The following is a 72,089-nucleotide window of genomic DNA, read 5'->3' as shown; positions in this document are numbered from 1 at the left end:
TATGTACAATCATGCATCTGGTACATTCTATTAATGATTGCACCTAACTGTTACCATGTATAAGCAATCCCATGCCTAAAAAAAGAAAAAAAGAAAGACCTGACGCTGTGGCCACACGAAGCACAAACCGGCCACAATACAAGACATGAGGCGTCCTTTATTATAATTCATAATGAGTGCACAAAGTGGGTTAACCACTATATTGAAAATACGTCTACATACTGTTTTACAATTTATAATGTGTCTGTGCGACATTGAGCTAATGCACCTGGCACAGAATAAACCGATATGTTTAGTACCCAACATCTGAATTCCAAGTACACTTCGAAATAAGTTCGAAATAAAACTAGTTCGTTATTACCACTCATTAAAAGGAGAAATTGTGACATCAAGGTGGAATACATATGTGGTAGTACTAAGTACAAATTTATATGTGCCTGTACAAATCAGCATATGTTATGAGTAAACATTAATTTCTTTTCTCACGGCACTTCCGGTATCCGACACGAAAACTAAGCATAATACTACATTCCCCATCACTATTTCAGGCCCGGTACGCGCCTACTTCCAGTTGTGGCGTCATACGCTTGACGCCCAACACGGAAATAAACAGTGATTCCACCCACACTGGCTGGAACAGCAGCCACGAGCCGGGAAGCAAGACAGTTTATTCCGGTAGGGAGCGTCCTCCAAATAAGTAAGTAGCGATTTCCCTTCTTCCCAATAACCGCGGGCCTCAACGAGCTGTATTTAGCCCCGCTGGAGGCTCTTTTTAACGCTAGACCCACCAATGCTACAACCTATACCTACCTCTCCACTACACTTTGACTAGGAGAGTATGCCCCAGCGTCCCGCCTACTGAGGAGCCTGCGCCCAACATAATTTGGGTAAGAGCAAATATGAAATTCTAACCGTTGTTTGGAATGTATGAATGCATGTTTTTTTATAGTGCTGTACACGATTGTAGCACGTGTATGTATGTTTGTTTTATGGGAGTTTTTACTGCAATTGAGACTGCGACCACTGTCCTGATACTTCACTTCACACTGTCACACCATTTGAGCTAAATAGTGTGTGATGTTTGACACTAATTTCTGGATGTCATAGAATGAAAATGCCACTATATAGAAGATTGAGTGACATAGAATGAGAACACTCGTGTTCTCCACAATTCGAGCATGTCCACTGAGAAGTCAGCGTGCTACGCGCGGGATTTTGCACAAGAATATGGATAATGTCTTTTTCTGATAAGATCTCTTATGCTACAATTTTTCCACAGATGGAGCCTGGCATTTCTCACCAATATTACCACACAAACATGAGGAGAAGCTACTCTTCCCTCGCCACATTGATAGAGTAGGGAACTCCCCTTCTTTAGCATCCCCACACATAGGGGGGGGTCACTGAATCTTGCCCTGAAGAAAGTCCGGGACCTTTATGGCCATACAAGGACTGAAACATGTCGGCACTTCACTAGTGTCATAGGACCATAAAAATCCTAATAGATCCTATTTTTACTTATTTTTTAACAACCCAACCAGACCCATGAATAAAGGGATACCCTTTATTGTTGCCCCTCCCACCATACACATAGATATGGTTATCATATCAAACACATCCCTAGTGAGTTAGTGTTTAATCCCACCCCACACATAGGTCTTTTTTCCTATGTGCGCTACCTACATTGAACTATCAGTTCTCTTAGTAGGTTTCCTTTGGAGAATTTTTTGTTGTAAAAAATCCCATAGGGTACCAACTCCTCGCTTAGGTGTTTCTTTGGGATGTGTATGTACCAAGCGATCACGTATACTACTAGATCTCTTGAACGTGAATAATGGGGGATCAATTTTGTCATTACTGCAATTTAGAATTTGCCAGTGGCGACGAACAATCTTCTGAATGTTATTTGTTCTTGTACTAAAGGTGCTGACAAAGGTCAGACGATCCATAGGAGGTTTCACAACTGGGGGCTCAAGTAGGGCTTCACAATGATTATGTTTCGCCCGTTTGAGCAAACGTTTGGTGCATTCAGATAGTGTTTAGCCCGGAGTTGTTGAGAGAAACCCTTTGCATGATTCAAAAAAGTCTGTTCAGTGGAGCAATTCCTCCGAATCCGGAGAAGTTGCCCATAGGGCAAATTGTCCCGGAGGGCCTTCGGATGTTGGCTCTCATAGTGTAACAGTGAATTTCTGGCCATAGTCTTGCAATACAATTCACTCTGCAGACCTGATGGAGTGACATAAATAGAAAGATCTAAGAAAGGCAATCTTTCTTTATTGATCTCTACTGTGAAACGCAACTAGCGATATCTTGCATTGAGCCACTTATGGAACTCCAAAATTGATTCACGATCTCCTCTCCAAACAACAAACACGTCATCTATATAACTTTTCCACCATCTAATGGATGGAAAGAATGGATTGGTGGGCATCAATACGTGTTGTTGTTCGAACGCATGGACATAGAGATTCGCCAGGCTCGGCGCAAAAACACTGCCCATACTGGTCCCCGATGTTTGGAGGTAGATAGTCTCTTCGAAACTAAAAAAAACTTCTTTCATAGCCAGTCTAGCGAGTGACATAATGAATTGAACCGGTGTGATAGTATCCAGCTCGGCTTCCCCAAGGATGGACATGATGGTCTCTAAGGTCTCATCCTGGGGGATAGAGGTGTACAGGGACTCTACATCGAAAGAGACCAAATGGTCTCTTTCGGGGTCATATTCGATGTCTGGTATCACCTGCAGCACATCCTTTGTATCTTGCAGATACGTGGGCATTTTTTGCACAATTGGTCTCAAGAAATGATCCACAAAAGTGGATAAAGCCTTGACCCGAAATAATAGGTCTACCAGTAGGTGGTCTCTGGGGTTTATGCACTTTTGGCAGAATGTAAAAATATGGCATCACAGGATGCTTAGTCTGCAAAAATTGTGCTTCGCGACCAGTTATCCAGCCCTCACTAAGAGCCTCTTCTACCAGAATCGTGATGTGGTTGCTCAATTTCTCAGTCGGATCCTCTGGTAAGGGCTCGTAAGATCTCCTGTCATTCAATTGGTGAAGACACTCTGACCTATAGTCGTTGGTATCTAAAATCACGATTTAACCGCCCTTGTCGGCTGGTTTGATCGTGATGGTGTGGTCCTGTGATAGTGTCTGTAAGGCTTGGTGTTCTTGTCTGGATAAGTTCTTATAGGTACTCTGCTGGGTCCCCCATAGTTTCTCAATGTCATCCCTGACCGCTTTCTCAAAAGTTAAAACCTGAGAAGGTACAGAATGTGTAGGTGGATAAAAAGTAGACCGTTTCTTAAGGCCAGTGTTTTCATTCAAATGTCCGTCATCCTCATCATGTTTGTCCTTAAAAAAGTAGTGGAGTCTCAACTTACGGAAAAACTGGGCCAGTTCACATTGGCACAAAAATGGATCCCTATTAAATGTAGTTACAAAGCCCAATCCCCTGTTGCGAACATTTTCTTCCATTGTACTCAATACTTTGGTACTCAGGTTCTTGCTTGTGGGGGGTTCCTCCTGGTTTAACTCCGGGTTCCTGCATTCGGCCTCTTCGATTCATCCCAATGAACCTGCATCTGCTGGTTTCTTCTTTTGCTGATTGTCATAATTTTTCTGATAGCCTGAAAATGGTGTCATAGGGGGCTGAAAAAGGTGTTGAGGATGGGAGGGATGTCCCCACGGCGCTGGTGGCAACCATGGTTGGAATTGTGGTGTTGGGTGTCCTCTATAGTTTTTAAATCTATTAAATCTTCCTCATCCTCTGAAAATTTGTGCAGATGTACCGGACGTGTCAGAGTCACTGCTTCCATCAGAACTAGAACCCGAATAGTTCAAGCCATATCTCTTGCCATTGTTTTTAAATTCAGGCAGAGAGTAGGTATCACTGGTGTAAGGATAAACACGGTCATGTTTGAACTTAGCTAGGTCTTTTTTGAATTTGTCTATTTTGGTTTGTAGAATTGAATCTTTAAATTCTTTGTTATTTTTATTTGATTCTTCTTGTTGTTTTTTTGTTGGTTTTTGAAAAGGGTAGATGTAATCGTAGTTTTAATTTGAGATTCCAGTACTTGAATTTCAATTAAAATGGAATCTGCTGCTCTTTTCGCTGTACTTATGATTAGGATAAGACAGTCACGGGTACAGCGCCAGGCTTTCAGTAACCAATCTTTGAGGAAAGCTTTTTCATGCAGAAACAAACGGGGGGAGCATTGGTCACTATCAAGCCTGGTGGAGCACAACTCGTAAATATTCCGCCATTGCTAAACCATGTACGTGAATGTGATTTCTTAAGCATGAGAACTTTAGCCCATTCATCCTCTGCCCCCACTGCTGTAATTGGGAGTCCCTCCAAGATACTTGGCATACTATCAAGTATTGATTGAAAAACTGTGTCGTCATAGGCTAATCTACTGATTATAGCCATGTTGTCAGTAATGTGAGCAAAAGAAAACGGACAACTCTGTGAAACACTACAGGGATGCTACTCCAGATGCGGAGGATTTGCTCCACTCAACAGACTTTTTTGAATCATGCAAAGGGTTTGTCTCAACAACTCCGGGCTAGACGCTATCCGAATGCACTGATCAAACGTTCGCTCAAACGGGAGAAACATAATCATCATGAAGCCCTACTTGAGCCCCCTGTTGTGAAACCTCCTATGGATCGTCTGACCTTTGTCAGCACCTTTAGTACGAGAACAAATACCATTCAGAAGATTGTTCATCACCACTGACGAATTCTGAAGTGCAGTAATGACAAAATTGATCCCCCATAATTCGCGTTCAAGAGATCTAGTAGTATACGTGATCGCTTGGTACATACACGTCCCAAAGAAACATCTTAGCAAGGAGTTGTTACCCTATGGGATTTACCTGCAGTGGTTGGACACCATCCGTGTGGATGTTGCTCCGTTTGCCCACAAACAAAACACACCACCACAATAGATATTGGCACAGACCGACCGTGGGAGCAAGTTCAGTTTACTAATTGTAATAGTGCTCAATTAATCTATCTTCTGACTTGCCCCTGTTCTATCAGATATGTCGGCATGACAACACGTAAAGTGCGAACACGAATGCTGGAACATAAGAGTTCATTCAGATGTAAAAAGACACTGACACAATTCACAAAACATTTTGTGGACAAAAATCATGGAGAAGAGAACTTTCAGTGGGCAGTACTTGAAAAACCATTTATACCATCACATATTAGTGACATCTCAAAGTATCTGTTCACTAAGGAGCAAAAATGGATATTTAAGCTCCGTAGTGACACACTGGGCCTCAACGATGATATACCTTGGGTGAGCCTGTGAAAGGCGACGATAAGGTGTAGGTCCAGCGAATCTTTGAATTTCTGGGTGGTTTGTGAGTTCATTTGATTCTATACTGTGACTGAGTGACGATCTCGAGCCTAAGTGGTATGAGCATTCGAGCTAAGATCGTATGCAAAATAAAGAGATGTGTGTCCTTAATTGAAGATTGAAAAATTAGGTAAAATCATAACATCATTTATCTACGAATTACAATCCTTGTTTATATTCTGCACGAGCCCTGTCTCCAAGTACTTGTAAGGATTACACTTTATTATTTGCATCAATTAATACACATTATGACTTATAGAAGGGTGTCCGGCTCCTCTGACATGATGGGAGTACCAACTGGGTTCAATTTAGGCATATCTAGGAGAGGATGGAATTCTTTTCGTTCATAAATAAGAGCGTACTCTAGACATTCTGGGACATTTTAGTAAAAATATTACGACTATGAAAGCCAAGGTAGCACGCTCTCCGAGTTGACAATAAAGTTATTCTATCCGGGGCTTCGGAACTACAAAACGTCATTACTATGACGTTAATGTGTAGTTTTGTGATCGCCCGTGAGATTTGGAATGTGAATTCACAGAGCTCTCTTGTATATCGGCGATCGATTGTTGTAGCGCAGTATGATTTAGAGAAGAGACCTTCACTTGAAACGGATAGAATAAAGACACAGGTTGCCCGCAGTAACTCAAGCAATGATGGGCGTGAGAGGGGGAGCCTGAACGGGTCTGGAATGTATGTAATGGCATCCTGCTCTAGTTCAATAGAACTACAACCACCAGCTTGTTGACATCATGGTGCAGTGTTACGTGTGCTCGCGAGTTTTGAAAATCTGGTCACGCAATTAGAATTTTGAAATCGATGACCCATATTAATAAAGTGGCCTTCTCCACATAGGGTATTCTATTTTCGATTTTTCAATCATGTTGTATTTAAAGCATACTAGACGCTTGGGTTTTGGGTCCTTTGATAATGGATTAGCGTTGACCGACAGGGGGCTGGCTTCAATGTTATTAGGACCAGCCTTCTAGCTGACTTATAAATATACCCAACCTGAGCCGTTCGTTGCCTCCCCCTTGACTCAGGTTCCGTCCGAGGCAACGACGGACAGGTGGGTTTTCTGTTGGCATATTCAATTATTGTTCACGATGGTTTGAATGTTACATCTTTGGCAAACTTGCATATTTCAAACAAGGAGGCAGTAATGTTATGAGTTTGCTCTTTACATAGTGTTATCTAGGGCGAAACTGCCTCTCTTTAAAACATACAACGAGCCGTTTGAAGCTTCCTCATTGTTATGATTGAATTTTGTTTGGATTTTTCTGGGGGGTTTCGATTGACTAAGGTTTTTACCTATCCCTCTTTGAGGCACACTACTCTTTCTAAACATATGCTCTATTGGAGACTGAGACAAGATTTGTCGAACACACATTGATATAGAAAAGAATGGTCTTTCTATGTAGTTGTTAAATGCTGTGTTTTCACATGCTGGGTTTTTACATGCTGCGTATTTATATGCTGTGGGCTAACTGAATGTCAGGAATTCTGAGATCCAGGCTTGGGTCTTCCGAGAATTGGCGATTGTTTGTAAAAGATAGACGATAGAAGGGGCTGCAGCTATAGATTGTGAAGGATGAATAAGCCCTAGTGTTTCTTGCTTTATTCTATGCTTTCCCTTGCTTTACTTTCACAGAGCGGGCCTCCATTTGCTGAGCTTGGTCCAGGTGAGGTGAGGTCCAGTCCCCGGTAAAGCTGGGTGAGCACAAACAAACTGTTTTTGAATTTACATATATTCTCTACAGGAATACAGCAAAGAAGAGAGCGTATTGACAGTAATCTGTTATTTAACTTACTTGTTTTTTAGATGATATCCACATTCCTTGATGCGGACGATTAGTTCAAGCAGGTTGTAACTGTTCCAACCTCTTAACGTCTCCCTGTATGATCACTTACCTCCTTTTTATATATACATTTTCCCTTTTAGACAATCCTTTTTTGCAGTAGCAAAGTTAGAGAGCAGAGGCCCTGAAGAAAGCTGTGGGATTTGTTTCCCTACTGGCTGAGAAACATGTTGACCTTTTTGCAGTTATTTGTTGAAACTGCTTTTTTGCACTGGTCTTGTTTTTAATTAGGGGTTGAGCCGATATTTTAATAAAAAGTGTTTTTTCGCCTCTTCACCCTATTTTATTCACCACTTTTTTTTGTTTTAGTGCTGCACTGAATTCTCATATGATCTATCGCTTAGGGTCTAAAGTGATTGTGGGTTTGATCCAATTCAGCCTAACATCATGGGTATGGTAATAAGTCTCTATGATCAAGAGACATACTATCTCGACAGATGAATGATCAAATGAGAAGAATGATAATTGCGATATATTGATGGGAATCCATTTAGCTGTATGTGGATCTCACTGGTAATCACTTGTCTTTTGCTCTTTTATTCTGTTTTTTTCCTGTCTTTTTAGGCTTTTAGGGAACTTGTGTCCGGACTCACTCAGTAAGGAGTCGAAGCCAGTGAGCTACTTTAATGGCTTTTGAGACCCCCGGTTTTTTTGTGTTATCATAACAGGAATGCATCAAGCCAAGGCCAGTGGGAGTTTTCTCAGTGCTTGATGACGTCAGATTGCTGAAGAGCGGGTCCCGGTGTGGTATTTGATAAAGGGGGGAAGCTCTGAGCCGGCAAAATTCGTGCTCAAGAGAGCCTTGACTTTAAGTGGATGCTGCTCTGCATAAGTCCCATTATATGTATTTACGTTTAGACTTGGAAATCTTTATGGATGTCTGATCTCATTTAGAGGGGCAAGTCAACAAGTTGTGGCCGACCGATATTTCAATGTTGACAAGCTGAGGCTTTGACGGCGGCACCAATCTCCATTGGTTCTCCAGGCAGAAAGTTGACAAAAAGTTTCCAAATCCCATTTCATGCAGTTTGGGGACAGGGAGTGCACTATTACACTAGCTAAGTGTCTAGGACCTGTGGCATCACTTAAGGGGGTAGGACTCACTCCAACAGAAACCACGAGCAGGATCCTTTGCAGTTCCAGTTGAAACTAGTCAGCTGAGCTCCTTCAGGAATGTGGGCTTGTTGCACATGTTATGTCCCTTTAGTTTAAAGGAAGGTTAGCCAGCTGACCATTGGAGTTCACTTCTGTGTCATGGGTACGAGTGTAAGCAGGTCTTCTCCTAGGGTTCTCCTCATAGGGCTCCCCAGCAGGTCCAGTTCTTCTTCTATATGCCTCAGGTTCAGTATTGCTCTGAAGAAGGTTCCCAGTGGTGCCACCTTTATGCCTTGCACTAGTCCATGTTTGGGGGTCACTCCTGGCCCCTCCCTAACCAACAGGGAAAACCTTCCCTAGGGTACCATTACCCACTAGTTCCTGTGTGCCCAACTGCAAACTATTCTACAGTGCTTTATCAAGCAAAATCCAAAATAGCAGAAACTTTCATAACTACTGTGCCCACCCTTTACATGTGACAAAGGAAATGGGCAACCCCATCTCTTCTGTCACTCAGCCAGTTCTTGGGGCAGCTTCTATCCCACTGGGATTGCAAACTGGTTAGCTAGGAAAACAAAAGGAAGGCAGGCCCAAGAGTGAGCTACATCTGCCTATAGCAGAGTTGGCATTCTTTGAAGATATGCAACCTGCTGGGCACAGCCTACAGGCCATCCTGTCAAGGGAAGGTCAACCTCCCCCCATACTCAGGGCCTTTGTCTTAGCTCTGGAAGCTAATTCACACCTCATCAAGGATCTATTCAGCTCATCAGTGACAGTTGGAGGCTCATGCAAAAGGTCTTTGAGAGGCTTTAGGCAGGCAAAAAGTGACTTTTTCAAAGGACCTTTTTTGAAAAACATATTCGGTACAAGTCAAGCGTTTACAAATGAATAGGATTTATAATAAATATTTTAAAAAGTCAAAGAACAAAGGGGCATATTATCAAAGGGGTTTATCTCCGCTTTTTTGGCTTTAAAAGCCAAGAAAGCGGAGATAAAAGTATCTCCCTATTACCTAGCTGTCGCTAACACCAGTTAGCGACAGCTAGTAGGAGATAGCGACCATCTTGGGCCCCACTTTGCATGTCAGTGATATTTATCACTAATGACATGCAAAGTGGGCGTACCAAGATGTTTGCGACTGGAAACAGTCGCTAACATCGCTATCTCCTATTACCAACTTATGGAGATATTCGCGCTAATCGCGAATATCTCCAAAAGCTAACACCTGCCCTGAGCAGTTCTTAGCCATGTTATCCAGTGGAAAGTGGATAACATGGCTAAGAGCATTAGCTCAGTAATGCATGAATATCGCTGACTTTTCAGCGATATTCATGCATTGCGGCCGATTTTTATCGCATTTGCGATAAACCTTGGTAATACCAAGGTTTATTTGCGATAAAAATCGCCGCAGCTCAGCGGTAAATTTTTGTCTCTAACCAAGCAATAGCAATAATTATCGCTATTGCTTGGTAATATGCCCCATACTTTTTAGTTGATGTGTGATTGGAGATAATATTAATACATTGTAACATTAACTCCTCTAGTATAGTGAAAATAACTTTTGGGACCATGTCGATATAATTACATTTTACATTAACATTGTGCCTGTCCTACCTTTAAAAAACTTGCATTTACTTAAGGGTAACTTATTAACATTTAAAAGGAGGTTTAGGCTTGTCAAATGGGTTCATTTTGACAGATTGAATTAGCATTTTAAAACTGGTCAACCAGGTTACTAATGGCAAGCCCGTAGTTATGTTTCTGTCACTTTAGTGATTGCACAATGTGTTCTGCGGTCCACTAGTGACATCTAACTTACAACCCTGTGGTACACTTCGTACTATGTTGTAGGGACTTCTAGATAGGGACATCATTAGAATTATACAATTCTGCAACCGCAGATTTTTTCGCATTATATGCTGCATAATCTGCATATTACAACATAAAAAATGTTTGTTTCTAGATCAAACAGATCAAAAACTACTAAAACTTGACAAAAGATGACCGCACACAGTGGAAGGCTATTCATAAAGGTTAACTGGTTATTTCTCAGTTGCTGCTTTCTGTATTTGGTTGGTAAACTGGTACTAATGAGATGAAACATATTCCAGACAGTATTACCATGTGTAAATATTTAAACATAATGAAGCAATACTTTAAAAAAATGTGACACATTGTTCTGCATAATTTGCCTTTTCATGGCGCATAATTTAGCATTCCAGTGACATTCCATATAGGTTAGTTAAAAGTTCCAATTCGGAGTATTCAACATGTTTTAGGGGGTCATAGTCCATGCACTGGGGTCTGGTGAAAAAACAGCTGCTTGAATCCAAAAAATATGGGGGTGAGCATACAAAAAGAAGCATTTTCTTGCAGCAATTATCCATTTGGAAAATTACAGCATGGCAAATAAGTCACATGACATTCCAAGGCATACTACTGTGACTGTTTAGTGAATTTCAAAAAAGGAAGAACCATGATGAAGATGAGCTGTAAATCACCTCACATACTTTTGTGTACCTTGACATTGCGGTTGAAAATGCATTGCAAGACTCAGCTTTGATCATGTACAAAACATGTGGAAAGAACAGGCGTTGTTAGTGTAATTTAGCTCTAGAAAGTGAAAGGGTAGATGTTATTTAAAACTAACTGGCGTCTCTGTGATAATGAACGATAAGAGTGAAAATGAGTGTAAATCGTTGTATATGGCCTGCAAATGTACCCAATGTACCCAATTTGCTGTTTCAATAATGGAGGCTGGAGCCTGGAGCAGGGTATTAAATAAGCTTTTACAGGTCTGTGGGAGGCAGATAACCTCATAAAACATTAGCCATGTCAGAGTAGCAATTCGGAAACTCATTTGAAATTCTCAAGATAAATGTCATTAGTTTAGAGGATTGGCAGAGATACCTGGGAATGTTCTAATCCACTATTTCAAATGTAATTTGCGCTGAAATAGAGTTTGTACGGGTCTATTACCAAACCATCACAGGAGCGTGTTGTGGGTTTAGCACATCACATCAGATTAAGGCAAATTAACTGGAACATCAAAAGGGCATTTCATCTGAAGTGGCAGTCACCTTCCACCATCTAAAATGCAGAGAAATATGCTGTCTTCGCCAGGCAAGCAATGGATATATCCCTGGCAGGACAAGCTCCTGGACCTTCGGGCCTGATTCTTGTAGGAAATCGTGACAAGAGCGCCTGCCTGCAGGTCTACAACCGTGCATGGCTGTCGATGTCGGAGATTCAGGGATTCACAAACATTTTCAGATGTCCACCCGGAAACCTACAGCAGTCACAGATTTCCTCTAGCACTGCCAGAAGTTCTGTTTTTGAAAGAATAAAAGTACAAGGCCACCAGATGGACAGTGCCGTGATAAAGGGAGCATATAGTGCAGCTCTACACAGCACATTTACACGTGGCCTGCCACAAGGCCCTACTTTGGCGATGTGGTCTTCAGCAGTCCTGCCTCAGAAAATCAGACAAACAAGTCATCTGATCAAGCCTTCTACCCACTATGCGTTGTGTAGCTAGTCTGTCAGTACCCTTAAGACATATGGTGCTGATCAGTGCTTTTTGTTTGTTGCACTGCTTGATCTGCCTGGGACTGGTATTTTGAGTCAGGGAGCACGAGGCAGTGATCAAACAAGTCTGTCTGCACCTCTACAAGGTCGATGCAGTCACAAAGGAAGCACAAATGGGCACAGTAAGTGGCATATGCTGCATAAAGGCATAGGCCTGTACAGTTGAACTGTGACTATTTATCTAAAAGGTTCATGTGCTTGCTGAATCCATCTAGAATAAGTCTGTGTTGGCAAAAAAAAGACATTGTGCAAACAAACTGATTCGAATTTGAACTATTTGAAAATGCGAAACAACCTGGGGCTGTTTCAAAAGCTTAACAAGGGAGCCAGTGTTGTCCTAAATTACATTGGGGGCCCTTAACAAGAAATATTTGGGGGGCCTCTGTGTGAAACAACTTTGAATTGTATTGTAGTGAAATGTACAATAGTAAAATAGAGACAAATGTCACTTTCCCAGGGGCATTTGTAAGGTGTGAGAGCTAGGCTATTGCTCACTTTGCTCATGCCTTAAAACACAATTTTTTCTTTTCCATTTTTACATGTCACGCCTACTTTGCAGGTACTTGACTTGCCCTACACAGGATCGCTCCGATTCTGGTTTTTGGGATAGCCCTAGTGAAATACTCTGTTTGGATTGTACAGGGTACCCTTAATTGTTCTCTTAAGGCCAATGGTTCAGTATGAAGTACCAACTCTGATATGTTGTGCTGCTAAATGATCCACCATTTTGGTACTTTAGTCAAAAAACGCTTGTTCAATTATTGACTAAGACAAATTGTTCATTCTTAATATGCTTGTTTACTTACCGTTGTTCTTTTAGTAGCTGGGAATTTGTTTACATAAATGTGCCCTTTTTCGTCTCTGTAGTTGAGGGGCTTTATTTGAAGTTTGTTTGTGCCAAGAGGTGCAACTGGCGTTGATACGTAGGAACAAAATGTTTCATATTTTTGTGATTTTTTTTACTATTTTCTCCCTCTTGGAGTTCCTGGGTCCACAGTGGTGGGGTATACTCAGTCCTCCTTACACGTTTGTTTGGTCCCATGGCTTTGGCAGTGCACGGTGAGGTGTTTGCCTGGCCAGGGCACATTTTTCAATGCTTTTGAAGAGCAAAGTATAAACTTCACCACTATTGTCAATTAAGCATTGGCATGGGTTTGCTTCTGTATCTTCTGTTTCTGCTTGGTTCTCTGATGGCGCTCTTTGATGCTGTACTGTTTCATTTTCAGATTGCATTGCAACTCCTTTGAAAGGGATTTTGAGCTCTTAGAAGTTTCATTGTGTAAGGCACTGAGATTCCTTATGCACCATCATTTGGTTGTTATCAACTTGCTCAGTTTGTTGATGTTTTCTTCCTGTCATTCAGGGGTGAGGCATCGCTAGTGGAGTCTACTCTGCCTCAGTTCTTATTCCTTTTTAAATTGAGCTGTGTGGTCTGGATGATTGGTTCATGTCTCAGTGTGGCTGGTTTAGCACCATGTCCCTCTTATTAAGTTGTCCTGTATTGAGGGGTTTCTCTAGCAGTTCCTAGTAATGTTTCTGAGCAACTTTGTTGATCCCTTTTGGTTGACTGTTAGGCAGGTATTGGTCTGTGTCTTGGGACCTGACGTTTGGAGTGCTTGAATGTCCATGCTTCAAAAGTTTTGAAAGGAATTGAGCTATATTAGATAGCATTGGTATTGTTATAAGGCCTTGATCAGATGTTTTTTTTTCTGTCAGATCCTTGCCTTCAAGGGAATTACATTGTCATATTTAAGTCTTGTGGGCTTGGTTTCAAGTTGGTTGGTGTATGAGTTTGGTGCTGCTTTTATACTTTTTTCTGTTTGTTTGCTTTTAGGAGGTGCTTCAGAGCAGCTACTGCTCTGTTTTTGAGGTACCCTCTGTTGCAGGAATTGAAGGGCATTTGTGCTTGGTGATATGGACAATGCTTCCCCTTTACTACCCAGAAACTGTATACTAGTTTTTAGCCACAGGGGCCTTGACTCTGCTGTACATTTCTTCTGTACACTCTCCATATTGTTTTTTGGTGCATGTGTTCATTTCCTTTCATCTGTGATACTTCAGGTTCTTTCATGGTTGTGGATCAGGATTTGCCACCTGGATTTGTCTTTGCTGGTCTTCAGACTGTGAAAGGCAGCAACACCTCCTGCATAGTGCACTTTTCTCTGACAAGTCGGTACTAGACTATCAGTCACGCCACCGATGAAGATGCTACATTCTTACATTGTACAGTCATCCCTTTTGGGTATCACATGTGGTACTTGATCCTTTATCTCTTTTGAATGGTAATTCCTGCCATGTTTTTTTTATTCGTATTGCAGTAGGAGTGTGTGGATTCTCCAGATCCCCTGTTCTGGTAGACATATGCATGTGTATTTGTTTCCATGCTCAATTGTCATAATTGTGCTGATGTCTATTTTATTGTGTGATCTGACGGTCTCTGTAGGTGTCTGGTGTCTTTTGCTACCAGGTTCATGCCTGTATCTGTTTTTGGCATATGCTTGTTTTGTAATATCTACGTATTACAGCTGTGAATCTTCTATTGCACTGCCTGAAGTTGTGGTGGTTGCTGACTTTTTTTGCAATCCATGCATGTGCATGCTGTGTGGTATAAAACAAAGCTGCTATTTTTTGTTTTAATATCGTATCCATGTGTCTTTTGTTCTTTCTTTTTATAATACTTTGTGATGTCTGGAATGGCCCATTATCTTGTTCTGCAAGAATTACCTCCTCACCGACAGGAGAGCTTGATTAGTTTGCTTTCAATTCATCTGCATGGTTCCTCACATTCTTTGACTGGTGTACCTCATGGGCGGCTAACATGCCAACCCAGAGAGTTGTTTAATTTTGGTTCAGGTCTTGTTTCTCTCTAATGTTTGGATTTGTTTTTTCTTTCAGAGAACAACTCCCTACACTCTTTCCTTATGGTTGCCATGGGCCTCTATGCCCTCTGCCAGGCTCGCCATGTAGTTCTCGTGATTTGTTCTTCAGCACTACTTCAAGGGTTTAAGTGGCTAATTTTCTGTGTTTCATCTATGAGGCCCTGTGAATGTCACCTAGAATGATCATTACCTCTATATGATCTTTGCTGTACTTTTCATACTCCTGTTCTGGTTGCAGTGGTGTATTTCTTGACCTGATGGTTGGGGACTTGAGTGTCATTGTGGGGTCACCTTTCTATTTAGGAGACAACTGCCAATGCTAAGGCCAGTGCACTGCTTGGTGCACCCTTATTATGTAAGGTGTATGTAGCAGGAGGACGCATTAGGTGGTATTATCTAACCCTGGGCGTAGTGTGCGTAGTGGGGCTCCGCGGAGCTACGCGAAGTGGGCACACAACTACGCCCACCCGCGCACTCCGCGTAGCCCCACTCCGCGCCGCCCGCCTCCCTCCCGCCCTCCCTAAATACATAAATAAAAGTATAAAAAGCATTTAAAAACACTTACCTTGTCTGCCGCGTCCCCGGGGCTCCCTCTCGCCGTCCCGCGATTCGCGCCGCCACCGATTCTGATCCTAATGCGCATGCGCGGGCGGCCGCGCATGCGCATTCCTCATGAGAAATGCGCATGCGCGGCCGCCCGCGCATGCGCATTAGGATCCGAAATGGCGGCGCGAATCGCGGGACGGCGAGAGGGAGCCCCGGGGACGCGGCAGACAAGGTAAGTGTTTTTAAAAGCTTTCTATACTGTTTATTTATGTATTTAGGGAGGGCGGGAGGGAGGCGGGTGGCGGCCGGCTACGCACCGTCTGCGGAGCGCGCGTAGTGCCGCCTGGCTACGCCCACTACGCAAAATGCGTAGGAGACGGCACTCCGTGCACTCCGTGCACGGAGCGTAGCTGGCCGCCCAGGGTTAGTATTATCCTTATTAGTCATAGTAATCTTCATTTACATTTTAAGTTTTTTGTTTCAGTTAGTTAAAACCATAACAATTTTGCTAATTATAAAACAGTTATGATATGGTATGCTGTACATTAAACTTAATTACTTGTGTGTTCCAGCTAACTCAGAGGTCACTAGAAACTTCTCAAATAAACAAGAAGGGATTAGTTCTTGACAACTGCATAAACATGACAACTTTGTTTCCCTTAAAATCGGAACAGTCTCAGAATCATGGTTTGTTTCTACAGAGTTTACACTGAAATAGATAGATGGGCGTTTCAATAAAAAGGGTTTATTGAACAGCCCTATTCCTCGTGCAAGAGATATGAACTGCTACAATCGTAAGACAGAATGCGAAGTATAATACGTACAGCGTTAGCAGTAAGATAAAATAATACTGCAATAGCATGGTTTGTAGCTATGACATATATTCATAAAAATACATACATAAATAACACATGCTAAAATGTGAATACTTGTCTGGTGCTTCGAGCTAGTTCTACCCCAGTGTACCTAACCTAAGTGTAGTACGAGGTAAGAAGTAGGTGCTGTTTTTTATAATCTAATTTAGCTATAGTTTTGATTGGTGTTGCCAAGATTTGCCAAAAGTCCCTCTAGGTTCCAGTCCACTCCATACCTTAGAATGAGAGAGGTTGGAATCTCTTTCGGGGTCTCGTTCTTTAACACCCTGCAAGGGGAGTCAGAAACACTGGAGCTGCGAGGAGGATGACAGCGTCTGGTCAGTGCGTCAGGCGGAGACTTGACTTCCTTCTGAACTTGCCGTGGCGAGCTGTGCCGTGCAGCCGAACCATTGTTTGCCATGTCAAGTGAAGGTATATTTATACCTTGAAGGTGTTTAGACATCCGGATCCAGGTGGTAGAGTCAGCACAAGTCGTGCAGGCCGAGACCAAAGAAGGCCTCCCTGACCCACTGGGAAATCCGATGAGGTAATCATAACCTAAACCAGAGGTACATTTATACCATCATGGAGCCATAATGAACAATGCTTCATAATTGGAGACTAGCTTACTAGGAATTACCAGTATTGCTTAACACACCTAGAGACGCCTACCGGCCTCTCTACACTTATCACTTTGGTCCTGAAGAAAGCCCACTGACCGATTGGCGCACAAGGGCTGAAACATGTCGACCTACTTCACTAACATTAATGTGAGAGAGTCATAATCACTCTCAATCACGCAAAACCAATTTTATTATCTCCAAGCCAGAACGAATAAACCAATAAATCTGGATATGAGAGATTTTTAAATTTATTCACCTCACTTTGTCACGCACCAATCACTGATCACTACTGATCCTAACTATGGGTACAACCTCCTGGTGGAGGGTGTATAAAACAAAAAACCCAATGATTATGCACACACGTGTGAAGGAAAGTGGAGAATCAAGATAAACCGCTAGAACAGCCATCTAACACACGTGCTTGAGGGTTAATTTTGGGACTGGTTAGAACGAAAACTGCATACCCTGGTTATGCAGGACAAGTGATCTTTCCCCATTTGATTAGTTGATTTCAAACTCAAGGAAACTGAGAGATCACTCATTCCTTCTCCTTCCATTTGATTATTGGTGTTTAGGAATGCCAGTATTGACGTAAAAGTCGGGCAGAGGAAAGTCATTAATTAACCCCTAAGGAATAGATGATCATGCATAATAAATGAGTTCTTGGAGAAATCAATAATCCAAGCAAGGGGAAGTCCTAAATGCTTAAGAGTCTTGTTTTCCAAGAACTGGTTGTGACGTGGATGGATGGATGTAGGTGGTCATGCCTGTATTTGGTTAGCATGGATAATGCCTAAATAAGGGTAGGATTTCTATGCCTAAATATGGGCAATGTGAATTGTGCCTATATAAGGGCATAAATCGGGCAACCTATATACAGTATCTAAATCGACACACAACACCTACTCCACTTTCGTATGAACGACATTACTAAATTCTAAATATGCTAAACATATCTAAAATAAAGCTACATATGAAGTGTTAACAACATGTCTATAATACATTGTAAAAATGCATTACAACTGTTGCTACGCATAAAAATGAAATGGTGCTGTACATATTAAAGCAATGTATCATTCCAAGCATATATTTACAGTGAATGCTAAATGAATGAACATACATATATATACTCATAATGAAATGGCTCGTAAATACAGAAGAAAAAAGCTGAAACCATTTCATGTCAAGTTACATAAAAAATTATTATTGACAAGGTGACATATTGTCTCTGGAAGTGTTTCAAAGAATTCTGTTCTCTATGAATAGTTCTACTGTAAGCAGATTACTTTGCCAAAATAGAAAAATGAAAATTTGGGAAAACATATTATTCATAGGAAAAAGATCCAAGTTTAGTCTTTGTTTTGAAAAATGAAGGCCAAATTAAGAGACATCCCGGTATACTGTGTGCTGAATCAAAAGTCAGTGTATGGAGATGGAGAATACATGAAATCTTATAATCTTATAGACAAAGAGTCATCTACCATTGTAGGTGAAAGTTGGATTACCTCGTTTAGAAGTCTAACCGCACATAGATGAGAAGCATCGCCTTCAGCATTGGTCGGATCAGCAATGTTCGTATCGGATGTTACCTGCATGCCTGATATTTCCTCTCGTTCCTCAGCAATAGCAATTCGCGTCTGTGAGATCTCAATGAATGCCGTCATCAGGATTGGTAGCCGCTGGGGACAACACAGAGCATGGGACGTTACCGGGTCCAGCAGAGTATAGATATCCATAGGCATGACTGATGGGAGTGTTAGACAGATGTCTAGCACGCATTCTTCACCGCAAGACAGGCAGCGTAGAAAAGGTAAGATGCAATCTTGCCAGATTGGTCTGAATGACAGAAACCATGTGGTATTTAATTCTCATAGACGAGGTAAACCGAACAATTTGGACGATGCGCTCACAACACTTCATCTCCAATAGAGCTGGTGATTTGGCTTGCCATATCGTAGCAGTAGGAGCAAAAATAGGATCCCTGCAACGAGTGCTAAAAGTAGTGGCATTCCGCCAAACACAAAGTGCACGAAGTTGGGAATTATTCCGAGGACTGCTTTAAAAGCTGCTAACAGTCCTGAACACACATTCTTTAACACATGCACAATACCGCTCATATCAGACATGTTTAAGATACGTTCCACCATTTCTGAGAAATGTATAGGGCAGTTTGTATTCAAAAGGGCTTGTATCTCGGCTGAAGTCCTTACGAATTGTAGATCATAGGTTTCTTTGGCCGAGGTTGTAAAAGAATAGCTTTCATTCTGGTTAGAGTATCAATTCGTATAGAAGAGATGTTCAGTGAAGGCCATAAAGGCAACTCCCTGGCTGTCTTGATCTGGGGGAACAAGATTTGCATACAGCAAGTGACCCTGAATGTAACTTTTACTAGATATGGAATACCTGGCAACATGCCACAGCAGCTGTGATCATTCAACATAATGTAACTTCTATTCAAAAGTTGGCCAAAAAGTGGATTAATCACTGCAGCTGGTGAGCCTTGCAGGTGGCAGGATAGGTTTGTAGTGGAACCATTACAAGCACCATATAGTCTGCTCCCCTTTGTGCCAGTTTGATCGGTTTATCAGTGAGAATGAATTCTGAAAACAGTGACGTAGTGTTAATTACGGCAAGGTACGTAGCCTGCACGCAGGTTTTGTAGCCGAACAGCATGATAGAACATAGCTGAGACTGAGCATGTTGCAACATGACAAACTCTTGTTCCATGATGTCTATGGCAGAAGATACAATGCTGTCCAATGTATATATTCTGGACGACAGTGTCATTAACCCATTGTCTACTACAATGAGAGATTGCTCTAAATTAATACAATCAAGTTCTCGCATTCTTTCTGCAGTTTCTGCTTGGAAAACCTTCCATATTTCATTATAAGCTGCGTAGATACTGGCATATATGAAATGTTTTTGACGCAGTCTTCTGTGACCTAGCAAGAATTCCCTAAGGTCTACGCCTTCTTGAAGTAAAGATGAGTGTTGTTTCACATCCTCTAGTGTAGCTTGCTGTAGCAAATCATGGCAACGTTTCCCTACACTGTATGTTGTTACTACCCCTGGATGCTGTCTTTGAACTTAGCGTGGGTCTGGCCTATTGATAGTGAACCCCTGTGTTTTGCTCAGGAATCAATCTTGACAGTTTTTTGTATCTATGGGCCAGAGCAACCATTTGTTCCAATCTGGATCTGATCAGTTGTGATGCAAAATAGTATGTACGTCAACCTCCCCCTTTGTAGTGCTATTATTTGCAGGTACAGGTATGGATGGAGTGTTCATGTCTTTGATCTTGGCTATACCAAGGCAAGACGTTTGTTGGATTTGGTTGGTGGGGCTTGGGAGGGAGGAGCTCGTACGGTCACATGACCCAGAGTCCTGCTCTCTATTTAAAGCCAATGCCATTCTTAATGCACAGCAGACGCACGCAACGCGTGCGCCGCTGGTGCGCCGAAGGCGCACAAAAGGCAAGTGTGTCTGCACTCATCCACACCCGAATTGGGCCAGGGGCCACGACCCCTGGGCCAAAGCCCACAAAAAAGCCTGTGTTCACACCCAGCCAACTACTGGCTCTCCGCCCTCTGATCCGACAAGACTGCATCTTACTTTCAGCAGAAAACAGAATGGAGGAACAATGTCCTTGTTGCTATTTTTCTCCTGCCACTTCCCAATCATGTTTCTTTACTTCACCGAGTAATACACATAACACTCACTCTGCATCCCTCCTCAACATAGACTTCTCTTTCCTCAGCACCAACTGCCGATCACTCCCCAAGCTCAAAGCCGACATTTTTGGCTTCCTGTTCTACGAACAACCTGACGCACTGTTTCTGACAGAGACTTGGCTCTATTAGAGCGAGGCCCTGACGTTGCAGCAGCGCTACCACCCAACTATGCCATTGTCAGGAAGGATAGAGGACCCAAAATGGGCAGAGGTATAGCTATTATCTTTAAAAAGGATTTCAGTGCAAATTTGAACCTATAGACCTAACTAATTGTGAAGCTGCACTGTTCAAACTGGTCTTAATCCCTAACTTCACTTTCTCTGGTCTATTACTCTACCGCCCTCCGGGGCACCCAGCTTCCTGGGCTGCATACTTTCCCAGTTCCATAACCCCCTTGCTCATAAGCTCTGCTAATTTCTCACTTCTGGGTGACTTAAACTTACATCTACAGGATGTCTTCAACACAACCTGTGTCAACTTTGTTTCTACCTTAGCCACCATAAATATTAATCTTCTAAACTCGGGCCCCACACACAAGGCAGGTCACCTTCCCTTCCCCATTTTTCTGAGTGAGTCTATCCTGCATTCACTGCTCCCCTGCATTACCCATATGCTGGTCAGATCACTTCTTATCCAAATTCAGTCTCACTCCCCCTGACAACTCCATGTATTCTTTCCCTTCTTTAAAGGTTCCCGAAAGAGACTGGAAAAAAATAGACTTGATTGGCCTCAACAATTTCTCATGCTCCAATTTACCCATGTCTGATTTGAGGGTAAAGACGCTCTCTACTTGGCTTTCTAATGCCACAGTCTCCTGTCTTCCTCTCAACCCCCCCTGAACTATACATTGAGCCTGATGTTCCTACCTACCTTCCTACCTACCATCTGGACTCCTGGCCCCCTCTTAATAAAGACTCCCTTAAAATCCTCCTAGATAATGTGAAATCCGTCTCTCGTAAGGATCCTTTACCAATTTCAATACTCAGGCAGCTTGACCCTCCCCCTCTACGCGTTATCCTGAACGTCCTTAATACCTCTTTACTTGAATCTACAGTCCCTTCTCACTGGAAACACGCCATGGTGATCCCTCTCCCAAATAAGCTTGCCGCGGACCCCGACATGCTCTCCAATTACCGACCTATCTCCCTTCTCCCTGCCTTCCCTAAAATCATGGGGAAACACACCCATTCCCATCTCTCCATGTTCGTTGAAACCAACAAAATCCCCCACCCATCTCAATCTGGTTTCAGAGCTGGGTTTTCCACAGAAACAACATTTTTGAGTGTTACGGAGAGGTTGCGCCATCATCTGGATGCTGGAGATACTGTTGCCCTCATACCATTAGACCTCAGCACAGCGTTTTACACAGTATCTCATCCTATACTAATCAACACGCTGAGGTCACTTGGCATTTGTGGCTCAGCCTTAGACTGGCTTATCTCTTTTTTGGCTAACCGCACCTTCCAAATTTTTTCCGCTACTTCTAGTTCTGACACTCACCTTTCACCCTATAGGGTGCCCGAGGGCTCCATCCTTAGCCCGCTGCTTTTTAACTTATGCGTCAGACCGCTAACCGACATTGCCGAAGATGCTTGACTGACTCTATGCACCTACGCTGATGACACCCAGATTATTTTCTCTCTCTCTCTAATACTAATCCCAGCACAACATCTCTCCTTCAGCTAGGTCTTGGGAAAATTGCTACATGGATGAACCACAACCATCTAAAACTTAACGGCGATAAAACCTAGGTCCTGATCCTTGGCAAGAACAAAGATCTCTGGGGCCCACTACACTGGCCTGACAAGATGGGTGTACTTCCTCGGCCGTCCAGCCATGTCCGCAACTTAGGCTTAACCATTGGCGACTCGCTAACCATGCACCACCAGGTAGTCAAGGTTACTGCCACCTGCTTCACCATCTTGAAGTGGCTTAGGAAGATCATCTGGATGCTGCCAGATGATACCCTGAGAACAGTAGTTCAAGCCCTTATCACCTCAAGGATTGACTATGGTAATGTTCTATACCTTGGATCCAACAAGGCGGTGACTCACAGGCTGCAGTTGGTAGTGAACTCTGCAGCAAGAATTCTCTGTAGGGTTCCCAGAACTACCTCCATCTCTAGCTGCCTCCGTTACCTGCATTGGCTCAGGGTGGAGAAAAGTATTAGGTTCAAAGCCCTGAGCTACATGTTCAAAATCAAAATAGGCATGGCACCACAGTACCTGCAATCTCTTGTCAGCCCCTATGTTCCTACTTGCCACCTCCGTTCTGCTACTCATGAAAACTTTACTGTACCCAGATTTAAACTTTCCAGGATGGGAGACAGATCTTTAGCCTATCTATGCCCCTCCCTCTGGAACTCTCTTCCCTTAACTATCTGCGAAGAAACAATCTACACCCGTTTCCCCAGCTCCCTGAAGACTTGGTTATTTAACCAATAATCTGAACAAACTGCCACTTTTCCAAACAGTCAGTTTTGGCGCCGGGAAACCCTTTTTAGGTAGCTGTTTGGCCATATAAATTTAATAAATAAATAATAAAAATAAATTGGACAGTGTCATTCAAAAACATAATTTGCTCAGGGATGATACAGGCTTAAACAAAGCTTCTACCCCCTGCACTTGCCTTTCTTTTGTACCCCAGACAGATTTTGTCTCAATGTTGTCTTTACAACCCTGTGTTGTAACTTTGCACTTGGTATCTTCCACTCCCCCCCTTTTCCCCCCTCCCATTTCCTGCCCTCTTGGTATGACCTTAGCTGTCTCTGGAGACAGCATTAGAATGTTAGGAGTTTCGGTCCTGTCAAGCTGGGAGCACCTTTGGTGATTGATACTGAATAAACGTTCTGGAAATTAATCCACGTGTGGACATTCTTTACTACATTTGTGGCGACGAGGGAAACGGAGCTGAGCCAGGGTCAGTGGGGTGCTCTCCCCTGGAATAAGTTGAGCTTGGACAAGGATAACTAAATGAAGAAATGAGTTAATGTGCTGCGTCGGGCGTTCTAATGAGATTGAGAAGCTGATGAGGAGTAAGACCCGAGTGGATGAACTTTGAACGAAGCGAAAGTTCGTCAGGTGAGCAGCAGAAGCTAATGAGGAAGCTGAGCGGAGCGGGAGACGAAATTGCAGTTAATCGTTCCCACCGCGTTTTGAAGTGAAATTAAAAGCCTTGGTGATGAAGTTGAGAAATGAGCTCTGTAGGAGAAGGTCCGTGAAATAAGCAGCTGAAGCATATGAAGAGATGACCTACTTCGGGCGTTCTTATGAAATTGAGTTTGTGAAGAGGAGTAAGACCCGAGTTGAAGAGCATAAAAATAGGCGAAAGCTTGTGAGGTGAGCAGTTGAAACTAATGAAAAGAGCTGAGCGGAGCTCTGGAAAAGGTGAAAGTCCGTGTGAAATGGGAAGGAGTGAGACCCAAGTACATGGCGAAAGTTCGTGAGGTGAGCAGCTGAAGTGTATGAGAAGAGCTGGGCGGAGCGGAGGACGACATTGGTGTTAATCGTTCTCACCGCGTCTTGAAGTTGAAAATAAGAGCCGTGGTAACGAAGTTGATAAATGAGCAAAAGTCCGTGTGAAAAGGGGACAAGTGAGAAAGTGATCGAGGCAGGAGTGCCCTGCGTACTCTGTTTCCGAAAGTGATATTGAGGGGAATCAGCAATATTAGCGTGTGGAGATAAACCCTCCTCAGCCTTTCTATGTGCAGCCAAGTTCAGTCACGTTTATTAATATTCTCCTCAAATTCTGCCGATAATAACCATAACAGGGAAGACACTGCCACCGTGTGGACATTTTAAGCATTAAAGTGTGAGGAAAATCCCTGTTCAGCGCATGACAGTTGAGTCGATGAGGAAGAAGTGACATCGGTAAACATCTCTGAGGGTGCCGCAGGCGGAGTCTGACCTGGGGTAGGTGCGGAGTATCCTGTGTGTGTGATCTGAACAAAAGGAAAAGGAGGTTCGTCTTCGCGGGAGAAAGCACTAAGAGGAGGTGAGAGGTGATATGCGGAGAGGCGCTAAAGGCAAGTTGTCACACGGCCCCAGCCGTGAGCTGCACGGAGGGGACAGAGGGTTCAGCGTTTCACCGAGAGGTACACTCGGACAGTAAACGTCCCAAGTTGAGAACCAGTCGGCTGTCTAACTTACCCCTGAAGAAGTCGAGGTACGACATCGTGAGGTGTCTGGCTTTCTCATGAGAAAAATAGGAGATAAGAGAAAATAAAAGTATTAAAGGTGAAATCGGAGTGAGTTATTTACGAACTTCCTTGAATAAGAATATTATAAAGTTAGTCAAAGGATTTACTGCGTAACGTGGGGAGTGCTCGCGTGTGAAGTATGGGATAAGGGTATTACCCAAATGGTAGTACTGTGACTGTTCCCTGAATTCTTGAGGTGCGCTCCTAAGAAATTGATCGTGAGGAGAAGTTGAGAGTGGGTTTTAGATTTATAGTCCTCCTACACAGCAGAGTAAAGTTTTGAAGTTTAACGGGCGCCAAGGTTGTCCCCTACAGCTTGTAGTCAAACAAGCGCCAGATTGCACTGCCACCTTGTGGGCCATTCTTTCCAACGCACTCTCGTTACAATCCAAGATTGAAAAAAATATAGGGACTGTGAAGACGGGTGGGGGATAACAAAAGTGATAAAGGGGTACAAATAAGCACATTGGCTCGTTAAGGGAGAGAATTAGCCTCTGAAGAAAATCGGCGGGACTGAAAGTGTCAGTTTCGCTGGTCTGGGAAGACTTCGTTCCTGTTTCAGGGACATTTGGAGCATTTGAAGAGGAGGAACCCTCTACACTCGCAGGCCTTAAGGTGCAAATTTTACCGAGTGTAAAGCAGCGCAGGAAACATTGATTGCCTTGAGGCGGAATTCATTATGCTGCAGCTGTGATTACACCTAAATATCTTTTCACTCAGTAGTTTTGAATCAGACCCACCCCCCAGACCAGAGCTTTAGATTCAGAAAGACTCCCTTCTTCTCCCTCTATTTTGCCTACCATATCGGCGCATTACTGTTATCCAGGTGGGGCAAAAGAGAGCACAACGAGGCACACTCGTACCGCCACCTTGAGGCAGGAGGTGAACATTACATCTTCACGGGTATTCCTTGAGACAACAGCGCGTTCAACATGGAGTGGGGCCAGAAGTATAATTTTCCGCCACCAGTGCCGCTTATGGAGGGAGATGATCAAAACGTTGCAGAATAGAGGGTATGGAAAGTATATTTTGAGAACTACATATCAGTTGTTGAGGAAGAAGCAGTACCCTTCGTACCTAAAGAAAAAGCTGAAATATTACTTTACAGTTTAGGAACAGGGGGACGGAAAAAGTACCACGAAATGGAAAAGGCATTCATGAAAGGAACAGTCAGAAATATTTATGAGGACATCTGGTGTGTGTTGGATGAATATTATGCACAGGTCTCGTTGGAAAAAGTACAAAGGGATGGAGTGAAAAAGGAAAGGATAGGTGGCCACGATGAAGTCAACCTAAGTAAAATAAACCCGGGGTGTACTATCTGTATAGGCGGAGTGATGACAGATATGGTATTAGATTCAGGTTCACGTCATAGTTTGATAAGCAAGAGTGAATGGAATTGTAAATTAGTAAAAAAATATGGAAACGAATTGAAAGAGGCAAACATATCCCCGAAGACGTATACAGGGGAGGACATTAGAGTAATAGGATATCAAGTCATGGATTTAATGCACAAGGGAAATCATACTAGGAGTACCATATATGTAACAGAAAGTGGACCCACCATGTTAGGGTGGAAGGATCAAATGAAATTGAGAATATCACTTAAGGGAAGAAGAAGAGAACAAATGAAGGAGCAGGCAATGAAACAAAGCATGAGCGTAACAAAGGGTGGTGCATCGAAGATCCCCACTCCGCCCTCCAAGGTTTCAGAAGTTTTTGAAGGTGCTGCAAATATTAAAGAACGAGGGGAAAATACAGCCAAGGGCAACCTGAAAGAAAAACAAGAATCTTACCAATGTTTGGTGGATGAGAGAGAAATACGTAAGAAACAAGAGAGTAAAAGCAGTGAAGGTTTAGTTGGAGAAGAAGAAGAATTCGAAAGGAAGGGAGAACGCATAAGTGCCACAGCAAATGAGCGGAAAAGGATAAAATGTAAGGGTAACCTATTCAATTGCAAAGAGACGGGGCAAACGACCACGTCGTCTGAGTTCAAGACTAAAGTGAGGGAGGAGTATGAGGTCAATGGCCAACAGGAAAGAGAAGTGGACTCAAGTTTGAGTGAACCAAAGAGTGAGAATAAAGGTAAATACTTTCAAAGGCCCCACAGGGGGAAGGTGGAGAGAGAGAGCAAGGAAATGCATAAAATACTAAATGATTTCCCACTAATGTTCCAGTCAGGTTTGAAGAGTTCACTCTATGATTATAGGAGTGAGCATAAGTTTTGTGACCCAGAAAACACCTCTGAGTTCTCCTATGGTAGATGCGTGATGAAAAAGGAGGACGGAATTAGGGCAGAAGAGGCTCATGTTGATCATCGCGAGCTGTTTGATAAGGAAGTCAATAAAGGACTGGTTTCTGGTAATGGCCAAGGGAGGAAGGAGAAAAGATGGCCTAGACCAGTCACGGTTGATGACGCTGTAAGAGAGACATAGCGTGCCAGAAGGAGTTGCCGGGCAGTGTCCTGGCCCAAGTTACTGCATAAAGAAGAAAATATGAGCGTTACCTCCAGGATCATCCCTCTAGAGGGGGATGGAAGGACTTGTAGGAGAAGTGCAGAACTCTAGGTCATGAGGTCCATCAACGAGTCTGCAAAAGAGTAGGTGGGGTGGCAGAGGATGCGTTCTAGGGATGGGAAGTTCCTGCAACACCTATTGTGATACCTACTTGCTCACCCCTGTGCGACACAAGCCAGTATATATAGTTTTCCTTTACAGTTACCTCGATATAGTTCCACCCCGTTGGGACAGCCTTAGCGGGCTTTGAGTTCGGGGTGCTTCCCCTCTCCCTCCTTCTCTCTTCCCTGTTTTCTTCTCTTTTGCTGTTCCCTTTCTATGTCCCTCTATCTAGCTCTTTTCCCTCTCTATCTCTGTTTCCTCGCCTCCTCTGTTCTCACTATTCTTTCCCTCTCACTCTGACTCTCTCTCTCTCCCATCTTCCTCTTTCTCTCTTTGCTTCACTCTTCACCCTCCTCTCCTCTTCACCCCCTCGCCCTCTCAGCTGTCCTATGTCTTTCCCCCTTTGTCTCCCTAGGGAGGATGATGTGTTGTAACTTTGCACTTGGTATCTTCCACTCCCCCCTTTTCCCCCCTCCCATTTCCTGCCCTCTTGGTATGACCTTAGCTGTCTCTGGAGACAGCATTAGAATGTTAGGAGTTTCGGTCCTGTCAAGCTGGGAGCACCTTTGGTGATTGATACTGAATAAACGTTCTGGAAATTAATCCACGTGTGGACATTCTTTACTACACCCTGTCTAGACAGTTGGGCAATAAAGGCTGCAGAATAAATCTGTTTTGTATTTGTCAACATGTTTTTCGTTCCTGTCTTGTTCACGTTTTTAAAGAAAAATATTTCTGGATTTGACAAGTTGAACCCTGAAAAATATGGAAATTTTCTTGCGAAAGTTTTTGAGCTACACTTTGGAGGTGTAGGACAACATTCCCATTGAGTATACATAAATACATTTCTAGGTGTTGCAGTCTTATGCAAGAAATGATGATCATAATGGTTATAACAATACATTTGTTCATAGGCTTATGAACCCTCTAAATATTCATGATTTGTGAATACTGCAGACATTTCTAGATCAGACATCATGTTATTAACAGTATTGAAGTCCCAATCATCAGAAAAGGTATTAGAGGTAATAAAATCACTTAAATGAAATCTTCAACAAGTGTGGAATCTTCAGAAGTTCAGATGGGCCAAAATGTCATATTCAGTTTTGTCCCAAACTATACCATCTGGTATAGGAATGGCTGTGATGTTCACTCCTGAAAAGTCTCTTGCTTCATGATGGGATGATTTGTGAGGTTGGAGAAGTAAGTTCACTCTTTGACTTGCTGTGTACATTTGAATATATTTTCCATTTATCAGCATACCCAGGGTTATTACCAGCGCTAACCAAAGTAGAAAGAACAATCCATAGTTTAATCCATGGTGAATCCAGATAAGCCTTTTTCAGGTGATGAAAAAAGCCAGTTGCTTGTTCTTTAAAAGTTCTTTGTGCTGGCGTTGTTTCAGGTTCGCTAGGATCCTGGGAAAAAGTATCAAAGTTAATGAAATAGCCAGAGGCAGTTCTGTCAATGGTTGGAATTACATCCGGATTCGTTGAAATTGCTGGAACCAGTTGATCGCTTGTTACTTTGTTGTAGACAGGTGTATCAGGACGAACTGTTGCTTGGGTCTCAAGAGGACCGAGTTCCATAGCTTTGTTGCTTAGTCCTTTATTTCTCACTGTAGAATCTTCAAAGGTGATGAGTCTCTCAGTGATAAAGGGCTTGATAATATGCCCTTGTGAATTCCCATAGAAACCCAGGATCACACCAGAACCTGGGCTTCTATGGGAATTCACAAGGACATATTATTAAGCCCCTTATAACCGCTTTAGTGGTAGTTTCCTGCGGCTAAAGCACCAATATTGTTATCGCCATTCTTGATAATATGGCCCATAGTTTCTGGTCTGTTTCCTAATGCCTGGCCACCAGTATCTCTGTTTTAATAATGATACTGTGGCTGAAACACCTGCATGAGCAGAGGCGACCCCTTCATGAGCGGCTAGGATTAGTCTTAATCTATGTTCAATGCTTGGTATTACCCTATCCCCCACTCCAGGGATTCGAGCAAACGGAACATTGTTCGCATCAATTGTATATGAGTGGAAACTTTTTAGGTAACTCTGCACCACTGCCTTTGCTTGAAGCAATGACAGCCAGTTTTATTTCACTGTCTATTTTTGTTTTTGAACGAGTGAATGCAGCTACGGAAGCTGTATGCACAGCCTCCTTCTCGGCTTCATCAGCCAATGAATTCCCTTCAACGTGAACGCCATCACGTTGATGACTTAGCGTGTGTATCACGTGAGTGTTTTGTAGTCCGTTTCGCAACTGAACTGCTTGTTCCCAAAGCGTTTGGTGCTTGATTGTGCCACCTTTTGCATCTTGGAAACCATTTTGAAGCCAATTCTGTAAATATTCATGATATGATTGAACACAGTAAAAGGATTCGCACACTATGAGCGTGGGGAATTCCTGATCTGTATTTTCAAGTGTCATTATGAATGCTTGTAGTTCAGCTCACTGAGCTGTACTATCTCCTAGGGATTGCGTTTTTTGTGACCATAGGTCTGAATTTGCCATCGCGCATACAACCTTTAAACATCGCGCATGCTGCACTATAAGCTGGCTTACCCCCCATAGCGGGTTGTGCAGATCCGTCAGTATAAATTATAAATTCATACTGGTCAAAAGGGAGAATTTCAATAGGCAGAGGACATTCGTGTTTGTATTGCAAGAATGCTTGTGTTTTCAAATAAGTATCAAAAACATATTCAACATCAGTTGCAGCAAGTGAATTAACCCATTGTATCCATCTTGGATGTAAAGCTTTTTCATTCGGAATGCTCGTTTTTGTAACTGCCTCTAGGGCTGGTACAGGGGTTACGACCATAATGCGCTTTCCCTGTGCTAGGGCTCTTTCTTTTGCTACAGCGGTTTGAACTGCTCTCAGAATTTTTCCTGTCGATGTAAATTTAATTTCTGCTTGTGTGTACAAATGTGATTTGTATGCAATTGGTACTTTTTCACTAAGTTGCGCACGATTATGTGTGTTTGTAAGTGATTTGTTGCTAACATGTTAGCTTGAAGTGAACGCAGGCTATCTGTGTGTTCCTGTGTCCAATATGTGATTTTAAAATCAGGTTTGACTAATTCGTAGAGAGGTTTAACCCTTTCTGCTTAGTTTAGAATGTATGATCTTCCAATATTCAGGAAACCTAGAATCAACTGTAAGTTTCTCATTGTTTTCGGAGGTTGGAGCAGCGCACACTTTTCTAAAATGTTGGCTGCCAGGCTTTTGCCTCCACTTGATAGTTCATATCCTAGGGAAAGGACGTTGAGATGAACAATTCTTGATTTTTTAAAATTGAATTTATAACCCTCAGATGCGAAGCCGAGTATAATGGTGTTCATCCTGTTCAAGTGCCTGTTCAGGTCATCATCTGTCAGAGAGATATCATTGACATATGACAATGCCTCGTCATCATAAATTTGTAGTAACTCTGTTTGCCTTGCTGAGAATATCCCCGGGCTATTCTTGAATCCCTGTGGGAGTCGACAAAATTGACGCTAAATCCCTATTATTGAGAAAGCTGTCAAATACTTACTTTCAGGTGCAATGTTTTGACAAAAGAAACTGTTATAAATATCTAATATGGTTTTATATTTTTTATGCACAATGTTAATCATTAATGCTATACTATGTGCATTTTGCACTGCAAATGTTTTAGAACAAGAGTTTAGGTGTCTGTAATCCAAAACCAGACGATATGTATTGTCCGGTTTGGAAACAGGAAACAAAGGATTGTTCCTTGATGAGGTGCATATTTCAATCACCCCTTGGCATTCAAGTTGATCTAAAATCTCCCTGACCTGTTTTTTAGCTTCTTGCTTAATTGGTTGATTTTTTAACTGGATTTTGTTGTGAGGTGAATCCTTGTCCCATCCTACATGATTTTTGTATAATGTTGGGGCTTGGGCAACTGCCCATTTCTTGGCATAAGTATATTTTAAATGTACTGGAACATGGTTGGAGAAGGCTGGCATAATGATGTCTTCGCCGTGTGGGCACTCCCTGACAAATTCTGGTGGCTAGTCCTGTTCTGCTAGAAGTATATCATGACCCTTTGAAAGTCGCTCCCAAAAGAGTGCTTTCACTTTTCTTGGTATGTCTCCCTCCATCCAGTGTATTATTTCATGTAACCTGTGTGGAGTACTAACCCTGGTGTCTGCAGTTTCAACTTGAATGTCCTCATTCAAGTCCACTGTCTCCAGAAGTCTCTTCAGGTGCTGGTGAGCTATTGTTACTTCTGCTGCATTGTCCAGCAATGGCTGAACCCATTCTCAGTTCTTGAGTTGTGTTCTCAGAATTCTCAGCATGTCTGATCTTCAGACCTGCTACCTCCTTTTTGGAGAATTGAGGTTTTGGTTTGTTTTTCTGAACGTGTTGATCGTCTTTGAACTTCACGTGTTCTTCTTTTTGATCTGACCGTCCTCTTCTTTCGGATGTCTGTGATGATATCTGAAAGGTGCAAGAGGAATGTGTATCAGTATCTTGATACCTGTCAGGTTTCCTCAAATTATCCCTATTCCTGAGGTTATACCTCCTATCAGAAGGCTCCTTGTGAGGAGACCTACCTCGGGATTGAGAACGTTTCTCTTTTGAATGGTTTTTTGTTATTTTCCCACTTCTTTTTAGAAGAGGTAGGATTGTGTTTAATAAAGTCTTTTTCTGAACTCTCAGACAGTTGCGGTTTAACTGGTTTCCCACCCAAACTGTCTCTGCCTAATTCTTCATAGGATTTTTCAATTAGTCTGGCTAGTGCTTGTTGTTGTTCTGTCACATCAAATTCCCTTAATTTCTGGTAGATTGCACTGATCCTGCTTCTCTTTTAATATTAGATAATATTATTGTTGAGACCTGGTTGAAATTTTTCAGTAACTTCGTAGCTAAATTAAGAGCAGGCTCTGCCTTGTATTCATTTTGAATTTGTTTCAGGACATCAGGTATTACCACCATAGACGGAACACCATGTGTTTTAGTATAGATCGCAGCAAATACTGTACCCCAAGAGGTGCAATCTTCCAGACGTGGTGTGATTCCCATTGGTAAGCAGATCGTTAATATTCTGTGTTTCTTATAAGTTCTAGTATTGGGAAATACCACTTCAATTTGAGTAATTTTCTGAGCTATCCAGAATGGAATTTGTTCACGTTTTGTGGGCATTTTAACCATGATTGCGTGTAAAGTCTGTGGAGCTATTTTTAGTGTCTTCCCCTGGTGAGAGGATTGTTTTGGAATCACTATTAGTGGTTGGATTGTGAAAGTCTGCATGACATATTGGACCTATTGTCGGTAGATTTTGATTAACTCTTTGAGTTGAGTTAGTAATTCTACGTCTGTCATGTCATCAATTTCAGGATGAGGTGTGTAACCTGCTAAAACCGGCCATGTTGGTCCTGGCCTCCCTAGTGGACCGAGCCTGGTAATTTGATTATGGTGTTTTAGGGCGCCTTTAAACCAGAGATCATGCTCCAGGTATGTGTATGGAATTTCAATATCCACGTAAGGAGTATATTCCTTAGGTGGATCATCTTCTTTGTAGAATTGAAACATTTTAGTTACTGGATGTGAGAAGAATAGCTCTGTCTGGTGAGATTCATGTGCCTCTATCACAAAAACTGCTCTACCACCTCTTGGTGTTAGGCCATGTTTTATAAGTTTTAGAGTGATAACTCTCCTTAAATTTGGAGGAATGATTATAGCATTCTCATCGGTTTCATTAAAACCTGTATAGTCAAAAGCTACTGTGGCATCGTCAAGTACAGCTCCACCAGTTCCGGTGTTAGTCTCGTTATTAGACATTGCTTAATGAAAGTTGCAGAGCAAGTGTCAAGGGAACAAAGATAAGGTGCACAATATTTTGGAACACTGTATCCTTCAACGTTGAACAAACCAAGCAGCTAATACATATGATTTTCGTCCTACTCAGCTATGGCAGATATTATCCCTACCCACTCCAAAAGTCTTATGGAGTTTTATGAGTAGGGGTCTCTGAGAAAAACACAACTGAGTTACTTCAGTATCTAGCGCCATTATTTAAACTAAAAAACAACGCAACTTGGTCCCACTTTGACAAATACTGTGAAGACTCCATATTAAAGACGCTAAACACGCTGAAGCCCTCCAATCACTTCACTGACCCGCTATCGGCGAACTACCTAAAAGACTTCATTCCCCTCTTACTACCCAGCTGGACAAAGATCATTAACACATCCCTCCTTCAAGGTTCCATTCCAGACATCGTGAAAACTGGACAGGTCTCACCTATCCTATAGAAAACCAATGCAGACCCTTCAGACCTAAATAACTATCATCCGCTATCTAACATCCCTATGTTAGCCAAACTCCTAGAAAAATGCATTAACACACAGCTGAATAGTCACATTGATCGATTCAACCTGTTGAACCAATTTCAATCGGGTTTCAGAGCAGGTCACAGCACCAAATCAGCCATGACACATGTATTAGACGACGCTCTCAAAATCCTAGACCAAAATGAAGCCTGCCTTTTAATCCTACTCGACCTATCAACAGCTTTCGACACCGTCAAACAAAACAACCATCTGGATCTCCTAAAACACAGAATGGGATTGTCTGGAAATGTATCTAACTGGTTTGTCTCCTTCCTCCAAAATAGATGCCAAAGATTCAAGGTCAACCAATCCCTGTCCAACCCCGTGCCAGTCATATTAGGAGTCCCACAAGGCACATCCCTATCACCCACCTTGTTCAACCTGTTCATGGAACCTCTTACTGATCTTCGCCGGCCTCACCAAGATACACTCCCACATGTATAGAGACGACACCCAAATTTACATACAGATACACTCACTAGAGGACATCAAATCGCTCAACACCACTCTACAAAAAACCCAAATGTGGCTTGCCGAAAACCATCTGAAACTTAACTCCCTCAAAACGGAATTCCTCTTAATCGCCCCCCCCCCCCGAACAAAACTCACCCGATCCCGGACTGGATGAAGCACCTCACAGCTCTTAATGGACAACCATTCATAGTCGACTCAGCGAAATCTCTAGGGGTGACGCTAGACAATAACTTAAATATACAGAAACACATTACTGCCTGCACACGATTTCAAACAAGCAGTTCAAGCCCTAGTAATTCCCCGTATGGAATATGGTGCAGTACCTAGGTCATCGAAAGCTCCTCTAAGAGCTATGATCAACTCAGCTGCAAGATTCATCACAGGTTCTAGGAGAAACACTCACATTTCCCCAGACCTGAGAGCACTCAACTTCATTTATTTATTTATTTCACTTCTAAAGCGCACTTTCACCTCACAAAGGCATCCTGGCGCTGGCAGACTCAAGTCAGAGAGGGGGAAAACTACTAACAAGCTAAGGGTTTGGGAAAAGCCAACTTTTCAAGTGCCTTCTAAATGCGAGAAGGTCAGTAGCCTGCCTAAGTTCAATCGGAAGAGAATTCCAAAGTTTCGCCGCGGCCACGCCGAACGATCTACCTCCAGCTCGAGATCTCCTGAACCTCGGTATGATCACCAACCTGGCCGAGGCGGAGCGTAGATTACGGACCGGCGCATGCCACGAGAACTTCCTTTGCAACCGAGCAGGGCCCAACCCATGAAGAGCTTTAAAGGCCAGACAGAGAGACGTAAATTGCACCCTCTGTCTCACTGGGAGCCAGTGCAGCTGAGCCAAAGCCCTTGAAGACGAAGATCTCGTTGGCCACCCCAAGGCTAATTTTGTCGCTGCAGACTGCATTCTCTGGAGTCTATCCATGAGATAACTTGGAGACTCCAACAGTAAGGAGTTACAATAATCTAACCTGCTGAGCACAGTACAGCGCCCCACCTCTACCCGAGCAGGAGGTGGTAGCAAAGGAAGGATTTTTCACAGGAGACGGATAATGGCCAAGCAGCCAGCTACTACCTTTGATACCTGCGCCTCCAGAGTAAGGTCACTATTAAACATCACGCCAAGGTTCCGCACTACCTTCGCAGGCTGCAACAATGGTGAAAAATCCACAGGCCAGAAGTTGCTGGGTAGGAAAGATTGTACCCTGGGCCTTGGGCAATATAACACCTCGGTCTTTCCTGTGTTAAATTGCAAGAAATTGGTTTCAACCAATCCGATGTATCTCGCAGGCAGTTATGAAGTACTTCCAAGGAGGTTGATTCATCTCCCTCCAAGGAAAGAATCAACTGCGTATCATCAGCGTAGTTAAATTTCCATCTTACATTGTTTGATGACCGCGATTAAAGGCTTCATGTAGATGTTAAATAATATCGGACTAACTGCCGAGCCTTGTGGGACGCCATGCGAGATGGTGGAAAAAGCAGATTAGAAGGGAGGGAGGGATACAGCTTGTTCTCTACTCTGAAGGAAAGACTCACACCACCCAAGGGCACTACCTGCAACCCTCACCTCTCTCAGCCTGTCCAGCAGAATTCCATGGTTCACTGTGTCGAAGGCGGCAGACAGGTCAAGCAGGATCAAAACCCCAGCCTGTCCCTTGTCTGCCTGCCAACGAAGCTCATCCTACACGGTCACCAGGGCCGTCTCGGTGCCGTGGGCTGGCCGAAAGCCAAACTGGATGTCCTCCAGGAGCTTGTGCTGTTCTAGATATCTAGAGAGGGTGCCTGCCACCACCCGCTTTACAATTTTTGCTGGATACGGTAGAAGCGAGATGGGCCTAAAGTTCTTGAGGCATTCAGGATCAAGGGTGGGCTTTTTCAGTAAAGGGGTCACCACCGCTTGTTTCCACTGAGGTGGAACCACTCCAGTGGTAAGCGACAGGTTGCACACCAGCCGGAGTGCTGGGAAGAGATCAGCCTTGAACTCCTTCCAGATTTTTTGTGGAATCAGGTCAAGCGGAGACCCAGATGTGATACCAAAAGCCACTTCCCTGAACTCCTCTGCAGACAGCTGCGCGAATTCCATAAGGGACTGAACTCCTCCCTGTTCATAAACAGCCCGAAGAGTCAACAGACTGTCGCCATCAGCTATTGCCAGGATTTGTTGCTGCTCCACCCCCAGATCATCAATAATCAATTTGATTTTATCCTGAAAGAACCTGGCTAGATTATCACAGAGTTCCTGGGAGGGAGGGAACTCATTCTTGGAACAGTCTGGGCTAATAATGCTTTTCACCATATTAAAAATGCTGCGAGAGCCATTCGGGGCATCAAGAATCACTAAAAAAGAAGTACGGTGCCTTAACTCTATGGATCTCCTTCTTATAATCCACCCGCTTAGCTTTCCAAGCAAGCCTGTCCCTATCAAGATATGCAAGCCTCCACCTCCTCTCCGCTTGTTTACATTCCAGCCTCAAATTTTTTAGGCTGTCCGTAAACCAGGGAGCTGAGGGTCGCCCCCTACTCATATGATGTTTAATAGGAGCAGTGGTATCCAAGTCCGAAGTAATCTTCCAGCAGAGAGCAGCATAATTCACCTCAATCTGTAAGTCGGAGGCAAAGCAATACTCAACCCTGAACATGGGTGAGGCACCTTTTTTCCGAGCAAGGAACTTCCAATCCCTACAGTAAACGTGCCTGACTTCACAAAAAATGTAATCAAAAAGTGGTCAGTCCAGGCCATAGGTAAAACAGTAAGGAGGTTGGTCTCAGAGAAGATCAGGTCCAACCGATGACCCCCTGTATGAATTGCTTGTGAAACCTCGCTGGTAGAGGCCGAGCGCATCACACGCGTTAATCATGTTAAGAAATCCTTTATTCATAGTGCCATTCGGCCATAAATTAAAATCTCCAAGAATCACCAAATGGCTATGAGTAACAGCCATATTGGAGAACAATTCCAGTAACGACTGCTGCTGGGCTAAAGTAAAGACCCCCAGGGGTCTATAACAGATAATGCCCGTTAAAAAAAACCTCTGTGCATTCTTAAGAGAGAAGCCAAATAATTCACAGCCATTGCACGCCTCAATTTCGATGACATTCAAGTCCATTGTGTCTCTAAAGATCACACCCACCCCACCCCCCACCACTAATTCTGGGCTTGTGGCGAATTTTAAACCCTGTCGGGCAAGCATTCCCAGCATCAGCTTCGCACTCCGGCGCAGTCCATGTTTCGGTCAAACACAAGACATTAAGTTCATGAGTCTCCAACACCAATTGTATCTCAACACTGTGTTTGGGGAGAGACCTCACATTCAAAAGCCCACCAACTAAAGTATCACTCCTCAGAAAGTCAGACACAGGGAAGACAGTGTTGGACAGCATAAAGGTCCCTTTATCATGCCCTCTCTCACCAATGATGTTAAGTTCTTTGTTGATATAACATCTAGGATCACCCTCTACCACTGGCCCCAGTCCCACCCCAAACAGGGCAGCGTGGGTGGCGCTGAGTGCGTCCTTAGCGCGGACGGGCGCAGACGGGCTTGCCTTTGGCACGCCGTTGGCGTGCCCGCTGCACGCGTCTGCTGCGCACTTGTGCCAGCGTCTGTTTTTGTGCCCGTGCGTCCTGAAGACTAGACCGCCACTCTGCTACTCCCAAGATGGCGGGTCCACTCGCACAGATGGACCCCCACTTGAGGAGAGCAGTAGATGTAAAGCGCGGTTAGCCCGGAGCCCCTCTGCTTACAGGTAAGTGCAGAGCGTGAATAGAGACAATTTAAAAGTATCCAGTGAAATGTATTTAAAAACCTGAGGAGCTGCTAAAATGCCCCAAAGTAATATCGCAGTGAAAGAAATAATTTAAAAGCAAGAGCCACAGCCGTTAACTCTTTCGCAGCAGCCTCCCACCTTCGAGCTGCCCTCACATGTAGCGCGCTCACGCCAGTGTCTGTTTTTGTGCCTGTGCGTTCTTGGAGACTAGACCGCCACTCTGCGACTCCCAAGATGACGGGTCCACTCACATGGACAGACCTCCACTTGAGGAGAGCAGTAGGTGTAAAGCGCGGTTAGCCCGGACCCCCTCTGCTTACAGGTAAGTGCAGAGCGTGAATAGAGACAATTTAAAAGTAACTGACTACCGTTTGAAGACAGAATTCAACTAAAAATTGCTTGCATGACACACAAGGCCCTCTGCCACAATGCCCCACAATACCTAGCTCAGAAATTGGCGCTCTCTGCGGGCAGCAGAGCCTCCAGGAGTGCCAAGACTCTTCACCTACGCCTCAATGATTTGCAAAGAAAAAAACGTATAACCTGTCATTTTTGGGTATGGCTCCGAGGATATGGAATGCCTTACCCAGTGCAACAAGAATGAACCCTTCCACTTCCTCTTTCAAAAGAGAAGTGAAAGCCATCCTCATAGCTAAATTCACTTGAACTCTATGTCTATCCATCGTAATTCTCTTTTCCTATTATGTTGTTCCTTGTATATTTATCTTGCCTTTTAATTATGACCTGTAAAGCGCTCTGATACTCACAAGAGTCTTGTTCGCGCTATATAAAACCTTCAAAATAAAAATAAAAAATAAATAAATTAGTGCCGTACCAAACCGTTGGGCGCCATGGGTAGACACCCAACAATGCCCCGACATGCCCCAGCAGGAGCTCCTTGTCCGCCATCCCCCCTCACCCTCACCCCCACAAACAAATGTGACTGTCATGTTAGGGAATCTGGAAAGTAAAAAATTGGGTAATTGGACAATTATCAGTAAGAAGATGCTTGTGAGGTTGGACAAATAAGAATCTTTGTCATGTAAGGATTTACATACAAAACATTTTATTAAAACAAAACAACAACAAATAAAACTATGTACAGCCATGGCGTGTCATCGATGGACCATTTGTGAATCACAGTCTGCAAGACAAAAAGAAAGATAAGATGGTGCGTCGTGCGTCCAGCAAAGGAGAAAGAGAGAAAGAGTGAGAGAGAGGAAGAGAGAGAAAGAAAGAAAGAGTGTGAGAGAGAGAGAGAGGAAGACAGAGAAAGAGAGAAAGAGAGAGAGAGAAAGAGTGGGATACAAGGAAGAGAGAAAGAGAGAAAGTGTGAGAGAGAGGAAGCGAGAGAGAGGAAGAGTGAGAGAGAGGAAGAGAGATAGAAAGAGAGAAGGAGAAGAAGAAAGAAAGAGTAAACGAGAGGAAGACAGAGAAAGAGAGAAAGTAAGAGAGAGAGAGAAAGATACAAGGAAAAGAAAAAGAGAGAAACTGTGAGAGAGAGAGAGAGAGTGAGAGAGAGGCAGACAGAGAGAAAAAGAATGAGAGAGAGAGGAAGAGAGAGAAAGAAAGCATGAGAAAGAGGAAGAGACAAAGAAAGAGAGAAAGTGTGAGAGAGAGAAAGGCAGAGATGGAAAGGGAGAGGGAGTGTTGACACTGGCGAAAATCTTCGCAGTTCACCTTTGTGCCACTGGTGTGTCTCCTACCATGTGCCGGGACATAGTGCACCCTCAAATTTAGTGATCTAAAAGATAGTATTGAACTAGTAATTGCAGAGTACATACAACTGTACTTGCGTAATTCTCTGTTTTTTCAATGCGCACTCAGGCTGCTGTACCCCATCCATTCCCACTGCTCTGAGGTGTCTGTGCGCTCCTGTGTTTCCAGGCTGCTGCACACTATCCACTCCCACCGCCCAGAGGTGACTGCCCGCTGCTGCTGAAAGAAGCCTCTCTGCTCACCATCCGCCACCGGCGTAAGTGTAAGAGGGTCCACCACGTGTCGAAGAAACTTTCTCAGGCATTGTGAGGATGGCCAAACTTCATCGCAGGTTCTATACCAGTTCAGCTCTGGTGGTGTTGGGGTAAGACGTCGATTCGTGAATCACAGCCTGTTAAATGAAAAGCAAGATAAGATTGTGCATCATGACTCCATCAAAGGAGAGAGGAAGAGAGAGAGAGAGAACGAAAGAGTGAGAGGAAGACAGAAAGAAAAAGAGGCAGACAGAGAGAAAGAGAGAAACAGTGAGAGTGAGAGGAAGAGAGAGAATGAGAAAAAAAGAGTGAGAGGAGGAGAGAGAGAAAGAGAGAAGGAGTGTGAGAAAGAGGAAGAAAGAAACAGAGGAAGAGTGAGAGAGAGAGAGCAATAGAGAGGGAAAGAGTGAGAGAGAGAGGAAGAGAGAGAGAAAGAGAGAAACAGTGTGAGGGAAGAAGAGAGCCTAGTCCCACAACATGGCTAACATGACCCTATATTCATCCATTGTTCCACACTAGAAAGATAGTGGACATGACACCTCTGTGTGGATATGAACGTTTATTGCACATTCAGTGGAGTGTTGCAGCTGTAACAATACAGGGCCATGGAAACTTCAAGTGTCAGGTTTTGGCATATGGAGGGCAGCAAATTAGAGACAAGCTTGCTCTCGGAGTTAGGCTGCACCAACATATATAGTTATACAATCACTCTGTCAAGCCCCACACACTTATAAATTCACTATACACTTTTCTTGCAATACTCTCATGATCCAGTCTCTACGTACGTACTTGTGCAATGACCGAGACAAAGTTACATAACAAATGTTTTCCCCCACTGTCAAAGGTAAGTTGGTTGCATACACTGTCCAGAGCACAATGTAATGTGGTAGGGTCCAGGGGGAGCATGTTGCATACATAATGAACACACATATAGCTAGTGGAACTGGGTACAGGCACTCAACTCTCTTTTTATTAGCAGGGGTGGGGTGAGTATAAGCTAACCCTCCGGGAATGATTGGTGCTGGCAACAAGTACAACAGTAATCATTGGATCAGACATGGAGATTCAATCATAAGGGGTCAATGATTTGTGCTGCACTAAGGTAGGGGTACCAGATGTGAAATAATATACAAAAGATTCTATCACAAAGGGTTCATGACTTGTGGTACACTGAGGTAGGGGGAGCAGATGTGCAATTATACACAAAATATTGTATCACAAAGGGTCCATGAGTTGTGCTGCACTGAAATAGGGGCATCAGAAGCATTTAGGTATACACAGCCAGCGATGATGCATGGTGCGGGTGAACCGCACTGGGAGCAATGTCTGTTGCCTACTGGACTGCGTTGTCTGCAATTGTGACTCGATGTGAATTGTGAGCCCTGCTATTGGTAGTGTACATCGAAGGCAGTAGTCTGCACAGACATCGAGGAATGCTTTTAGTCACTTCCTCTTGACAAAATTTGAGGACATAGAGTACATTTCTCTATGCACTAAATAAATCATGTCTCAATTTAAATTGTGAGCTCTGCTGACCACAGTGTAGGTTTATGGAATAAAAGATGAAACATTTATGGAATACACTGAGGAAATCTTGGTTCTTCTGAGTACAGTAAAGTACGGTATTCTGAAGCTGAACTGGCCCTTCATCATATCATCCACCTTTTCCAGTAGGGAACAGCTGTGGAAAACAACAAGCTTCCAAACTTTTTTTCCCACACACTCATGGCAGTTCCTTTTGCTTTTTTCATCTGGGACACATCAATAGTATCTCCTATCACTTCCTTTGAATATAGAGGGTGAATAGCATGGTTACTCACAAACTTTCTTTTGGGGCCAAATATACAGTGTGGTTTGTTGCCGAGGGCCACACCGGTGGGGGCGGGGTTGGGGGGACGGGGCTAGAGCAAAAACAAAAAATCAAAGACCATGAGGTTGAACACAGCCCCCTGCAGTGGACACATTTGTCCACTGAGCCACTTGACCTGGCATACACATATCTCTCTATCTCTCTCTATCCCTCTTCCCCCCTCTCTCTCTCTGTCTCCCTCCTTCTCCATCTCTCTGTCTCCCTCTGTCTTCCTCCCTCCCTCCCTCCCTCTCCCTCCCTCTCTCTCTCCCTCTGTCTGTCTCCCTCTGTCTCCATCCCTCTGTCTCTCTCCCTCTGTCCCCCTCTGTCTGTCTCCCTGTGTCCGTCTCCCTCTGTCTCCCTCTGTCTGACTCCCTCCTCCCTCTGACTGTCTCCCTCCCTCTGTCTCCCTCCCTCTGTGTCTCCCTCCCTCTCGGTGTCCCTCCCTTTTGGTGTCCCTCCCTCTGTCTCCCACTCTCTCTCTCTGCCTCCCTCCCTCTGTCTCTCCCTCTCTCTCTCTGTCTCCCTCCCTCTCTTTCTCTCCCTCTCTCTCCTTTTCTCTCTCTCCCTCCCTCTGTCTGTCTCCCTCTGTCTGTCTCCGTCCTTCCTCTGACTCCCTCTGTCTCCCTCCCTCTGTCCCCCTCTGTCTGTCTCCCTACCTCTGTCTCCCTGCGTCTGTCTCTCTCCTTCCTCTGCCAGTCTCCCTCTGTCTCCCTTCCTTTCCCCCTCTGTCTGTCTCCCTCTGTCTGTCTCCCTCTGTCTCCCTCCCTCTGTCTCCCTGCATCTGTCTCCCTCTTTCCTCTGCCAGTCTCCCTCTATCTCCCTTCCTATCTACCTCTGTCTGTCTCCTCTCTGTCTGTCTCCCTCTCTCTCTGTGACCTTCCCTCTATCTCACTCTCTGTGTCTGTCTCCCTCTGTTTCCCTACCTCTCTCCCTCTGTCTGTCTCCCTCCGTCTGTCACCCTCTGTCTATCTCCCTCTGTCTCCCTCCCTCTGCATCCCTCTGTCTCTCTCTCCATCTCCCTCCATCTCCCTGTCTCTCTGTCTGTCTGTCTCTATCTGTCTCTGCCTCTATCTGTGTCCTTGTCTCTGCCTCTATCTGTCCCTGCTTCTATCTCTGTCTGTCTCAGTCTGTCTCTATCTCAGTCTGTCTCCGTCTCAATATGTCTCTGTCTCTATCTGTCTCGGCCTCTATCTGTCTCTGCCTCTATCTGTCTGTCCGTGTCTGTCCCTGTCTCTGCCTGTCTGTGCCTCTGTCTTTCTCTGACTCTATCTGTCTCTGTCTCTATTTGTCTCTGTCTGTCTCTGTCTCTACCTGTCTCTGCATCTACCTGTCTCTGCCTCTACTTGTCTCTGTCTGTCTCTATCTCTGTCTCTATCCGTCGCTGTCTCTATCTGCCTCTGTCAGTCCCTGCCTCTATCTGGCTCTGGCTCTATCTGTCCCTGTCTCTATATCTCTCTATCTGTCTCTGTATCTATCTGTGTCTGCCTCTGTCTGTCCCTGTCTCTATCTGTTTCTCTCTGGCTCAGTCTTTATCTGTCCCTGTCTCTATCTGTCTCTGTCTATATCGGTCTCTGTCTCTGTCTGTCCCTGTCTCAATCTCTGCCTGTCCCTGTCTCTATCTCTATCTCTGTTTGTCACTGTCTCTATCTCTGTCTGTTTCTGTCTCTATCTGTCTCTGTGTCTCTATCTGTATTTGTGTCTCTATCTGTCTTTATGTCTCTGCCTCTATCTGTTGCCTCTATCTGTCTTTGTGTCTCTATCAGTATCTGTCCAAACAGGAAGATTCCCAAAACGCCCTTTTAAAAGTCAGCTGGGAACGCACTTACAGCTGACTTTTAAAGGGCCTTTTGAGAAACTTTCCGAAGGTGCCCTTACATCACAGAGGCCGGCAGTAAACAAAGAAGATGGCCGCAGGAGCATACGTAGTGCATTTATACCTATTTAATAGGTATTCACTGAGTATGCTCCTGCGGCCATCTTCTGTGTTTACTGCCAGCCGTGGAAACTGCAATGCAAGGTCCGCAGGCCTCCAGTGAAGGCATGCCTGGCCGCTGGCGGCCCGCGGTGCGTACTATGAGTACCAGTGGTGTATAGTATAATGTTCATAAATTCCTTCTTTTCTTGAATTCTCCACTTCTTCTATTTGTCCACTTGAAATATGTGTTTCATCTACTAAAGTCATTTCTTCTTCTTCTACATTTACAGTTTTATAGTATATATTGTTTTGCACCAGATATAATGTAGCCTCTCGGATTTTCGTGACATCTACTAACTCTTGCCATATTTTCCGACTCTTTTGAGGTACACCATTAACAAGAATGACCACATATTCAGTAGCCTCTCTTTCTACACCAACAGTTTCGACATTTTTCTTAAAATCTAAAGGTAAATAGACACATCTTCCTTTTAAACCTCTTTGTAGATCTGTTGGAGGCAACTTACCTGTTTTAGGCTCCATACCAATTAGAGCCTGAAAAGGGTGCACAGATTGTATAAGGATGACCTCATATGTATTTAAATCTTTAAGTTCAGAAGTTATAGCTACTAATTCTAAGTCATTATGGACAGCTCTAGCTGGCATTTTGTTTTCTTCTAATTTATTGTAACAATATTTACAAATACATTGTACAGTACCTAACTCAAAATGACCTTCCACAAACAGATAAGCAGCAAATATTTTCCATTTATGATTGTTTTTGTTTTTACTTTTTGAAAACACATCTTCATTCCCAGTTTGAATTTTATAATGAGTACGTCGACAACAAATACAAACATAGTTGGGATTTTCACCAGAAGCTACTTTAAAGTTTGTTATTTCTTTTTCAAACTTCACATCAGTACTATCTTCCATCTCTTGTTCAACACCTACACTTATCAAACTCTTACTTTCTCTACACTCCTTTTGACCAGCATAGAAACAATTTCTTTTTTACATCCAGCGCTGAACCATGCAAAAGAGCTGTAATAATTTAATTTAGACATAATGCAGGGATTTCATGTAGTATAATCTTCTAACTAACTTTCGCATTTTGGAATTATGTACTGCTAACATTCTTAAATGATGAAAACAACTTTGACACACGTTCCTAGAAAGACAACCCAGAGAATGAACTTGCAACCCTGTATTTTTTCTCACTTTGCAAGGATCCAGTCCTTATAATATCTTATTCTTCTGTCTCACAGTTTTTCTTTCATATTGTCCTAAGAAATTTAGTAAAATATCAATAGTTTGTTGACATATACTACAAATACTTTTACAATCCCATGTAAACACTGGAGCCTGGTTACGCCTCCCTTGAACTTCCTCAGTTATTACTTGTTCAACATTTCTAGGAACTATCTTTTCTTTTTCAATTGGAAAGCCATTTTTCACTTCATAACAAGGACCACAGGTATCAACTGCATGCAGTAATCTATTTTCTTGAAATCACTAGAAGTATGCTTCCATTCCCCGGAAAATATTTTACAAAAATTAGTTCTATTTACAATTCTTTTCTATTTACATTTGTCCTTCATACGTTGTATTATTGTATTTAAAGTCTTCAATCTTTTTATAATTAGGATAAATAATTTTCTTTTCAATTCAAAGCCTTTTTCATTTTTTTGTAAATTTGTTAGTACTCTTCTTTCATAGATTCTTGTTTGAATTTCTGGAAATAGTTTTTTCCTGCATCCAACATAATTCTTTTCCCTATAATCCAATTTACTACTTTTTTGTACATTTTTATTTTTGTTTCACTGTCCTTGTTGCATCTGTCTATATTTATTTTTAAAATTAGAAACAGTTTTTACAATTTAAAAAAAAATCTTTACTACTCCTACCAGAATAGTTTTTCTTTAAAGATCCATGTTGTAGTGGATCTAATTCATCTTTTCCTTTTTGTTTTAAATAAAACTCTTTTCTGTGTTCTCTTTTTCTTAGCTCTTTTCTTGTCATTTTTACTCTTTCTTAAAAATTATGCAAATAATCTGTAAAATAAGAAAAGGTTTGGAAACAATTTATTATAATTAAAATAAAAATGCATAAATATTCACATATCTATATATATAAAAATGAATGTATGTCTGTCTGTCTGTCTGTTTGTTCTTTATGCATTACTACACCATTCATCCGATCGCCATGAAACTTTGGGAAGTTGTTGAGTACACTCTCGCGAAGGTTTCTGGCATAACATTTTTTCAAATATCGGACCCCCAGGGCCCTCATAATCTTTCGAATACTGATGTATGCACAAGACGGAAAAACAAAAAACCGTGTACCCACAAGCACTCGAAAAACTAAATAGAATTAAAACAGCATTCATCTAATCGCCAGGAAACTTTAGGAAGTTGTTGAGTACACTCCCGCGAAGGTTTCTGGCATACATTTTTTTTAAAAATATCAGCCCCCTAGGGCCCTCATTATCTTTCGAATACTTTCAATAAATTATCCACTGACGCTGCATCATCATATCTTTTTTTAATATATTTATTTTTATTAATTTTTTTATATTGTATACAATCACAAAAACTGTTGCGGAGTTGACCACAGCTGGCAAAGATCATTAAAACTGTGCTGTTTCTGCGGTTACCCCCTTGCTGGTTTCGATTTTGGTAGAAAAATAGGCATAAGAAGAAGGGAAAGAGAAGTAGGAAATGAGAGAGAGAGAGAGAATAGGACAGCAAAATAGAGAAGTATATCTTTTTTGCTTAACATTAACTTTAAGAGGTAGCTCACGCTACTATGGAGGCCAAAATAAAATGAGAGAATTATTAGCGAATTACTTGAAAATAAGATGAGAACGGACAAAGGTAGAATGTATACGGAATACTGCCGGTAACTCTAAATACCCCTGAAAAACAACCAATCTCGCAGGATCTTTCTTCTTATTTTCAATCTATTGATTCCCCACTCCCATCATACTGATTTGAATTCTTTAGAAAAGGATATTACTCTATCAGAAATTACTTATGCAGTCTCAATATTAAAAAGAGGAAAGGCTCCTGGTCCAGATGGATTCACCAATGAATTTTATGCACATTTTGCCAACTTGCTTCATCAAATCTTTTAAATCTGTTTAATTCTTTTATTACAACTGGTTCTTAGTTTTTATTTTAAGAAAATTGATTCTTTATTAACAATATTTCTCTGAAAGGGTAAATCTGCACGCATTGCATTATCTTCTTTGAAGGCTGATAAATCATCTGATGGTCTCAAATTTCATGACTTCAAATCTTATCATTACGCATTCTCCCTAAAACTGTCATCCCGCTGGCTTTCCCCTGTTCAGTGTATTTACACCCCTGTTTGGATCTCTATAGAATTTTTTTTAGATCCTCTTTTGATTTTAAAGAGTCTCTTGCATTTACCAATAATATTGCTTCTTTCAGTTCTACAGTTATTTCTCACACGTGTACAATTCTTATCCCTCTCATACCCTCCTCCTACCCCTCGTATTCCTCCCTAGATCAACAATCCATTTGGCATAATACCTTATTATGTATAACAAAATCACACAATTTATTGGAAACCATGGAGACTTAAGGGATTGTTTTGAATTTCTCAATTATTACTTGATAAAGTTCCCTTATCCTTTTCTAATCTTCAAACAAGATTTTCATTACCGTTATCTTTTAAAACACAGTATAACCTTTTGCTGCCTTCTCTAAATCAATATCTTAGCTCTTTATCATCTGCTCCTATTTTACCCTCTAGATGCTCCAATCTGTTTCCCTTATTAACCTCATCCCCTCCAGCCTCCTCTCTATATAATAATGTCTTTCTTTCTTCAGACAGAGGCAAAACGAAGGCCGAATTGACTTGGAGTGCTGGTCGACTCTCATTTGAGATAAACTATGGTTCAAAATTCATGAAACCTCTCGAGCTGCTAACACTTCCCAAACTCTTTATTTCCTTTACCAACGCCTTTTATTCACCCCTGCTAAACTGGCCTCTTTTTCTTCAGATTCATCTCCTATGTATTGGTCCTGTCCTTGCACCCTTGCTGATTTGAAACACATGCTTTATGTGTGCCACTCTATTTCTCGTTTTTTGGCAATTAGTCTGGTCTCAAATTAACAAATTTTTCAAAATGTATGTCTCTTTCTCTCTTTGTATTATTTTCCTAGGTTCCCTATCTCCTTAATGGCCCCAATCTCCATCAAACTTTAAATTATTAGATGTATTACTAGCGGTGGCGCTTCATTTAATAACTTCCAACTGGAAACAGGCAGACAAAGTCACCTTTAGAGCTTGGTGGAATGCCGTATGTTTCCATCATAGACTTGATACTAATTATATTGCACCTTTATCTTTATCTATTAAAAGAGATCTATTGTGGCTCCCTTTGACAACATACCTAACCAGGGCTGCCTCTTCTACTGCTATACCGGTTAATACTTCAGATGAAGTCCGGGAACCTCCATGATGAACTGTGTTGTCTTTCTATTTTCTCATTAACTTATCATATTACTCCTTACGTTATATTTCATATCACAGTATGGTCCTTTATACCTCAAATGTTCTTTACACGTTCAATCAATATATGCATTTGTTATCTCTCTTTGTTACCAGAGATATAAGTTTAGCTACATTCTCCTTCCCTTGTTTTTCTCCCTCCCCTTTACCCCACCTCTCTTCCTTTACTCCCTTTGCTTCATACAGTGTGTTTTTTTGGGGAATAATAATGATATTTTGATTCTACTTTTTCTCTTTATAATCCATGCATAACCTAATTGAGATGTATTGTACTTTATACATGCTGTTTTTTATTCTAATACTTTCTATTACTTAATAAAATTTAAACCTAAAAAAAAGAAAATAGCAATGGACTGACAGCAGGATTCCTACCCTGCACAGGTATTAACCGTGTATTTATCGTAGTGTAACAATAGTATGTAGCCAGTTAAAGGTGTGCAGATAGTTTACAAAATATTGTAGCTGTACTTGTCTTACTACACAATTCCATACGTGCATAGCTACTAACTAGAATGAGGACACTGCTGCAAACAGAGTGGATGGTGAATTTATAAGTGCTTACATATTACCAGGGTAATAAGATAAGTATATAGTGCTGGAAGGGTGATTATAAAAGTGCATGGGACCGACAGCATGATTCCTAGACTGCTTGGGTACTAACTGGTTATATATAGGAGTGTACCAATAGTATGTATTGGGTTACAGGTGTGGATAGATACTGCACAGAATATTATAGCTGTACTTGTCTTAGTGGCTAGGCCACACCATAAGTACATAACTACTCACTAGAATGATTACAGTGCTGCAAACAGAGTGCACGGTATATTTATAAGTGCTTATGTATTGGCAGAGTGATAGGGTAAGTAGATAGTGCTGGATGGATGATTGAAGAACTGCATGACACTGACAGCAGGATTGCTAAACTACATGGCATGCAGAGGGAGAGCTGTGGGACGGCTAGCAGAGGAACAGCTACGAGCCAAATACTATAGAGAAAAGAACGGGCCGTCGCCTTGCAAAGAGATAGCTATGACAGCTAATGTTGGAAGAGGGAGCATGACGGAGATATCGCGCAGACAGAACTATGGTATATTTCCAGTGTTGGCTTGCAGAAGTACAACTGCGGGCCCGAACAATGGTTTGCAGAGGGTCAGCTGCGAACTGACAGGCTGGCTCGTGGGCTCACAGAAAGAGAGATGCAGGCCAGCTCGCGTAGGAACAGATGCGGGTTGACTGATATAAGAAAAGGTTCAGACCGTCAGCTTGCAAATCATGCATGTGGGAAGGTGATATGGTGACAGGAAGTGTGAAAGTGGTATCTTGTAGACACACACCTGCGGTATATTTCCAGTCTTGGTTTGTAGAGCTACAACTGCAGGCCCGATGGCTCACAAATGAAGAGCTGCGAGCCGACTAGTGCTTTGCAGAGGGAGAGTTGCGAGTCGGTGGGCTGGCTCATAGAAAAAGAGCTCCAAGATCACTGACTGACGCATACAGGGAGCAAGGAGAGCTGCGGCCTGTCGGGTCACAGAAAGAGAGCTGCTAGCCGGGTCTCAGAGGAACAGCTGCGGGCAAACTGGTATAGAGAGAGGTGCGGACTGTCTGCTTCCAAACAGATAGCCTGGAGACCCTGATGTGGAGAAAGGGATTGTGAAGAGGTATCTCGCAGACAGAGAGAGCTGCGGTATATTTCCTGTGCTAGCTTGCAGAGATACAACTGCGGGTTGGTGAGCTGCGTCGTAGAGGAAGAGCTCCGAGCCGACTACCTGGCTCATAGACGAACAGCTGTGGCCCGTCGGCTCGAGGAGGGAGAGCGCTGGGCTGGCTCGTACAGGAACAGCTGCGTGCCTACTGCTGTAGGAAAGATGCGGGACATTGGCTTGCTAACGCATACGTGCGGGACAGTAATGTGGAGAGAGGGAATGTGAAGGGGATATATCGAAGAAAGACAGCTGCAGTATACTTCCAAGATTAACTTGCAGAGGTACAACTGCATGCCAGATGGCTCGCGACGAAGAGGTGCGAGCCGAACGATGCGTTGTAGAGGGTGAGCTGCGATCTTGCAAGCTGGATAGTAGAGGAAAACTTGTGACTCGACTGATTGGCTCGTAGAGTGAGAGCTGCAGCCCGTGGCCTCGCAGAAGGACAGACCCGAGGCACAGGCTGGCTCGCACAGGAACAGCTGTGGGCCTACTGCTATAGGGAAAGATGCGGGTCTTCGGCTTGCAAAGGCATACGTGCGAGACAGTAATGTGGAGAGAGGGAGCTGCGGTTTATTTCCAGTGTTAGGTTGCAAAGGTACAACAGCTGGCTCAAAGGATCGCAGACCAAGAGCTGCGAGCTGACCAGTGGTTCGCAGAGGGACAGCTGCGACCCATCAGCTCGCAGAGATAGAGCTGCGGGCTGGCTCGTAGAGGAACAGCTCCGAGCAGAGTGGTATAGGTAGAGGTGCGGGCCTCAGGCTTTCAAAGGGATAGCTGTGGCACGGTGATGTGGGGAGAGGGAGAGTGAAAGGGTACCTCTCACACAGAGCTGCAGTATATTTCTAGTATTAGCTTGCAGAGGTACAACTGCGGGCCCGACTGCTTCCAGACAAAGAGCAGCAAGCCGACCGGTGATTCGCAGAGAGAGAGTTGTGAGCCGGCGGACTGGCTCATAGAGGAAGAGCTACGAGCCAACTGGGAGGAACAGCTGCGGGCCTACTAGTATAGGGAGAGGTGCGGACCATCCACTTGTAAATGGATAGTGATGTGGGGAGAGGGAGCGTGAAGAGGGTATCTCGAAGAGAGAGAGCTGCAGTATATTTCCAGTGTTGGCTTCAAGAGGTACAACTGAGGACCCGAGGACTCGCAGAGTGAGAGCTTATTCCTAAAACCTTGTAATGTTTCAAACATATGTCACGTCACTTTTGTACCATTGAAACTAATTACGACCTTCTCTTTACACTACACATCCCACGCACTTGTCAATAAATGTATAACTACTATTTTCATACTAAATAACGCTCTATTACTTAAGTTTTTTACAAACAATACTGTTGGGTGCACAAAATGGGTGTGGAAGATAAGGAGAGTAAACAAAGGTGCAATTCCTAAACTTTTATTGTACCATTCCTTTAATCTATGCATATTCATGGCTTTAAGTGGAATGACAAAAAATGGCGGGTGTCCGAAAAGGGTAGCAGTGTTCACACAGGTAAGACCCGGTCCACTTAAAGGCCTGCATATATTCAGCACAGAGACACAACCTAACAATTTTCATCACTTATAATCATAGTTAGTTTATTAGTGTGAAAAAATCGTACAGAAAATTTACTAAGAACATGTTTTTTCTTTTTTTATCTATCACACATTTATAAAATATCTCTTGAAAGAACCTCCCCTCTCCACCTTTATTTCATAAGAACAAGCAATAAATAATCCCTTTAGCAGCATCTAGTCGCTAACTACTAACACAGTGCAGTGTACCCAATTATAAAGCACAAACACTGTTTAGATTATATCTCAAAGTATTGTAGGAGGATGGATATCTGACTATGGTTACCCCAGATTTTTTGCCTTGTGTTTAGCTGGTTTTCGACTTAGTTGGCCTGGGACCCTGCTAATCAGGGCCCCAGGCTATCTGCCCTCTCTGTAAAATGGACTCCATGTACCCTAGGTACATAACTAATTGGTAAGTCCGAATGAGGTCGCACACTGTTCGTCCCATCAGTGTGTGACCCCGGAGCATGATGGTCGATGTGGTCGGTATCAGCGGGTGCGCTTCTACCCGAGTTTAGAGTCTTGAGGGTGTTCACTGGTGTGCTTGCCATCCCTGGACACGTGTTTCGCGTTCATTAACGCTCATCAGCAGGGATTAGCCGTGTGCACGGGGTTGCTGCGTGGGCGGACGAAAATATTCATAGGTCCAGATACCTCTTATGGCGCGCAGGTGCGTTGTCTCGAGGTCGTCACCTCCACCGGCTCAAGGGAGCCTGGATAAATAGTAAGTCCGAATGAGGTTGCACACTGCTCGTCCCATCAGCGTGTGACCCCGGAGCATGATGGTCAATGTGGTCGGTATCAGCGGGTGCGCTTCTACCCGAGTTTAGAGTCTTGAGGGTGTTCACTGGTGTGCTTGCCATCCCTGGACATGTGTTTCGCGTTCAGTAACGCTCATCAGCAGGGATTAGGCGTGTGCACGGGGTTGCTGCGTGGGCTGCCGAAAATATTCATAGGTCCAGATACCTCTTATGGCGCGCAGGTGCGTTGTCTCGAGGTCGTCACCTCCACAGGCTCAAGGGAGCCTGTATAAATAGTAAGTCCGAATGAGGTCGCACACTGCTCGTCCTATCAGCGTGTGACCCCGGAGCATGATGGTCGATGTGGTCGGTATCAGCGGGTGCGCTTCTACCAGAGTTTAGAGTCTTGAGGGTGTTCACTGGTGTTCTTGCCATCCCTGGACACTTGTTTCGCATTCATTAACGCTCATCAGCAGGGATTAGGCGTGTGCACGGGGTTGCTGCGTGGGCTGCCGAAAATATTAATAGGTCCAGATACCTCTTATGGCGCGCAGGTGCGCTGTCTCGAGGTCGTCACCTCCACCGGCTCAAGGGAGCCTGTATGAATAGTAAGTCCGAATGAGGTCGCACACTGCTCGTCCCATCAGCGTGTGACCCCGGAGCATGATGGTCGATGTGGTCGGCATCAGCGGGTGCGCTTCTACCCGAGTTTAGAGTCTTGAGGGTGTTCACTGGTGCGCTTGCCATCGCTGGACACGTGTTTCGCGTTCATTAACGCTCATCAGCAGGGATTAGGCGTGTGCACGGGGTTGCTGCGTGGGCTGCCGAAAATATTCATAGGTCCAGATACCTCTTATGGCGCGCAGGTGCGTTGTCTCGAGGTCGTCATCACCTCCACCGGCTCAAGGGAGCCTGTATAAATAGTAAGTCCGAATGAGGTCGCACAATGCTCGTCCCATCAGCGTGTGACCCCGGAGCATGATGGTCGATGTGGTCGGTATCAGTGGGTGCGCTTCTACCCGAGTTTAGAGTCTTGAGGATGTTCACTGGTGTGCTTGCCATCCCTGGACACGTGTTTTGCGTTCATTAACGCTCATCAGCAGGGATTAGGCGTATGCACGGGGTTGCTGCGTGGGCTGCCGAAAATATTCATAGGTCCAGATACCTCTTATGGCGCGCAGGTGCGTTGTCTCGAGGTCGTCATCACCTCCACCGGCTCAAGGGAGCCTGTATAAATAGTAAGTCCGAATGAGGTCGCACAATGCTCGTCCCATCAGCGTGTGACCCCGGAGCATGATGGTCGATGTGGTCGGTATCAGCGGGTGCGCTTCTACCCGAGTTTAGAGTCTTGAGGATGTTCACTGGTGTGCTTGCCATCCCTGGACACGTGTTTTGCGTTCATTAACGCTCATCAGCAGGGATTAGGCGTATGCACGGGGTTGCTGCGTGGGCTGCCGAAAATATTCATAGGTCCAGATACCTCTTATGGCGCGCAGGTGCATTGTCTCGAGGTCGTCACCTCCACCGGCTCAATGGAGCCTGTATAAATAGTAAGTCCGAATGAGGTCGCACACTGCTCGTCCCATCAGCGTGTGACCCCGGAGCATGATGGTCGATGTGGTCGGTATCAGCGGGTGCGCTTCTACCCGAGTTTAGAGTCTTGAGGGTGTTCACTGGTGTGCTTGCCATCCCTGGACACATGTTTCGCGTTCATTAATGCTCATCAGCAGGGATTAGGCGTGTGCACGGGGTTGCTGCGTGGGCTGCCGAAAATATTCATAGGTCCAGATACCTCTTATGGCGCGCAGGTGCGTTGTCTCGAGGTCGTCACCTCCACCGGCTCAAGGGAGCCTGTATAAATAGTAAGTCTGAATGAGGTCGCACACTGCTCGTCCCATCAGCGTGTGACCCCGGAGCATGATGGTCGATGTGGTCGGTATCAGCGGATGCGCTTCTACCCGAGTTTAGAGTCTTGAGGGTGTTCAGTGGTGTGCTTGCCATCCCTGGACACGTGTTTCGCGTTCATTAACGCTCATCAGCAGGGATTAGGCATGTGCACGGGGTTGCTTCGTGGGCTGCCGAAAATATTCATAGGTCCAGATACCTCTTATGGCGCGCAGGTGCGTTGTCTCGAGGTCGTCACCTCCACCGGCTCAAGGGAGCCTGTATAAATAATAAGTCTGAATGAGGTCGCACACTGCTCGTCCCATCAGCGTGTGACCCCGGAGCATGATGGTCCATGTGGTCGGTATCAGCGGGTGCGCTTCTACCCGAGTTTAGAGTCTTGAGGGTGTTCACTGGTGTGCTTGCCATCCCTGGACACGTGTTTCGCCTTCATTAACACTCATCAGCAGGGATTAGGCGTGTGCACGGGGTTGCTGTGTGGGCTGCCGAAAATATTCATAGGTCCAGATACCTCATAACTAATTGGGATTGGATCACCTCATGAGCCCCTGTACAGTGTACTATAGGTACCCAGGGCATAGGTGCATCCAAGGCCTACCAGGGGCTGCAGCATATCTTTTGCCACCCCCTGGGTGGCCATCCAAACAGACACAACTGGTTGATCACTCAGCTGGGGCAAGGTTGTGTAACCCTGTCTAGAGTAGGTAACCTGCCCCTCTCTACCCTGCCTCCATCAGCCCAGGGCTGCAAAGGGCCCCCTGTCCAATGAAACACCTCCATCAGCAGATTAGGGGTACCAAAGCTAGCAGCCCTAGCAAGGTGAAAACTTTAAAAACTCCTGAGGGATCTCCCTTACACCTAGTTAGGAACCTCCCCCAGATGGACACTGTTGGGAACAGCCAAACATGGGACCCAAAGGCCCCAAACCTGACCTGTCCCTCGAGTAAGCCACCAAAAGGGACCCATCCTCTAGCTGTAGGCAGCCAGAGGTTGACCCTGAGAGCACAGTGTAACTCAGTCATGGAAAGAAAGGTACCCATGGTGGATAGTGATTGGAGGAAGTTCAGCCCTACATTAGTGGAGCCTCACTTCAGTACTCCCTCTAAACACCTGCCTTTTACTTTGCCAAAACACACTACAGGTAGTAATTCCCTATGGTGGAGACCCTCTGATACCCCTAGGGTGAGGGATTGCTTAGTGGACCATGAGATAGGGGGTAACCATGCCAGTGCAGGTTCCTCCTTATGTGGCCACTCAGGCAATATAGGCTTACCTGGTCAAGGATAGCCTTATCTCCTTTCGTTTGGTGGGGTTATGTAGGAGGATGGATATCTGACTATGGTTACCCCAAATTTTGTTCCTTGAGTTTGGCTGGTTTTCGACTTAGTTGGCCTGGGACCCTGCTAATAGGTACATATAAACAAAGCTAACATACTTAAGTTCTACTGAACTTAGTAGTTGTAGACCAAAGGGCTTAGCACACCCTGACTATAACTCACTAGCAAGGTTCTAGTAGGTAAACACATAGTGTAGGTAGGTGCATACACCCACACTTCACTAGTCATGTCTGGTACAGGTGAACAGTCCAGTTCTCTACCTGTGACAGGTGACCTTCCCAAGGCACCTTCCAGCTATGAAAAACTCTGCTTAAGAGACTTGAGTGCCTTATGCACTTCAAGGGGGCTGAAAAAGGGTCATAACCCTACCATCCCAATCCTGATACATGTCCTAGAGACAGCTGACCTAGAGAAGGCTTCCACAGACCCCTCAGGTGCTACAGGAGAAGGGGTAACCCCCATAGATGATGAGACCATTACCCCAGAAGTAGAAGAGGAGGAGGTAGATGAGGATCTTGATTCAGATGATCAGGGGGATAGCCAGGACCAGGTCAGAAGGCTTAGCCAGGCTAACATAAACTTACATGGGAATGGAGAGGTGAACCACCTTTCCAGACCTAATAGTAGACTACTCCCTGGCAATAGAAGAGAGAGATCCCTTTCCAGGGAATCTAACCTTTCTAATGCCTCAAGGGCTTCTCAAAGGGGAATGACTTCCCCTCAGAGAAAAGAGCATAAGGCTAGGATGAGAGCTGTCCAACTCCAGATAGAGAGAGAAGAGATAGCCCTGGCCCAAGCTAAACTTGATTTAGCAAGGGAACACAAATTGAGTGGATTAGATTCCACTGGTGGCAGCAATATCCCTAAGGATAAAGACAGGTCTTATGAACATAAAAACCTGAGTAAGATTGTGCCCCCCTACAAAGAAGGGGATGACATCCACAAATGGATGACTGCTCTGGAGAGGGCCTGCATGGTACAGCACGTTCCCCAAGATCAGTGGGCAGCAATCTTGTGGCTCTCCTTTTCTGAGAAAGGGAGAGATAAGCTCCTCACTGTTAGACATGAGGATGCTAAAAACTACACTGTCCTGAAGAGTGCTCTTATTGATGGGTTTGGCTTAACCACTGAGCAATACAGGTTGTTGTTCAGAGATACCCAAAAAGCTCAGACTCAGGACTGGACTGATTTTGTAGATTGTTCTACTAAGGCTCTGGAAGGTTGGTTACTGGGCAGCAAAGTACATGACTATACAGGATTGTATAATTTGATTATGAGGGAGCAGATCCTTAGTAATTGTCAAAACCAGCTTTTACACCAGCACCTGGTGGACTCAGATCTGACCTCCCCACAAGAATTGGGTAAGAGGGCAGACAAATGGGTCAGAACCAGGATTAGGCCTAAGAATCAGGGTGGTGACCAACAGAAGGATAATTCCAAGAATCAAGAGAAGGGTGGGGATAAATCAAAAGACAATTCTCCCACAGGGCCCCAAAACTCCAATGGTGGGGGTGGGTCCCAAAACACCTCCTCTGTCAAGAAACCTTATTGCCATGCCTGTAAGCAGCCTGACCACTGGAAGACTGATAGCAGTTGCCCAAAGAATAACAATAAGGAGAATGTTCCTCCAAGTAATACTCCAACACCTCCTGTTACTGTTAGTAGTAATCCCCCAGGTGGTGGGAGTACCCCCAAGAATTTGGCTGGGTTTACTTTTGGAACTCATGTGGACTCTGGCCTAACCAGGTCCCCTACTCTTGTCTGTGAAAATGGCATGGGGTTTGCCAACTTCACTGCTTGCCCAAACACTTTGAGCAAGTACAGACAGGAGCCCCTTAACAATGGTCAGAAAGTTGAGGCCTATAGAGACACAGGGGCTAGTATCACTATGGTGACTGAGAATCTAGTCCCCTCAAGGCAACTTTTACCTGGTGCCACATACCAGGTGACCAATATCGATGGAGTGCAGACAAATCATCCCATGGCAGTAGTAAATCTTGCCTGTAGATTGTCTACTGGGAAATGATTTAGAAATCGCAGCCTGGGCTGAGGTAGAACAAGAAACCCATTCTAAAATGGTAAATCTCCATGGAAAGGTTAGTGGGGCTGTGATGGCCAATCCAAGATGTCCTTCCTGAACAGGTTGGCAGGGCTGTGCCAGTCTCAGCCCCATCTCAAGCAGATTCCCTCCCTGAAGAGTTTAGCGGGGCTGTGATGGTAACAGCCCATACCCAAACTGAGTCCCTTCCTGAAAAGGTTGGAGGGACTGTGATGGCCACAGCCCAAACTCAAACAGATTCATGTGTTGTGAAGCCTGAAACTATGGATCACTCCACACAAACAGAGAGCATTGAGGAGGTAGAGAAATCTCCCCCCCCCCAGACTTTAGGAAAGGATCAGCCTCCTCAGGGAACTGATCTTACCCCTTGCAAAGAAACGGCCCCCGAGGTAGTCAGGCCTAGCCTGGCAGAGCTCCTGATGTCAGTGGACCCTTCCAAGGTGGGACCCTATCTGGAGCAGGTAACCTGCCCCTCTCTACCCTGCCTCAGCCAGCCCAGGGCTGCAGAGGTCAAGGAGGTCAGTGTACCCCAAAGGGCCCCCTGTCCAATGAAATACTCCCATCAGCAGATTAGAGGCACCAATGCTAGCTGCCCTAGCAAGGTGAAACTTTAAAAACTCCTGAGAGATCTTCCTTACACCTAGTTAGGAACCTCCCCCAGATGGACACTGTTGGGCACAGCCAAACATGGGACCCAAAGGCCCCAAACCTGACCTGTCCCTCCAGTAAGCAACAAAAGGGACCCAGCCTCCAGCTGTAGGCAGCCAGAGGTTGACCCTGAGAGCACAGTGCAACTCAGTCATGGAAATAAAGGTACCCATGGTGGATAGTGATTGAAAGAAGTTGAGCCCTACATTAGTGGAGCCTCACTTCAGTACTCCCTCTCAACACCAGCCTTTTACTTTGCCAAAACACACTATAGGTAGCAGGTAGTAATTCCCTATGGTGGAGACCCTCTGATACCCCTAGGATGAGGGATTGCTTAGTGGACCATGAGATAGGGGGTAACCATGCCAGTGCAGGTTCCTCCTTATATGGCAACTCAGGCAATATAGGCTTACCTGGTCAAGGATAGCCTTATGTCCTTTCTGAATATGGTTACCCCAGATTTTTTGCCTTGTGTTTAGCTGGTTTTCGACTTAGTTGGCCTGGGACCCTGCTAATCAGGGCCCCAGGCTATCTTTTCTCTCTGTAAAATGGACTCCACGTACCCTAGGTGCATAACGAATTGGGATTGGATCACCTTATGAGCCCCTGTACAGTGTACTGTAGGTACCCAGGGCATAGGTGCATCCAAGGCCTACCAGGGGCTGCAGCATATCTTGTGCCACCCCTTGCTGGCCATCCAAACAGACACAACTGGCTGATCACTCAGCTGGGGCAAGGTCGTGTAATCACCCCTTGCTTAGATATAGTATACCTATGTCTAAACCTATATCTGGACACATATGCACCTATAAGTCACTCCTATGGCAGGCCTTAACAATCCTGGAGGTAGAGTGCTTGGTTTTATGTGAGATGGTGCTCTAGCATGAGCTGAGCCTGTCTGCAGCTTTCGGAACCATGTCCTTATAGCTGTTCCAGGGTATTGCCATACCATATACTCTTAAGTGCATTATAATCCTTGCGGTTATTGCTAACTTTGGTTTGGCTTTATCAAAACATGTCGTCCAAGGTGTCATACACTTTTGAATACTACCCCCTCGCCAGTTCTGGCGACGGGGGTAGCATTCCACCCTTATAGAGGGAGAAGACATGTTACTTTACTTAAACGCGGTTAAAACTAACCAGAGCCTCAGCATCACAAAATGGATGCTGCTGCCACAGACACGAGTCTGGCCTCCTGCTGCTGACCAAAACTCCCGCAGGGGAGGCCTGGACAAAAGGTTTACTGTCACAGGGAGGTGTCACACCCCCCCAGACAGGAGATAGTGGATTGAGGCAGGCAGGGCGAGTGAAACTAGACACTGCCTGGGGCGCACAAGGCACCCCATGCATAGCCCAGTTCAAACCTGTGCTGGGGCACTCCAGCCCCAGCTCTGGTGCGAAACTGGACAAAGGGAAAGGGGTGTAACCACCCCTTTCCTGGGTCCCACCCATAGGAGGGACCTAGCAGGTAATCCAGCCCCTTGATTTGGAATAAAGGTAGGAGCTGTGTCCATAGACTTCAGATAATCCTGACTGAAAGTTTGAAATGAAACTCTGGACCCTTAGACATCCTACTTGATGTAGAAGACTGAAGAATCTCCCTTGTGGTCAAGGAGTGACCACCCTGTGCAAGCAGGCACGCACCCAAGGGTTTGCGCCCAAGGGTTTGCTTTGTTACAGCTCCCGCCGGAGCTCGAGCAAGAGAGATCAACAAGAACCGGTTTCCAAGACATCCAACAGCCCGATCCACAGCCACAGCAAAGCTGAGACCCGTGGAGGCGACGTGAGACATGGGACCGGCCATCTTGGAAAGCCTGCAAAGTGCTTCCCGTGCAGCTCCCGAAGTACCCTTGAAGCTGTGCATTGGGGACTAAGAAGCCCCAGCCCCGTGCAGCTTTTGCACTGAAGATCACTTCTCCACACTCACCGAGTGCTGCGTGGGGTCCTCTTGCATTTTCCTGCTTGACGCATCTGCCGGTTACTTGCCCGTTGGCTAGTGGCCTCTACAACAACGAACCTTTGAATTTACACTGCTGGTCTAGTTGCTCCAGACTGGCCCTCGCTCCCCTGAAAAGGAGCAGCCTCTCTGACCTTGCTAGTCTGAGTAGGAAGCGATCTTCAAATCCGGTGTGAGTTGCATTTTCCAAGGCCTGTTGACTCCGATCCAGAAGCCGACACCGCCGACAGCGAGAGCCTTTATGGGACAGTTTTTGTTCCACTCCTGGTCATCGTCGATGCCCCTGAGTCCACGTGGCAGCGGAGACAAGCTTCTCAACAACCACCTGATTGTGCCCGGCATTGCCTGGTTCCTTCCTGGTTTCTTCCTGGTCACTGGCTAGTTACCCAGACTCTGTCCCCTCTGCTTTCAGGTACTCTACATCTTCGATCCACCCTTGGATCCAACCGGACTCTTCTCTCCTGGCCGCCTGCAGCATCTTCATCTCCAGGCTCCATAGAACTCCACGGCGAAACCCAACGCACTTTGACACCTATGCACCCGCTTCCTGTGGGCGAGGTAACGAGAGTACTCCGATGCTCCTGTAGTGGTTTTCACCTCTAGTGTCCTAGTTTTAAGTGGCTAAGTTCTAGTCCAGTCGGAAGACTTCTAAATCTGCAACTTTGTAACTTTTATGCACCATTGACTTTGCATTGGTGCATGCGTGTGCTTTAGGCACTGCACCCGTATCCCGTGGGCCTCTCCCGTCCTAACTACTGTTAGTCCAGTGTAGCCCCAGCGATTCCCAAGGCCCTAGGCCTTACCATTGTCCGTGACGTGGTTCTTATACCACTATTTTAATATATGGTTTAAGTGGCCACCGGCCCTATCCATAACTGTGCAACTTTTGTATGTTTAACTGTGCTTTTGTTTAAACGCTTGTGCCTCTGGCCTCATAAAGAGTACAGAGGATTATTCTAGTAATAAATACATATATTTTTATAATATATAACTTGTGTGGTGTCCTTTCATTTGGTATTAAAAGGATTGCATATGGTAAAACAGCTGGCTTCACATGCCCTCTTGAGTTAAGCCTAAGACTGCTTAGGTCCACGTATCCCTAGGATAGCTTGTCTATAAGTTTGACTTACAACCACTCACCATAAGGGTTGTTTGGACTGATACAAGGTGCTCACTAGAATAGTGAACATCATACATCAGGCCAACTTCTCACAGTATCATCAAATGATACTAACCATGCACACATTCAGAAAACAACGTGCACGTTAACTTTGTCCATTTACTCTCCATGTAATCTGTGCACATTCTGAACGGGTTCGCAGTATAACACCTGCCTTCACTTATATTCAACTGTACCTCACAGTATAAAATATAACATCACAACCTATACATATGTAATATTTCCAACATAACACAGTGCAGTTTTATACCATTAAAACTGATTACAACATTCTCTATATAGTACAAACCCTACCAATATGGCAATGAATTTAGAACTGCTATTTTTATAATACGAAGAACTGTATTAGATTATTTTTATGAACAGTACCGCTGTGGGCACAAAATGGAGGTGGGAGCTGGACTAAATAAATAAAGGTGTAATTCCCAAACTTTTTATGTATTGTCCCTTTACTATGCGTATATTAACAGCTTTAAGTGGAAAGAAAAATTTGGCAACAGTCTTAAATGGATGGCGGAGCTCAGTAGCGACAGAACCTGGACTACTTAAAGGCCTGCGTATATTTAGCAGACAAACCCACTCTGACGATTACCTTCACTAATAATCACATTTACTTAGAACTCTGAACTAAATTGTACTGAAAATATACACACAACATTTTCATTTCTTTTTTATCTCACATGTTTACAAAAAAAGTCTTCGGAAGAAATGCTCTCCAACAAATTCCATTTGATAACAACACCAAAATCCAAAACCTCCCAGTAACACACCAGTCTTCACTCTCAGTATAAAAAATTAGACCACAAATTGTCCACATAACATTTCTGGTTTTTGTTCTATCTCTGTTAAGTTAATAACACATGAATTTTCTACTCTTATCCCTTCCCCATTATTTCCACACTAAGCATAATTTAAGTTACGTTCTTAGTTGGTATGCAGATTCCAAATGTCACAAACACATGTGATTCTTTCCTTTTTAAACAGTACATGTAATGCACTGCTCTCATCAAGAATGTATCCAGTAATGGCACACTTTCCCTGTTGCTCCACAGATAAATACATGTAAAGAACAAATCAGAATAGTTCCTTGATTTTTTTCAAATTGCAAAACTTCTCTCTGTTGGTTATTTTTCAACTTTCCATATAAACAATTTAAAAAACATTTAAGAACACATACAGATGAGACGTTGAAAGTATTCTATCAACACACCTTGTAGAACATTCTAAAACACCTGCAGGTTAAAAGTTTATCATTTTTTTCAAACCTACCAATATTTTTTTGCAACATTTTCTCGAACATTTAACGCACCTGCAGGTTAAATGTTCACCATTGTTTTAAGTTCGAACAGAGCCTTCCAAATGCAAGTAGAAGGTGTGGTTGAACATTTTATCCTATCATATGTACTCCACATTGAAACTGCTTTTTATTAACCAATGACAAAGATGCTTTTCAACAAACTAATATGCACCCTACTTTTTAGTAAACAATGCTTTTCATCACCCAATCAGTTATCCTTTTGTGTGAGAAAAAAAGTAGTTCCCCATCTTTAAACATATCTCTCATTCTACGAACGAACTGCATGAGCTACAGACATCTATCCATATCTTCCAGCTATACCTTCAAAATTCTAGTGTGGATCGTAGGACATAGCTATTTTTTCTGGTGCAAGAGGTATGCAGAACAGAGACGTATTGACTTAGACCTAGGTTTACAAAATGTGGACATTACATGGTTTGGACAAATTGGATTGAAGTGGCACCCTTTGGTTAAAACCTGTTTGCATCTCCAACACTCTGACCTCATGATTGTGCACTGTGGTGGTAACGACCTAGGCACATTGACTGAGGTAGGTTTGGAAATGCTAATGAAGGACACCTTTAGACAATTGATGTTGCTTTGCCTCAAACTGTCTTTGTATATTCCAATACATGCCAAAGACAGAAGTGGAATTGATCAAACCAATTTTGTCCTCAGATTGAAAAATCTAGGAAGAATGTCAACAAAGCTGTCTCTGCATACCTCAGAGACCATAGAAGGGGATCGATCTACAATAACAACATACGTTTTCATATGGCTGGTATCTACAGAAGTGATGGAGTACACTTCACAGATCAGGGAAATCGAGTTTTTCCCTGAATAACCTGAAGCTGTGCATCCGCACCTATATGTAGCTTCAACTAATAAACACAAAGGCTCTTTTCAGAGCCGCCTTATATTCCCAATATCGGTTCGCAGAGTGACACCTGTGATCCGGCTACCACATGGAGATCTGCGGGCCGCCGAGCAGCCTCGCAGAGGAAGACCTGTGGCCCGTGGGCTCGGCTCGCACACAGAGAGCTACAGTCCGTCGGCTCCCAAACGCAGAGGTGTGACCCGACGGACTGCTAGTGTTTTATTGTTTAGGGTAGTGAAGTGGTGTTCGGGTAGTGCAGGGGGTCGAGCTGGGGGTAGATTTAGGATTTACAGATGTGCAGTGGTGTTTCTGTACTGTAGGAGATCATGCTGTGGTTACTGTTTTAGGGTTTAGGATGGTGCAGTGGTGGTTGGTAGTGTACAAGGTCATTCTGGGAATAGTGTTTTACGGTTTAGGGTAGTGCAGTGGTATTTGGGTAGTGTAAGAGATCGTGCTGGGGTAGTGTTTTAGAGTTTACGGCAGTGCAGAGGTGTTTTGGGTAGTGTAGGAGGTCATGCTGGGAGTAGTGTTTTAGGATCGTGCAGTGGTGTAGGAGGTCATGCTGGGATTAGTTTTAGTGTTTAGGGTAGTGCAGTGGTGTTTGGGTAGTGTACAGTTTCATGCAGACGGACTGACTCACAGACCTCCGAGCCGACTGACTGGCTTCAAAAGGCATACCTGTAACCTGGTGATGTGGGGAGAGCAAGCATGAAAGGGTATCTCACACAGGCACAGATCCCAGTGTTGCCTCGCAGAGGGAAAACTCCAGATCCGATGGCTTCTACACGCAGAGATGCGAGCTGACGGACTAAGTCACAAAATACCTGCCAACACTTCCTAGTTTAAACCGTTCACAGCCAATGAGCAAGCTCATGCTCTTAACCCCTCAAACAATCAATCAGATGTTAGAATTCTCAAATATCGATATCTGTAAAATTTGATATATCTCAAAAACTGCTGAACGGATTTACACCATTTCAACAAAACCGCGCTTTCTGGACCATGACCTTTCTCCCTGCCTCCCGGCATAATTCCGTTCAGTAGTTTGACCTGTAGCCTTGTCTAAAGTTTTCTATGGAAAATGCATGGAAAAAACAAATTTTGGGACTACCCTTTTTTTTCAGCCCCTCCTTGACCAATCACACCTAAACTTTGAAGATAGCAACTGATCAAAAAAGAGAGAGATTTTGGAAAATTTCGCAAAGAATCGTCAAACGACACCAAAGTTATTAGCAGAAGAAGGGCTCTAGGAGGGGGCCGCGCAACCCCCCTCCCATCATGAGTGAAGCCCTGAGACTGTGTGAACCCCAGCGGGCTCCCACAGCCCCAGCAAGCCCATGGTATTTTTTTTTTTAAAATGCCCCCGGGACCTTACCCACCCCCGGGGTCTCATTAAAATAAAACACGCCAGCGTGAATTGCACCAATTTCTTTTTTCTTTCAATGTTTTGGGGCCCTGGGGGTCCTTCTGGGACCACCTAAGCAGGTGCAAGGGGTCAGGGTGTTTCTACCCTGCCCCCTTCTCTTGTTTTATACCTTTGCTTCTCTGTTTTCTAGCGGCTCGTTTCTACTGAGCCACAAGATGGCTGCCAACACTTCCTGGTTTGGAGTGTTGGCAACCAATCACAGTGAAGCTCGTGCACGGGACTTAGGCTCTGCCCAGATATCGAAACTTTTATGTTTCTAATTTCTCAGCAACGCCTGATTGGATTTACACCATTTAAAAAAGGGATGCTTTCTGTCCCACACACTACCTTTGTGCCAAATCTGGGGTTTTTCCGTTCAGTAGTTTCAGCTGTAGCCTTGCACAAAGTTGCCTATGGGAAATTGATTTTTTGACTCTTATTTTTTTAATTTCTCAAAAACTACTGAACTGATTTACACCATTTAAAATAAGGTCACTTTCTGAACCACTCTCTAACTTTCTGCCAAATTTGGGGTAGTTCCGTTCAGCAGTTCGGGCTGTAGCTCGTCGCAAAATTTCCAATGGAAATTAACATGAAGAAAATGCATTTTGGAGACCCCTTTTTTCTCAGCTCCACTTGACGAATCACCCCCAAACTTTAAGGATAGGAGCTGACCTAGATAGACTTTTTTTTGAGAATTTCTCAAAGATTCGTCAAAAGACGCCAAAGTTATTAGCAAATCAAAAAATGCTTTTCCTATGGAAACTAGGTTGTAACTATAACTACCTACTGGCGACCTACTGTGTTTGCGTTTTCCTACAGTAGACAACCTGACGTAACATAGGATATTCCTATATTTCGGTATTCTCTGGCACTAGACCGAGAGAAATATATTTCAAGAACTTTACTGTGACTTATGAATTGTCCTCTGACGAGGGGCATACAATTAATCCACAGAGTCTCGCGAGACTCATATATGCATAATAATGTGCGGAGCAAAAAATAAGTAATTCTTATTTTTGTTTGTTCATTTGTGGATGCATCAAATAGCATAACAAATGTAAAACTTTATGTGTGTTGGAATATCACCACTCAAAGATGGTGGCATCAGTTTTGTGCAAAGTCACATGATCTTAGCCTTAACCTCATCTATGTTTACTTTTGTATTTAACATGCCGGTTTTCGCAGATTGGTTAACGTGTGATCAAAGCACAGTTGGTGCTGAAACGCATAGTGTGAACTAAGAATAAAAAGCAATTCTGCTGTAATCTCCTGAGTGCACATCTTGCATATAAGCAAACTGTGGATAATTGAAAATTTCGGCCTCGGAGGTCCGCCGAATCTGCGCGCCACCTGACTTTGGGAGAAAGGATCCCGGAAGGACCCTTCATGTTTGTTTGGAGATATATATATATATATATATATATATATATATATATATATATATATATATATATATATATATATAACAACACAGTCCATAAACGAAGGGCGCACTCTTTCACAGCTTGTGCGCACGGCGGGGCCGGACTTGCCCGAGCTTAATTTTCCAACAACCAAGTAATACGCTGCACTTTTCCAAGATTACGTTAAATCAATAAAGATTTATTCAAGCCTTTGTCTGCTCCTTCATCACCTACGTATTTTTACCAGCAGGTCTTGATCACGGTGTTTACCACCACATTCAAAAATTATAACTATATAATTAATTCTAACCATCACAGTAGATAACTCATTTTATAAAAAAATCTTCAAAAAAATGTATCAGAATGTCAACATCTCTATAACAATGCTTATTAAGGATTCAATTAAATAGTTTGTAATATTCCCACCAATTTTCATGATAACTTTGTTTTGGTCGCGACATACTCATGATGGTACATGGGGCCAATTTTGGACTCATAAAATTTGTCTCTAACACCCCCATTTCTCCAACCTGAGGTCAGAGTACCTCTACCCTGACCCCTTATGTTAGCTTTTTTCAGACTTTTTCAGCCCCAGGAACCATTCCTGAGCAAAACAAGGGCTTCAACTTTCTTTTCAGGTTCCGTCCAGCCAATCAGAGCATTTCCGTTGGTGCGTGCATTCTGGATTAATCAAGAAACCGTAGTGAAATGCCGCAAACTGAGATATCACTGTAATTCCTGGCTTACATTTTGCAAAAACTACTGAATGGATTTACACCAAATGGGCAAAAGACACTTCCTGGAACCAACATCTACCTCCCTGCCAAATTTGGTGTAAGTCCGTTCAGCAGTTCGGGCTGTAGGTGTGGCTAAAGGTTCCTATAGCAAATAACATCACAAACACACCCTTATTTTGCACCCCAAATTCTCAGTCCCCACTGCACGGATCACCCCCAAACATTACAGGACAACCAGAACCTACCTTGACAGTTTTGGCGGGGGAAATTTAGTGAAGATTAGTCAAGTCAAGTCAAAACCACTTTATTCGATTAATTAAAATCATAAAAGATACATATAGAAACACACAATTCATATTATTCAATTGATACAGTTAAAAATGTATTTCTTAAAAATCTCAGCCATGACAAAAAGGGAAGGAGTAATCATACGTTTCAATCCATAAAGTTTTAACAATTGTATGTCGGGACTCATGAGACCCTGTCTAAAAAAGAAAGGGGTAATACAGTGCTCAGCTGGTCAAGGGAACAGCACTATTTACACGTCTTTGGTTCTTAATACGCACAGCAGCAACAAAGTAACTTGCGATATTAAAAATTGTCCAGGGAGATTCCAAAAGTTATAAGTAAAGCAGAGCAGGCCTAGCCTGGACAATCCCTGTTCCCTTTAACAATGGTAATAAAAATGTTAACCTAATGTCCTGATAATAACCACAGAAGAGGGTAAAATGCATTGTGTCCTGGATAGAGCTATCATCACATTTACAAAGGGCTGTATCAGCAGGCCTACTCCACCCATCATACATACCCAGAACAAAATGTATTAGATTGAAGCGGAATTTTGTCAACAATACGCGGTGGAAAGGCCTTGTGACCAACTGCAAGTATGGCTCAATCATTGGGGTCGTTACTAACAAATAGTAGGCCCTCACGTGAGGCTTTTTTTAGCTCAATCTCCTCCCTTTTCATAGCTCTTCGTGCCCGAAAGTTTTTCTTAACCCATGCAATATCACCCTTTACAATGGTTTCCGGGTTTTCAAATAGCTCGGGTCGCCCAAGTTTCTTCAGCTCATTTTTCACAAAAAATAAGCACTGTATTTCTTTTCCTTTATCCAGCCTAAGGCAGTCTTTTAATATCTGCTGGTTTAAGATTAAGTCCTGATTAAGCCAGACTTTCAACCAGCAAATAAGGGGTGCCAAGCTGATATAGCCGCCACATACCCCATCCCTAATTCCTGGTGAGTGGCGAAGGTGGGCGAAGATTGTGGATTGCTAACAGGGAGTGGAAGAATTTTTTTTCTACCTTTTGAAGTTCTTCTGCCTGCTTGTAGCCCCACATAGCCGATCCATACAATGCTGCTGCCAGGCATTTTGCCTTATAGATTGAGAGTACCGCTCCACAGGGCCTTCCCCCTAGGCTTTGGGCGAAGCGTTGGACTGCAGAGGTTGCTCTGGTTAATGTTGTTTTTTTACCAAGAGCTGGGGGGTCCAGGAGCATCGTTCGTCGAACAGGACTCCCAGATAGGTAAAGGCCTTCACCCTTTTAACTTCTACCTCCTTACAGTAAAAGGTCCTTCCTACCTCCTTACAGTAAAAGGTCCTTCTACCTCCTTACAGTAAAAGGTCCGTCAAACTACTGCAAATATATAGGCATGTGATCAAGTCCCCTGTGAGGGACGAAACGCGTCGAGGCTGCTGCAGATCTTTGGGAGTTTGAATAAACTGCAGTTGAGGAACCACGGTGGTCCGCGCTCTTTGTTGTCACCCTGTGAAGACTGGCTGAGTGAGAAGGAGTTTACTTGGATATATACAGATGTTGTGAGCAAGGTGGACACGTCAGCCGAAACCTGTCGAAATCCATCACGAAAGGAATAAAAACTTCTCCTTGAATGCACCACAACCCAATGAGTCAGCGCCTGTTTATTATTTGCTATCCGGGATTAGAATCAATATATATATATATGTGTATATATATCCAACAAAACAAGTAGCCCTTGTGGGAGAGCCACCCGGCAGATATATTTTCTCTGTATTTGAATGGCAGACATGCAAGCAGGCATGCAGAAGGACCGGGGCATCCCCTCGATAAAAACCTGCCAGACGCGTTTCGGGATTGTGTTCCCTTCCTCAATGGCAAAATGATGCAAATATCACACAGCGTTCTCCAGCACCATTTTATTTCAAAAGATCCCGCCTTGTTGGGCGTGGCCACTGCAATGGCCTTGTGGGTCTCGTAGTGCTGGTGGGTTCCCTCAAGTGAGTCTGTGTAATTTAAAGCATCTGTGAAAAGTCAGTGAAAACCCATGAGGGTGGATGCAGCGTCCGACTGACACTGCCTGTTCTGCTTTGTTGTGAGTCATTCGAAAAACTGCCTCCCGTGATACCAATGGCATTAGTCTTGCGCCACCTCGGGCCCGCTTTCATGCGGTGAGCATCTCCCGCGACCGGCTTGGCCGCATACATCCAACAAAACAAGTAGCCCTTGTGGGAGAGCCACCCGGCAGATATATTTCCTCTGTATTTGAATGGCAGACATGCAAGCAGGCATGCAGAAGGACCGGGGCATCCCCTCGATAAAAACCTGCCAGACGCGTTTCGGGATTGTGTTCCCTTCCTCAATGGCAAAATGATGCAAATAGGCAGTTTTTCGAATGACTCACAACAAAGCAGAACAGGCAGTGTCAGTCGGACGCTGCATCCACCCACATGGGTTTTCACTGACTTTTCACGGATGCTTTAAATTACACAGACTCACTTGAGGGAACCCACCAGTACTAAGAGACCCACAAGGCCATTGCAGTGGCCACGCCCAACAAGGCGGGATCTTTTGAAATAAAATGGTGCTGGAGAACGCTGTGTGATATTTGCATCATTTTGCCATTGAGGAAGGGAACACAATCCCGAAACGCGTCTGGCAGGTTTTTATCGAGGGGATGCCCCGGTCCTTCTGCATGCCTGCTTGCATGTCTGCCATTCAAATACAGAGAAAATATATCTGCCGGGTGGCTCTCCCACAAGGGCTACTTGTTTTGTTGGATGTATGCGGCCAAGCCGGTCGCGGGAGATGCTCACCGCATGAAAGCGGGCCCGAGGTGGCGCAAGACTAATGCCATTGGTATCACGGGAGGCAGTTTTTCGAATGACTCACAACAAAGCAGAACAGGCAGTGTCAGTCGGACGCTGCATCCACCCACATGGGTTTTCACTGACTTTTCACGGATGCTTTAAATTACACAGACTCACTTGAGGGAACCCACCAGCACTACGAGACCCACAAGGCCATTGCAGTGGCCACGCCCAACAAGGCGGGATCTTTTGAAATAAAATGGTGCTGGAGAACGCTGTGTGATATTTGCATCATTTTGCCATTGAGGAAGGGAACACAATCCCGAAACGCGTCTGGCAGGTTTTTATCGAGGGGATGCCCCGGTCCTTCTGCATGCCTGCTTGCATGTCTGCCATTCAAATACAGAGAAAATATATCTGCCGGGTGGCTCTCCCACAAGGGCTACTTGTTTTGTTGGATGTATGCGGCCAAGCCGGTCGCGGGAGATGCTCACCGCATGAAAGCGGGCCCGAGGTGGCGCAAGACTAATGCCATTGGTATCACGGGAGGCAGTTTTTCGAATGACTCACAACAAAGCAGAACAGGCAGTGTCAGTCGGACGCTGCATCCACCCACATGGGTTTTCACTGACTTTTCACGGATGCTTTAAATTACACAGACTCACTTGAGGGAACCCACCAGCACTACGAGACCCACAAGGCCATTGCAGTGGCCACGCCCAACAAGGCGGGATCTTTTGAAATAAAATGGTGCTGGAGAACGCTGTGTGATATTTGCATCATTTTGCCATTGAGGAAGGGAACACAATCCCGAAACGCGTCTGGCAGGTTTTTATCGAGGGGATGCCCCGGTCCTTCTGCATGCCTGCTTGCATGTCTGCCATTCAAATACAGAGAAAATATATCTGCCGGGTGGCTCTCCCACAAGGGCTACTTGTTTTGTTGGATGTATGCGGCCAAGCCGGTCGCGGGAGATGCTCACCGCATGAAAGCGGGCCTGAGGTGGCGCAAGACTAATGCCATTGGTATCACGGGAGGCAGTTTTTCGAATGACTCACAACAAAGCAGAATAGGCAGTGTCAGTCGGACGCTGCATCCACCCACATGGGTTTTCACTGACTTTTCACGGATGCTTTAAATTACACAGACTCACTTGAGGGAACCCACCAGCACTACGAGACCCACAAGGCCATTGCAGTGGCCACGCCCAACAAGGCGGGATCTTTTGAAATAAAATGGTGCTGGAGAACGCTGTGTGATATTTGCATCATTTTGCCATTGAGGAAGGGAACACAATCCCGAAACGCGTCTGGCAGGTTTTTATCGAGGGGATGCCCCGGTCCTTCTGCATGCCTGCTTGCATGTCTGCCATTCAAATACAGAGAAAATATATCTGCCGGGTGGCTCTCCCACAAGGGCTACTTGTTTTGTTGGATGTATATATATATATATATATATATATTCACTGAAATAAACATAGGTTTCACACCAGTTATAGTTAGCTGAACATTTTACTCGCATAAAACCATTGAAATTCCCACGTTATAGTTAGTTGGACTCACTATAACTTGCGCGTGCAATGCACTGCTGATGACGTCACATATTACATCACTCATGACATGGTCAGTGACATCACTCATGACATCACTGATGACACCATCCTTGTGACAGAGTGACAGACCTCCTTTCACTGTAATGTAACCCTTGAAACACATATTCAAAAATAGAAACTAACATTTTCAAAAAAATGGAGATACCCATATCAGTTACAACAACCAATTAAATAATTCCACCATCTATATACACATCCACTCATTCACAAACAGTTTTATATAGTCACTCATACATATACTCACTCATCATATGTAGTGATACACCTATACATCCTGTTACACACCGACAGTCATCCAAAAGTTACTCACACACATACTCACACATGCAAATAAACTATTGAACATCCATTT

Source organism: Lissotriton helveticus, chromosome 3_1, assembly GCF_964261635.1.
Source record: "Lissotriton helveticus chromosome 3_1, aLisHel1.1, whole genome shotgun sequence".
In the NCBI taxonomy this organism is placed as follows: Eukaryota; Metazoa; Chordata; class Amphibia; order Caudata; family Salamandridae; genus Lissotriton; species Lissotriton helveticus.
Note: the sequence above shows the minus strand (reverse complement) of the source record.